Here is a 70629-nt window from a genome sequence, read left to right as displayed (position 1 = left end):
AGATACAAGGAATTGGCCAAAAGAACCAAAAGGAAATTGAACTTTGTGGGTAAGGAATTGGAGGATCAGTTTCCCAAGGAATCCACTAAAACTAAAACTCAAGCATCAAAACCCTCTGTGGTATTTGAAGATATCAAGGTGGTGGATCCTTACAGGAACATTCATGGTGAACCTATTGTACCTAAGGATGAACCAATAGACTGGGAGAGCCTACCAATTCCTGACTTCAATTTGCCAATCTTTAACAAGCCAAAGAGAACAAAGTCAAGGGTAGTCAAGAAAGTGAAGTTGTCACCTCTCAAATCCAAATCTCTAGTCCAAGCTCAATCTAAAGTCAACAAGGGAGATTACATGTACTTGTGTGATATCAAGGAATTCTCTGATCTAAATCTCTATCTGGATGAACTAGAAGAAGTGAGAGGAATTGATGCATACAGAAATCTACTTGAAAGGTTAGTTTTCAAGTACAAGGGAGGAAAGGAGATTCAATGGCCACTTCACATGATCCTTCAAGAAAGCCAAGCTGTACTGATAAAGGTTTATTCATCTTTCAAGAAGAACTTTGGGTTCAATGTAACTGCAAGAAGATTGATTCTAAAGAAGATTGAAGAACTGAGGAGTGTTAGAGCTAAAGATGCACTCCCAAAGACTCTAGTTATTCCTTACACAGGGAAAAGAGTGCATCTAAGGCCCTACTGGCTGATGGAGTTCATGGATGACAAAGGGGTTAGAAGATTTTTCAGATTAGAAGACCAATTGAGCATCTCTAGCAATGAGACTCTCTCGGAGATGCAAGAAAAGCTAAATCTCTCAGAATCTGATGAACTGGAATTCCACAGACAGCTCCAAAATCATATAGAAGAAAATAACAGAAAGCTTGGAAAGAGATCCAGACCTTCAAGGAACTAGATAAATCTGCTCAGGCTAGAGGAGCACCTTGAAGCTAATCTTTGTAAATTTTGTTAATTGAAGCACTTTACAGTTTTATCTATCTACTTTCAAGGTTGTATTTTTAGGGTGTTTTGTTATCATCAAGTTTCTCTTAATTTATGGCTACAATTCCAGTAGACATAAATTGGGGGAGATTGTTGTGTATATGTTGTGTACTTGATGATTTCATTAACAAAACACCTTGGTAGATTTTACTTAGTGAAAAATGTAGCACTCGACGGATAAGGATTATAGTCCCGACGGATGACTCAATATAGTCCCGACGGATGATGATTTATTATCCATCGAGTGAGTAGCTTATGTAACAATAAGTCTGTAGCACATTTCCGCATACACATTGTTTAGATTCTGTAAGTAGTACTCAAGTCATGTTGACTTCAACTAGATATGCAGAATAGGTTGATTAATTGTATATAGATGATGTCTTGTAATCCTGCATAAATGAAATGAAGTCAAGTGCCAGATTGGTACCCAACGGATAAACAACAATGACATTCGACGGATGATCAGCAAGACAACCCGACAGATAATCAAGAACTCGACAGATGATCATGAACCCGACGGATAAATAATTCAAACATCTGTTGACAGTGACAACACAGTCACATGCGTCGAGTGTATGTAAATGGAATGTGGAAGCCTATTCAATTGGGTTTTAGAGAACAAAGAAGCATTGCCATTTCCATGCTATTATGAAGATATTCAAAGATGCTGGAATAGAGCAATGAAGTAGCATAGTATTAGACTTGATAGTTTTTGTTTTATTATCTTATCTTATTACTTTATAATCTTGGTGATATATAAACCAAGAAGCAGCAAATAGAATAACTAACTAAGCAACCAAAAGAGAAACATAAGTAAGCTGTATACTCAGTATTTCTCTGAATTCTTAGTTGTTCATTTGTAAGCAGCCGTGAGCTAATTGCTACACAGAGTTCTCTTGATATATTATATATCTCTGGTGGATACATTCAAATCCACCAGAAAGTTTTTAAAGACTTGTGTTTTTAATTACTTGTGTTTTGATTCATTTCAAGTTATTATTCCGCACTCTACAAATCAATTCATACTGATATATATATTTAAGTTAGAACAATTTTATTTGTGAAAAAGTTTCAAGAATTCCATCCAACCCCCCTTCTGTAATTCTTGTTGCATTATTAAGGGACTAACAACGGCCTTGCCATCTACAGTTGGTGATGACATTGACTATGGAACTGGTGGTTCTGAGGACTTCTTTGGGGATGAAAATGATGATGAAGAAGAGCTAATGGACATAGGGGGAGAAGCAGGCCCTAGCTCAAGATCAAATATTCCATCTCGGGTGTTTTCTAAAGAATGTGATGAGCAATATTTCAAAACTACTCTCTTTCATATCATTCAACAAACTTAGACAGCTCTTCAAGCTACAACCAATGCTAACACCAAGAAGCTACTTCAAGCACATCTCAATTCTCTTCAACTGCACCAAATTCAATCTCTCCAACACAATCTGGATATCACTGTAATTAAAAAGAGAGTGATCAAGTCAAAAAGGATGTCTCTGAGAGATTGGATGCTAAATTTCCTAACACAACCCTGCTTGACATCAACAGACAACTAAGGAAAAACTCTAATCTTGCCAGCAAAGTGGACTCTTTGGACACAAGACTAAAGACATTGGAAGCTTCCATCACTGCAATTCACTTCTGTTAAGCCCAACAAACTCAGTTGCTTCAAAAGTCAGTGACTGCACAAACTTTTACCTCCACTCAACTTGATGCTAACAAAAAGGTGGAGAAAGATTCGCTTGTCCTAGTTAGTCAAGGAGAGCAAATCAGTGAGGGGGAGAATATGCTAAACATACAAGTTAGTCAAGTATTTATTCCAGAAATTACTTATCCTAAGCCACTAGTCTTGGACAGCGTTGATCTGATCCAGATAGCAGATGCTAAATTGGATTCAAAGACAAATTTTAAGAAGCTTGATGTTACAGCAGTTGAGAAGGAACTGGATGACAAATGGAGGAAGATTGATGAAGAAATCATAAAAAAACATGGTCCAATTGAGAAACCAAACAAAACCATTCATCACTTTTCTCAAGTCAAGCAAATTTCTGTGAATAACATGAGTCTAGGCAATCTGGAATAGGGCCAACCTTCATGTATAAAGTCTCTAAAAGCCAACCTGGTTTTGAAGCCCAGAAGAAATTATCCAAAGTCATCTGACAAAAATCCCTTAGATCTTATGTTTGAGACTCCAAGGTCAGCTGAAAAGAAGCTATTGGAAAGGTCCATTGCATTCTTCAAAGATCCAACTGACTCAGTGCTAAAGAGAAGAATTGCTAAGATCTACAGGAATGGGAAAGAAATCTGTGTGGTGGCTAGACACCCTCAGTTTGCAGAAGCAAAGAAGGAAGAAAAGGAAATAATCAAGTAAGAAAAGAAGCAAACTGCTTTAGATGCTAAACTCAAACTAAAGAAAAAGCAAGCTGCTATAGTAGCCAAGCTTCAAGTTGTGAAAACTGCAACTGAGATTTCTGAGAAACCACTTGTGGTAGCTGAAGATCAAGATCAGAAAATGCACAAGAAACTTCAACAAAAAAAGGAAGTTCAGATATAAAATTCTTCCCAAAAGAATATTGGATTTTGATGATGACAAGATGGAAGATTACATTCCCAAATAGTCTACAACTTTAACTCAAACCTCGAAGCCTTCAGAAGTGCAGGATGAATTTAAGGTGGATCCTACAAAGAACTTTCATGGTGAGCCAATAGTTCCCAAGGATGAGCCTATAGACTGGGATATTTTGCCTCTTCCTGAACTTAACTTACCAATCTTTAACAAGCTAAAGAAGACAAAGATAAGTGCAATCAAGAAGGTCAAGCCTGTGAAACTCAGAACCAAAACCTTAACCAAAGCTCAACCAACTGTCAACAAGGGAGATCTTCTATATATCTGTGATATCAAGGAGTTTTCAGATATAAATCTTTACATGGATGAACTAGAAGAAGTGAGAGCAATTGATGCTCATAAAAATCTCCCTGAAAGACTGGTGTTCAAATACAAGGGTGAGAAAGAGATCATATGGCCCCTTCACAGAATTCTTCAAGAAAGTTGTTGTATTTTGATAAAGATCTTCTCATCCTTCAAGAAAAATTTTGGATTCAATGTGACTTCCAAGAAATTGGTTCTAAAGAAGATAGAAGAACTCAGGAGCAGAAAAGCCTCAAATGCACTTCCAAGAACTCTATTCATTCCCTTTACAGGAAATAAAGTGCACTTGAGGCCTTATTGGCTGATGGAATTCATGGATGATAAAGGTGTGAGGAGATTCTTCAGACTGGATGACCAATTGAGCATCTCAAGTAATAGAGACTCTATTGGAAATTCAAGGAAGGCTGGATCTATCAAATGCTGAAGAATTTGAATTTCACAGACAACTCCAAAATCAAATAGAAGAAAATAACTGGAAGCTTGGGAAGAAATCAAGAGAATCAAGGAAATAGAAAATATCTGCTCAGACTAGAGGAGCACCTTGATAATGATTGTGAGAACTCTTTGTACACTTTACTTTGTTCAATTTTCAAATAAACAGTAGCACTTACTAGTTTTATCTACCATAATTCAATTTGTACATTTATGGTATTTTGTTATCATCAAATTTCTCTTAATTTATGGCTACAATTTCATTAGACATAAATTGAGGGAGATTGTTAGGAATATGTTGTGAACTTGATGATAAGTTGAACAAAACACCTTAGTAGATTTTAACTTAGTGTTTTTGTAGCTCTCGACGGATATTCTACAATAGTCCCGACGGATGATCTTTATAGTCTCGACGGATGACCTCTGAACATCCATCGAGAGTGTAGCTTATGTAACAATAAGTATTGTAGCACATTTCTGCAAACAATAGTATTTTAGTTGAGTAGATGTTGTAGGATTCTTTGAGTCATGTTGACTGTGACGCCCTCAATCTCGGGGTTAGAAAATGAGGACTAACCCACCTCTAATCTAATAATTAAATAAGCATAAACCCCGATTAACTACTAACAGGATCAACAGGATAAAGTATGAGACAAGATTACAACTACCAATCATAAAATATAACTTACAACCCCAAAATATTATTAAGTAAACAATATCGAATCCGGCTGGGAAACGACAGATAACGCATTGTATCTTTACAGATTTCCTTCTAGGCGCGTGCTCACTCAAAAATACCACTACCTGCTCTGGCAACCAGAAGCCCTCAACACGATAGGGACCACCAAGTACGCTCTTACGAGCAGTGCGCCTAAGCCTGGCCATCTTCTTGCTTAACTTCCATGGTTAGATTAAAACAAAACATATGAGTATAAAACTCAGCAAGTAACTATAAAGCAGTTCTACGATATCACTTCACAATATACTTTACCAAACTCAGGGCATTCTACTTTATTTGTTCTAGGTGGCAGATTTCCAGCTTTAGGGTCAAGGAAATGTTATGAATGATAATGTGGTGCTTTCAAGGAACAAGGATCAATGTAGAATGAAAGCCGACATTCATCATAAATCATTAAAGGATCAGAATAGATCTTTCAGAAAGAGGAAAGCAACAATATTTCACTTATATGGAATCAAATTTTATGATCAACAGATTAAAATCAGGGTTCTCGAGCTTTAAGCTTCACATCAACACAATCAACTCTTTTCAAAACAATATAAACCATTTTAATTTTCAAGAATCAATTTACTGAACAAAAAGTTTCAGTTCCCTTTTAAATAATCAATTAGAACCCTTGATTGGATCACTTTTATCTTTCCATTTCATTATAATACGGGTGATCAGCCCGTACCGACCTCCATCCGGTCTTTAAGGTACCAATCGGCATAATTTTAGCCTTAAGTTGGACTAGCCCCGCTAGCCTCTTACCATGACTGGACTAGTCCCACTAGCCTCTTACGTCCCAATCCAATCCATCAGGAATTCGTTTGGAAAACCTTGAGATTGGAAAAACAAATAGGTTTTCTAAAATCCATTTTATCATTACCAAGAATGTGAAATCATTCAGACTCTTTCGAGTCGAAACTCATTCTTAAGTCAAATTTTAAGAAAACTAAGTTCAGGGAGTGATTCAAAGATAAGCAAGGAACAATTCTTAAGGATTCTGTATCAAGGATAACAAGGTACTTAAGTTAGAGGGATCAACATCTTTTTAGGGACCAATAGGGTAATCAGGAAATAAGGTATCATTAAACAGGGTTCGTAAGGATAATTATAGGGTTTAATACAATTCATGGCTTAATAAATAACTTGGACAGAAAGGACAGGTTATCAAAGGGTTGAATCAGTAAGCTTATCAATAATAGTTTATCAAGATCGAACACAGGGTATCTCAAGTCATTAACAGGGGTTCATTAAGTAACAATTCCTTACTCTACATGGTATGAACAATAACCTCTCTATAACCATTTTCACAAGTAATGAGAGTTACTTGCCTGAATTTGCTTTCCTGTTTCACAAAGGTCGAACTACTGCCACCTAGTATACCTTTCCCTTTCCAAGCCTGAATGCTCTCACATTCCTAATCTACAATCAAAACCAAAACCTTAATTTGATTCTCAACTCTCGTTCCCGGAACGTTTACTTAATACGATAGCTCAACTATACTTTTGACTCGAACTATACGAGTATAGCTTATATACACACAGCACATAGCACATTCTTTACTCATAGCCTTATATCACTTTACATATACTCGCTAAACCTTGACTATTTTCCAAATCAAATATTTATAACGCGTACAAACACACAATGGCATTCACAACTATCACTTATAGCTTTTAACATCAATTAACTCAATTCCCTTTTTCTTTTATCCATAATTCGAACCAAAACAACAATCCAACAAGCAATATTCAAAGGTTTTCACACATAAACACTCAATCATTCTATCATTTACCAAAAATCAGATTTTTGACTTTGAATTTCTTTGGCCTATTCGGCCTTATCACTTAATCACCACAAGAATCGAACATGAAAAACCCTTATTTGACGTGCATCTAGTATATCGTCCCGAACTAGTTAAATTTCATTCTTACGACTCATTTAAACTCACAATTCAAACAAGATCATGGATGATCACTCAATTTAACATTTAATCCAATTCAATCAAGTAGAAGCATTCGAGATTTCGAAGAATCACAACATGCATGCATCAATTTGGACTTTTAACCACAATCCATCTAATTATTTTACAATTCATAATTAAACTATCAATAAATCATTCATTTTAACAAAATCAACATGATTTTCTAGAAATAGTAAGGGCCATTCGGCCTTCCTCAAGAAAACACACATGCAAATTCAACTTCTAAACTTTTGCATCTTTAATCCTACTAATCTCTTAACATCAAACTAGATTAACATTACAACCATCAAAAATCAATTTATCAACTTGTAAACTACAAAACCATTCAACTTTTCAAAGGAAATGACATGCAATCATAAAATATTTGATTAAACATAAGAGCTCAGTGTTTAACATCATAGCTCACCACCGGTTCACCGGAGTTCATCACCGGTGGCGGTGGCATTTCGGTGGTGCCCCCGTTCGGGGGTTTCCAACTTTCAACCACCATTTTCTCATAGATTACACACATGCAAGCATCATCTTCACTTTAAATTGATCAAGAATCAAACCCCCTTTTTGTTTTCATGAAAACCGAACTCAAAAACCACCAAACCCAACTTTGATTTTTCTCAAGAACTTGAAAATAGCTACATGTATGTATGTATACAGGTAGATATCACTATTTCTCACACAATCATGGTTCTATACCCGAAAATGAATGAAGAACAAGTGAGAGAGAGTGGAGAGAGAGAGTGTACCGAGAGAGAGAGAGAGAGAGAGAGAGAGAGAGAGAGAGAGAGAGAGAGAGAGAGAGAGAGAGATCCCGAGAGGGAGGAAGAAACGAGAGAAAGAAGGGAGGAACTCGGGAAAAAAGAGAAAGAAGAAGGAGGTGGGGTGGTTATATATTACCAAGGGAGGGTAATATAGTAATTAGGTTATTCTATATTTTGATTCTCTTTTTATCCTTAAAAGAAAATAGAGCTGATCTGCAAATACTTCTCTCGGAAAGATAAATTTGATTTGAATAAAAAAATTTAACACGTAGATCTCGAAATTAGATTTCCTACCATTACTCATAATAAGATTTTGAGCGTACGGTTGATTTTATATGATTTTTACAAGTTTGTGCTAATAATAACACTTTATCACATAAAAATCAATTTAAAATGCAACGATCACCAAATAAATCCGTCCATCATTTTTAGAAAGTCTACAGGATTATTACGAAGATAACATAACAAATCTCATGCAGTTATCTTACTCAGAAGATTTTATAAAAATGCACGAAGGTTAAATAAACCTTTATTTAAATCAAACAATTCCCTTAAATTCATAAAAAGTCACAGAGCACATAGTCATGCACACAGACAAGCAATCACACATATACGATCACATAACGACTCAGGTCTGATCATAGAATTTGTCCTTCTTTAATCTTTATCCTTTTCTACACGTACCGGGTCACGTTCAGCCTGACGGCCCGACGCTCAGCGTTTAGATTACGCTTCTCATTATCATTATCGACCGACACGTCACTTAGGACGAAATACTTTATTTACACATTTATTTCAATCAATCACACATAATTCACATTTTATATTTTTTAACTCCTTATTAGGACGGGTTCCGTTCTACCTGACGGCCCGACAACACAGCTTAACTCCTAAGCTGACTCTTTAAATTGGAATGCTTTTACTTACGCTCCTATATTCTAATATACGGTAAAGACAATTTATCAGCACTTAGTCACATTATTATAATCTCATCACATAAAACATACTTTATTGACTTAAATACGTCGCAAAATTCTCAGTCGTCACAATCAACCCTCCTTAAAAGGATTCTGTCCCCAGAATCTAATCTAAGCGAATAGATGGGGATAATTTTCTTTCATTTCGCTTTCTAATTCCCAAGTCGATTCTTCAACTAATGGATTTCTCCACAATACTCTAACTAGAGGAATAACTTTATTCCTGAGTGTCCTCTCTTTTCGGTCCAAAATTCGAACTGGTTGTTCCACATAAGACAAATCTGGTTGGATTTCCACTGGCTCCAACTCGATCACATGACTCGCATCAGCATTATACTTCTTCAGAAGAGATACATGAAATACATTGTGCAGATATTGCATTTGCGGAGGTAGCGCCAACTCATATGCCACTTTTCGAACTCGTCGCAATACTTCAAATGGTCCAATATACCTAGGACTCAACTTTCCTTTCTTTCCGAATCGGGTTAAACCTTTCCAAGGAGATATCTTTAATAAGACTTTGTCTCCAGATTCGAATTGCACATCTTTTCATTCTTGATTTGCGTACTTTACTTGGCGATCTTGAGCTGCGATTAATCTCTTTCGAATCATTTCTACCTTTTCCTTTGTTTGTTGAACTAGCTCTGGGCCAATTAATTTGCGCTCACCAACTTCGTCCCAATATGTAGGGGACCTACATTTTCTTCCATACAACGCCTCATAAGGCGGCATGCCAATACTCGCGTGATAACTGTTGTTGTGGGAAAACTCAATCAACGGCAAATGATCGTCCCAATCTCCTTTGAAATCTATTGCACAGGCTCGCAACATGTCTTCAACTGTCTGAATTATCCTTTCACTTTGTCCGTCCGTCTGCGAATGATATACCATACTCATTTTCAACTTAGTTCCCAAATGATCATGGAATTATCTCCAAAATCTCGAGTTGAACCTTGGATCTCTATCAGACACGATAGATATAGGAACTCCATGACGCATCACAATCTCATCCAAATACAATTTGACCAACTTTTCCAACGAAAACCTTTCATTTATCGGCAAGAAATGTGCTGACTTTGTCAACCGATCAATTACCACCCAAATCGCATCATGATTTGACTTGGTTTTAGGTAATCCTACCACGAAATCCATCGCTATATGTTCCCATTTCCATTCCGGTATATCCAGTGGCTGAAGCAATCCGCTCGGCCTTTGATGTTCCGCTTTGACCTTTTGGCACGTATAACATTTACTTGTCCATTCTGCAATTTCCTTCGACATGTTTGGCCACCAATAACTTTCTTTTAAATCCTGGTACATTTTTGTACTTCCAGGGTGAATTGAAAATCTCGAGTTATGCACTTCTTGCAAAATCTCGTGCTTTAGTTCCACGACATTGGGTATACAAATACGTGAGTTAACACGGTATATTCCTTTTCCATCTTTTTGAGCTTTAATTTCTTCTCCCGTCAACTTATCCTTTTCGCGATTCATCATTTGCTCTTGACAACGTCGAATCTTTTCCAAAATTTCGGGTTGAAAAGACATTGCATATATAGTTTCACTTCCAAATTCTGGAGTCTGCACCTCTATTTCCATCTTTTCAAAATCTCTGATCAATTCTTCCGATGATATTAACATAATCAACCTTTCCTTGTGACTTAGAGCGTCTGCTACCACATTTGCCTTTCCAGGATGTTAGTTTATCGCATAATCATAATCTTTGATCAATTCCAGCCACCTTCTTTGTCCAATTCCTTTTGAGTAAAGATATACTTTAAACTCTTATGATCCGTATAAATCTCGCACTTTTCCCCGTACAAATAATGCCTCCAAATCTTAAGGGTAAACACAATTGCTACCAATTCCAAATCATGCGTTGGATACTTTTGCCCTTGACGCATATGCTATTACCTTTCCGTGTTGCATTAACACACATCCAAGTCCTTTATATGAAGCATCACTGAATATCACAAATTCCCCTTTTTCATCTGGTAATACCAATACTGGGGCGGTTACCAACCTCTTCTTTAGCTCTTGAAAACTTTCCTCGCACTTTTCTGTCCATACAAACTTCTCATTCTTTCTTGTCAACTTCGTTAATGGGACAGCAATCTTAGAAAAATCTTGCACAAACCTCCTGTAATATCCGGCTAATCCTAGAAAACTTCTGACTTCCGTAGGAGTCCTGGGTCTTTCCCAATTCATTACAGATTCTATCTTGGCTGGGTCCACTTTGATTCCCTCCTTATTAACTACATGACCAAGAAATTGCACTTCCTTTAACCAAAATTCACACTTTGAAAACTTAGCGTACAGCTTCTCTTTCCTTAGAATTTCCAAGGAAATCCTCAAATGCTCCTTATTGTCTTCTTCCATCTTGGAGTAAATCAGTATATCGTCGATAAACACAATAACGAACTAATCCAAATATTGCTTGAACACTCTGTTCATAAGATCCATAAATGCGGCTGGCGCATTTGTCAATCCAAACGCCATTACCAAAAACTCATAGTTCCCATATCTCATTCGGAACGCTTTCTTGGGTATATCTTCCGCTTTAATTTTTAATTGATGATACCCAGATCTTAAATCAATCTTGGAGAAACACGAAGCTCCTTTTAACTGGTCAAACAAGTCATCAATCCCCGGTAGAGGGTACTTATTCTTAATCGTCAATTTATTCAGTTCGCGGTAATCAATGCACAAGCTCATACTTCCATCTTTTTTCTTTATAAATAACACCGGTGTGCCCCACGGGGATACACCCGATCGAATTACTCCTTTGTCCAACAATTCTTGTAACTGAGCTGCCAATTCCTTCATCTCGACTGGCGCCATGCAATAGGGAGCTTTCGACACTGGTTCCGTTCCAGGAGCCAAATCAATCGTAAATTTGATCTCTCTGTCTGGAGGTAGTCCAGGCAATTCATCAGGAAACACATCCGGAAAATCTCTTACTATCGGAATATCCTCGATCCTTAAAGATTCCTTCTCCATATCCATGACATGAGCCAAATAAACTTCGCATCCTTGACATATTAATCTTCTCGCCTCAATAGCCGTTAGGAATTTCTTCTCTTGCCTCTTTCCTTTGAATATCACCTCTTCTCCATCCTTGGTTCTTAACTTCACCTTTTTACTTTTACATTTTATTTGCGCTTCATGGTTTAACAACCAATCCATTCCTAGTATAACCTCAAATTCTCCTAACTTAAAGGGAATTAAGTCAGCAGAAAAGTGCCGACCTTCTATAGTCACATAACAATCGGGAAAAATCTTATTAATAATAACTTTCTCTTGATTTGCTACCTCTATAATCAAATTAGGTTCCAAAGGGTACGTAACACAATTTAACTTATCAAGAATACTTTCAGAGATAAAAGATCTAGTTGCTCCAGAATCCATCAATACTTTTACTTCTGCTGAGTTAATAACAAGCATACCTGCTACCACGTCCACATCTTGCACCGCATCTTTCATCGTCATGTTAAAGGTTCTAGCTCTGGGTTGAGCTGATGGTATTGGGAGAGACGGCGGTCCAGCAATCCTAAGAACATTAGCCTTCTGAACATGATCCTTGCAATTCCTGGCCATATTGCCCACTTTACCATACTTGAAACAAGCCAAATCAGGCTTCCTCGCTCCACTTGGGCATTCTGAAGAGTAATATCCCTTCTGGTTGCATTTAAAACATGTCACATCCAACTTATTACACCTTCCCGGGTGTCTCTTTCCATAATTCTTGCATTCTTGAATCTGGGGCCTGTTATCCTTCCCCGGTTGTCCTGCTTTCTGGAAACGGTTCTTCTGAGTTCCGTTACCGGGTTTAAATTTCTGAAATTTTTGGTTCTGACCTCCACCATTCTTGCCAAACTTCCCTCTAAACTTTGAACTTCCTTGCTCTTGCTCTGAGCTCTCAAATTTCCTCTTTCTTCCTTCATTTTCTCTCCTTGTAGCTTCCCGCTCACCTTCCACTATCATTGCCTTTTGAACCAAGGCAGCATAATTCTTGATCTCTAACAATGTTACTTGACTCCTAATCCACGGCTTAAGTCCCTGTTGGAACCTCTTAGCCTTCTTCGCTTCCGTATTCACATACTCAGGTACGAATTTAGACAACTCCGAGAATTTCACTTCATATTCCGCTACTGACATATCCTCTTGTTTAAGGTCCAGAAATTTCATTTCCAATTGATCTTGCATATAGCTTGGCAAATACTTCTCCAGAAATATTTCAGTGAACCTTTCCCATGTTAAGTCCTTGCCTTCCAACAACGCCTTCGAAGACTCCCACCAGAAACTTGCTTCATCTTTCAGGTAATAACTTGCATACTGAGCTTTCTTGTCGTCCTTAACTTCTGCTAAGTCAAAAGCTTTTTCCATTTCTCTCAACCACGACTGAGCTTTAATCGGGTCTGGAAAACCTAAGAACTCTGGGGGATGAACAGATTGAAAGTGTTTGAAGTTTCCGACTTTAGGGGCCACAGGTTGTTGCAAAAGTTGAGCAAGTCTGCTCATCATGGTGGTTTCTAGGTTTACTTCTGGGTCTTGGGTTGGAATTTCTTCTTCTTGGTGATCTGGTGAGTTGGCCATTTTTTACAAACCTGATTGAGCAATTATTTAGTAATATGATAGCATGGCATATATAACAGTATTTTCTATAAAATCTCTTTTGCGGGTTTTAAGCTTTACCCAATTTTTGCACATGCAATCCTATTACTACATAATTCTCATATCAGTGTTGTTTTATCATGGCACAGAATAGGGTTTTACGATCTTTAAATATGGTTATACGAAAACATGGTTGTATAGGAACATGATATGTATAACAGTTTATGAGATATGTAGGGTGCACAATGGAAACAAGACAATGGATTTATTTAAACAAAGGGTACATAAAAAAAAGTCTGGCTATCACAAGTTCTGAAATAAGGTATAATAATATAGCAGGGTTAAACAGAGGAAAAACTGGAAAATATCCACCTATCTACCCACAACTTCTAACAACTACTGCTACAACACAGTTCTGAAATACAACAAGATAAATGAAAAAGGGATCCCGACATCTGACCAAGTATCCCAAAGCCTACCGGTGCTGAAAAACAACTATCTACGGGCTCAACCAACAGTCCCATCTAATCATCTAGAATCTCTCTCAACACAACCAACATCCGGTGAATGATCTTATGCAGCCTCCGGGCCTCAGCATCAGCATCACTAGTGGATGGTCCCTCATCCAATCTTCTCCTGGCAACCTGCTCCACCAACTGAATCCTAGCTCTCCACTCCTCCATCACTACTGAAGTCCTCTGCCTAGAGTCTCAGATCAGCCTATCCACCAAAGCTCCCAACTCAGGAATGCGGGAGTAAACAAAGTCTCGGTCCTGGGCTAACTTGCCACCAACACTGACAGGTACAGTCTTAGGCATCTCAGACTCTGGCTCAGGGGCAGGGGTCTCTGAATCTGGCCTCAAGGGTGAAATCTGCATAGGGATCTCACTACTCTCAAAAGGGTCTTCCTCTGGGTCTTAACTAACATACACAGGCTCCTCTGGAGAGGGTGAAATGGGGTCCACTGGGGTACCAGTCAAACTAATCTCTGAATCTGAGTCACTACCACTACTGGGATCCTGAGAGAAAACACAAAACAGCAACCAAGAAACAATATTAGGGTTAAATAAAGCTTCCAGCTAACTCACACCCTAACTCTAGTTTCCACTCTAACTGATACACACTTTCCTTAGACTATACCTAATAGTCTAACTCAACTCTATATGAGTCGAACTCTCTCGCGATATAGATATATACCCAAAATACCCTTTTTATTCCTAACTTGTCTCAGGGACTAGATCATGTAGCTCTGATACCAACTTGTGACGCCCTCAATCTTGGGGTTAGAAAATGAGGACTCACCCACCTCTAATCTAATAATTAAATAAGCATAAACCCCGATTAACTACTAACATGATCAACATGATAAAGTATGAGACAAGATTACAACTACCAATCATAAAATATAACTTACAACCCCAAAATATTATTAAGTAAACAATATCGATTCCGGCTGAGAACCGACAGATAACCCATTGTATCTTTACAGATTTCCTTCTAGGCGTGTGCTCACTCAAAAATACCACTACCTGCTCTGGCAACCGGAAGCCCTCAACACGATAGGGACCACCAGGTACGCTCTTACGAGCAGTGCGCCTAAGCCTGGCCATCTTCTTGCTTAACTGCCATGGTTAGATTATAACAAAACATATGAGTATAAAACTCAGCAAGTAACTATAAAGCAGTTCTACGATATCACTTCACAATATACTTTACCAAACTCAGGGCATTCTATTTTTTTTGTTCTAGGTGGCAGATTTCCAGCTTTAGGGTCAAGGAAAGGTTATGAAGGATAATGTGGGGCTTTCAAGGAACAAGGCTCAATGTAGAACGAAAGCCGACATTCATCATAAATCATTAAAGGATCAGAATAGATCTTTCAGAAAGAGGAAAGCAACAGTATTTCACTTATATGGAATCAAATTTTATGATCAACAGATTAAAATCAGGGTTCTCGAGCTTTAAGCTTCACATCAACACAATCAACTCTTTTCAAAACAATATAAACCATTTTCATTTTCAAGAATCAATTTACTGAACAAAAAGTTTCAGTTCCCTTTTAAATAATCAATTAGAAACCTTGATTGGATCACTTTTATCTTTCCATTTCATTATAATACGGGTGATCAGCCTGTACCAACGTCCATCCGGTCTTTAAGGTACCAATCGGCATAATTTCAGCCTTAAGTTGGACTAGCCACGCTAGCCTCTTACCATGACTGGACTACTCCCACTAGCCTCTTACGTCCCAATCCAATCCATCAGGAATTTGTTTGGAAAACCTTGAGTTTGGAAAAACAAATAGGTTTTCTAAAATCCATTTTATCATTACCAAGAATATGAAATCATTCAGACTCTTTCGAGTCGAAACTCATTCTTAAGTCAAATTTTAAGAAAACAAAGTTCAGGGAGTGATTCAAAGATAAACAAGGAACAATTCTTAAGGATTCTGTATCAAGGATAACAAGGTACTTAAGTTAGAGGGATCAACATCTTTTTAGGGACCAATAGGGTAATCAGGAAATAAGGTGTCATTAAACAGGATTCGCAAGGATAATTATAGGGTTCAAAACAATTCATGGCTTAATAAATAACTTGGACAGAAAGGACAGGTTATCAAAGGGTTGAATCAGTAAGCTCATCAATAACAGTTTATCAAGATCGAACACAGGGTATCTCAAGTCATCAACAGGGGTTTATTAAGTAACAATTCCATACTCTACATGGTATGAACAATAACCTCTCTATAACCATTTTCAGAAGTAATGAGAGTTACTTGCCTGAATTTGCTTTCCTGTTTCACAAAGGTTGAACTACTGCCACCTAGTATACCTTTCCCTTTCCTAGCCTGAATGCCCTCACGTTCCAAATCTACAATCAAAACCAAAACCTTAATTAGATTCTCAACTCTCGTTCCCGGAACGTTTACTTAATACGATAGCTCAACTATACTTTTGACTCGAACTATACGAGTATAGCTTATATACACACAACACATAGCACATTCTTTACTCATAGCCTTATATCACTTTACATATACTCGCTAAACCTTGACTATTTTCCAAATCAAATATTTATAACTCGTACAAACACATAATGACATTCACAGCTATCACTTATAGCTTTTAACATCAATTAACTCAATTCCCTTTTTCTTTTATCCATAATTCGAACCAAAATAACAATCCAACAAGCAATATTCAAAGGTTTTCACACATAAACACTCAATCATTCTATCATTTACCAAAAATCAGATTTTTGACTTTGAATTTATTTGGCCTATTTGGCCTTATCACTTAATCACCACAAGAATCGAACATGAAAAACCCTTATTTGACATGCATCTAGTATATCGTCCCGAACTAGTTAAATTTCATTCTTACGACTCATTTAAACTCACAATTCAAACAAGATCATGGATGATCACTCAATTTAACATTTAATCCAATTCAATCAAGTAGAAGCATTCGAGATTTCCAAGAATCACAACATGCATGCATCAATTTGGACTTTTAACCACAATCCATCTAATTATTTTACAATTCATAATCAAACTATCAATAAATCATTCATTTTAACAAAATCAACATGATTTTCTAGAAATAGTAAGGGCCATTCGGCCTTCCTCAAAAAAACACACATGCAAACTCAACTTCTAAACTTTTGCATCTTTAATCCTACTAATCTCTTAACATCAAACTAGATTAACATTACAACCATCAAAAATCAATTTATCAACTTGTAAACTACAAAACCATTCAACTTTTCAAAGGAAACGACATGCAATCACAAAATATTTAATTAAACATTAGAGCTCAGTGTTTAACATCATAGCTCACCACCGGTTCACCGGAGTTCATCACCGGTGGCGGTGGCATTTCGGTGGTGCCCCCGTTGGGGGGTTTCCAACCTTCAACCACCGTTTTCTCATAGATTACACACATGCAAGCATCATCTTCACTTTAAATTGATCAAGAATTAAACCCCCTTTTTGTTTTCATGAAAACCGAACTCAAAAACCACCAAACCCAACTTTGATTTTTCTCAAGAACTTGAAAATAGCTACATGTATATATGTATACAGGTAGATATCACTATTTCTCACACAATCATGGTTCTATACCCGAAAATGAATGAACAGGTGAGAGAGAGTGAAGAGAGAGAGTGTACCGAGAGAGAGAGAGAGGGGGGGGAAGAAACGAGAGAAAGAAGGGAGGGGCTCGGGAAAAAAGAGAAAGAAGAAGGAGGTGGGGTGGTTATATATTACCAAGGGAGGGTAATATAGTAATTATGTTATTCTATATTTTGATTCTCTTTTTATCCTTAAAAGAAAATAGAGTTGATCTGCAAATACTTCTCTCGGAAAGATGAATTTGATTTGAATAAAAAAATTTAACACGTAGATCTCGAAATTAGCTTTCCAACCATTACTCATAATAAGATTTTGAGTTTACGGTTGATTTTATATGATTTTTACAAGTTTATGCTAATAATAACACTTTATCACATAAAAATCAATTTAAAATGCAACGATCACCAAATAAATCCGTCCATCATTTTTAGAAAGTCTACAGGATTATTACGAAGAAAACAAAACAATTACTCAGATGATTTTATAAAAATGCACGAAGGTTAAATAAACCTTTATTTAAATCAAACAATTCCCTTAAATTCATAAAAATGTCACAGAGCACATAGTCATGCACACAGACAAGCAATCACACATATACGATCACATAACGACTCAGATCTGATCATAGAATTTGTCCTTCTTTAATCTTTATCCTTTTCTACGCGTACCGGGTCACGTTCAGTCTGACGGCCCGACGCTCAGCGTTTCGATTACGCTTTTCATTATCATTATCGACCGACATGTCACTTAGGACGAAATACTTTATTTACACATTCATTTCAATCAATCACACATAATTCACATTTTATATTCTTTAACTCCTTATTAGGACGGGTTCCGTTCTACCTGACGGTCCGACAACACAGCTTAACTCATAAGCTGACTCTTTAAATTGGAACGCTTTTACTTACGCTCCTATATTATAATATACAGTAAAGACAATTTATCAGCACTTAGTCACATAATTATAATCACATCACATAAAACATACTTTATTGACTTAAATACGTCGCAAAATTCTCAGTCGTCACATTGACTACTAGATTCATATGTAGAATAGGTTGGCTAATTGTAAATATAAGATGTCTTGTAATTCTGCATAAGTGAAATAGAATCAAGTGACCAAAAGACTCCCGACGGATGATCTACAAAGGCTCCCGGCAGTTAATCAACAAGGCTCCCGACGGATAATCAACATAGTCCTGACGGATGATAATATTCAAAATAACAGTTGACAGTGACAATACAGTCACATGCGTCGGGTGTTTGCAAATGGAATGTGGCAGCCTAATTGCAGGATTTAGAGAACAAAAAAGCATTACCATTTCCATGCAATTGTGAAGATATTCAAAGATGTTGAATAGAGTAATGTAGCAGCATGAAGTTAGACTATATACAGTTTGTCTTATTGTCTTGTCTTTCTATCATGTAACTTGTTAATATATAAATCAAGTGTAGCAAGTAGAACAAAAAAAAACTGAGAAAGCATAATTTTCAGAGAGATAGATAAAGCTGTATATGTTAAGCTTTTCTCTGTAATTTTGTAAGTTCACTTGTAAGCAGCTGTGTGATATTCAAGCATCACAGAGTTCTCATCTTTATATATATCTCTGATGGATAAGTTCAAATCCACCAGAAAGTTTTAAAACTTTGTGTTTTATTACTTTGTGTTTTGATTTCTATTTTATTTTCATTTCACACTTCTTGCAAAATCAAACACAGTTATATATTAAGTAAGAACATTCTTAAAATCAGAAAAAGTAGTCAGAATTACATTCAACCCCCCTTCTGTGTTTCTTGCTGCATTGTTTGGGATTAACAAAAGGTTTGATACATTTCCAACATCAAAGCAAGGTGAAGTCCTTAAAATGAGATATGATCGTCTGAGATGTATTGGTTCAAGATACAAGTTATCGGGGACTTGGTTACTCAAGGGGAGAGGGTGCACAATTTGCTCAGCTGGCGTGATCCCAGAGCAACATCTCTCTTTCCTATACTCTGCTTCATTTCTGTCATTGGGTAGAAATTGATTAAACATGAGCAAAATATATACACACATAGTTTTTACCGTTCAAATACTAAATACCAACTTTATCCTTCAAACACTTAACGTTAACGGTCATATTTCAACGAAATTTACAATAGGGGTGCAACGTGAAACGAGTCTTAAAGTTAAGGGTTGCATTCTGCAATTTATCAAAACAGTTATACAACTTTGAAGTTGGGATAAAATTAAGGGGTGCATTCTGCAATTCTCTCTAAATAATAAGTGAAGCTACAAGTTGATATTACCAAAAATTTGTAAAATCAAAATTAATATTTGTGTATCCCTTAAATAGGAGTTTTGCTTAGTAATAGAAGTTATTAAAGAGTTGAGAGATGCTACTATCAAATAATTAAAATGGTGTTGTAATTAGCTTATCTTTACTTTGTATAGTATGCCAGGATAGTCGACTGTCTAGTTTGATGCTGTTAGAGGATAGATATAGTACCAAAATATGACTGCAGTTAGTTCTGTAAAATCTGTAGCAGGAATATGAAACACGAGCAATAAAAAAATATGTCCAAAAGTGCAAAAATAACTAGTAGAAAGCCTGGCAATGATGTCAACCAGACCAAAGCTTTGTATACAATGAACTTAGCTTCCAACGAGACATGTACTATTATGAGATCGACTTGCAATAAACTAAAGCTTGTATTTTTAATATTAAAATAAAATTGAAGCCCGGTATAGACGTTTAGTAGCGAGTGACGATTTTATTTAATGAGCTCCTTGGATTTATGAGCGCCAGCATTGGATGTAGTTTGCGAGATGTAAGCCCTACTGTATTGACATCATCTACCTGATCATCGGTCACTCTCCACTCAAACTCTTGCACTAGTCTACCGATTGTCATGCGAGAGATTGTCATTGCCTCAGTAGCTCCTGCACATGCTCTCTTACCCCCTCCAAAGGCCATTGACTTGTATAAATCCATTGTATCAGATTTTCCTTCCATGAATCTCTCAGGATTCCACTCTTCAGCATTTTCCCACACATTCTTGTCCATGTTACACCCATAGATGTTTATAGCAATCTACAAAATTATTATAATATTACGTTATGGTAAAAAAAGAGAAGCAAGTTTGGAGTGAAATAAAACATGAAGCTACAGGGAAAAAAAGGAACCTCGCTTCCAGAAGGAACAAAGTAGCCTCCTAATTGAGTATCCTCATGGACATAACGCAAAGGAATTATTGGAACTGGACTATGCACTCTCAGAGTCTCTTGGAAGATAGCATACAGATAAGGAAGCTGAGGTAGATTCTCCTCCGTGATTTTAGATGAACCACACACCCTTCTGATCTCCTCATAAAGCCGATCCTGAAGTATACAAAAAGTTAGTCTCATGGATAAATTCTTATTCCAAAGGGTGCAAAGTATACAAACCTGTCTCTTTGAATCTTTACCAAGTTCATATATGGCCCATTCAGTTGCAACCATGGTAGTGTCTGATGTTTCAATGATCACCTCCCAAAGCAACATCTGGATTTGCTTTTCTGAGAGCGTTTTTCCTTCAGATTGCAAGTAATCAAGATAACACTGCATACCCTGTTTTGATGTAGTTTATTATGCCGTAAAAATTATTATGAATAACGAGGAATAAAACAACGGCATTGTAATAACCTCTTTTGAAGCACTTTGTTTTCTCATCTTCTGAACCAAGGATTTCATAACCACCATCCTGCGTATATCCATCTGCGTGATTTTGTTTTCAAAACTTTTGTTTGGAATCCATCTTAAATATGGGAAGAAGTCTCGCCAATCTACATCGATTGCTCCCTCCATTTGATCATGAACCAGACACTTAAATATCTCTTTTCTTGACATTGTTGTTCCAAGTTCAGCCACATAAATAGAGTCTACGTCTTCTCCTAAGGTCTGCAAATCCCAGGTCGATGTTTATATGTCACTTTAACTTGCTTCCATGAGTCATATTACTAATACATAAATTAGTAAGTAAAGTAAACTCACTTGCTTCATTGATAGTCCGAAAAGCCCAGACTCAAACAGTTCTCGGAAATTTATAGCCTTGAGAGGATAATTCTTTAACAAGGCATGCAACTGGTTTGATATGTTTTCAACTAAAGCATCTCTATGGATGCGATGCCGCTTCTGCTTAAGGTTAATAATTAAAATATATAAAAATATTGAATCTAGTAGCAATAGGATACAAAATATAGATTGCCATAAATAGTTTCGAGATTTCTTTTGCAGCACAAACCTGAGCATTTGGTCCCAAAATATGTGTTAATAAATGTCTTTTTACTGTCTTGTGAAACGCATCATAATCACTTATTGCAACCATTGATTTATCAGAAGCAAGGATTTGTAGTGCTTTTGACAGCTTTCTAGAAGAGATGGCATTGAATCTTGTTATCATGGCCTAAATAAAGCCAAAAAGATTAATCGTTAATGCTCGTATAGTTTATTTTTCAGTAGAACAGAGATAGTTTATGCATAATGTACAAAGCCTAGTTAATCCGACATAACTCTAAACAAGCATATGCAGCAGGAAACCGAAATTCCAACCACCAGGCTAGTCAAAATATGAAAATTACGAAGCTTCATAATATAATAAATGACTCGAGGCTCAAATCCGAATCACAAGTTATGTAAGGCAAGACTAGAGCTTTGGAAAAGAGATTCTTGATAAAGTCATTGAAGAAATTTACAAATTGAATACTGAATACATGTAGTTCTTGTGGGAACTGTACTTCTGTAAACTCGTAAAATGCTCATTATTTGGTTAAATGCTATCACCTGGATCACATCAATCACATTGCATTTATCGTTGCTTTATTTTTTATTAACTGTGATGCATTTGTATCAAAACATAGAAAGCATATAAGCTTGTTCCACCCTTGATGTCAAAAAGTTCTCCCTAAAAATGATCTTGCGCAGACAGTGTATTTTTTTAGGGTCTATATAGTTGTATGTGGTTATGAGTTTAGGTGTTCAGTGAATCATAAACTCTGTTGTCTCATGATGGACACTGTTACAAACCTAATAGTCATTAGCCATTACAGCTTAGGCTGATAAATACTATTATTACGATGAAATTACTAGTTTAACGTTCTGCACAAAAACAAGAGGTTGGGGGTTCAAGTTTGATTACAGAAGAAAGTGGGTGTTTTCAATTAGAGAAATATCATATTCTTGAGAAATAGAATGTATATTTAAATGCAATCGCTTATAGTCAGAGATAGCAAATCAGTTGCAGAATAGAAGGAAGAAAGATGCGACAACCTCCTTAACCACATCATTAGAATTGAGGACAACGAGAGTGTTGGAGCCGGTTCTAATGGAGTAAACAGGACCATATGTTTCAGCCCACTTTGTAAACGTCTTGTGCGGTTTCTTTTCTTTCAATTGTAGCAGATTTCCGACTAATGGCAACCCTGGTACCACTGCAAACAAATATACATTCAAAAAATAAGATACATTAACTTTAGACTGGAATGCATGTGATCTATTATTCACAAGCCTGGTTTATCAGCAAACTGAATATACCTGGTAAAGGCGGGAGATTTGAGAGTGATTTCCCTTTATGATCCACAAACTTTTTCAAAAACAAAAGAATAAGACCGCCTACCACAAGTGCAGTACCGATTGGTGTTGACAGAAAATATACGATTATATCCATTTAATTGTACTAATAAAGTTGATAACTATCACAAGCATATCAAAATTGAAACACACAGATATTGATATATATATAGTAAATTGACACAGTGAAAGAAGGTTGCTATGCTACAGAAGAAAGATCCTAAATGGTAATGAGAAATGATACCTTGATGAGAGGGGACAAAAGTTTAAAGAGTAAAAAGAAGAATATCTGTTAAGTACTTCTCTGCTCTTTTTTTAAATCCAGTTTTGTCCTTACCTCACTGACTTTTGTCCTGATTTTTTTTTGATTCATACAAGGATTTCCCTGTCTGATAAGAAATGTACATAAGCAAGGATCCTGTCATTAGTATAACTATAACTTTACTTTTGTTTATTATATTTCTCAGCACATACCGCCTTAAGTTATTAAACTTTCGTTTAAACACTCTTATTATTGGTCAAGTATATTTTCTTGGAATTTTAAGTCCGTGAAATTCAAGTACGAAAATCTTATGTTTCGTCTATTTTTTTTAGATTTAGTTTGTTTACGGAGAAAATTTATTTGATAATTTTGTAGTTTGTTTACCGAGAAAATGTATTTGATAATTTTGTAACGAAAAGAAAAACATAACAAGATTTCAGTTGGTTACTGGAATTCAATTTGCACTGCTTCTGTTGTGCGGATACATTTGTACTGTCTCTGCTTAGCATGTGGATACAGGCAAGTGTTGGATTGCAAGCTAAAAAAGTGTGTGGAGAGAATGTACAAAAAATAAGGTCTGTGTGATTCTCTTTCTGAGCTAACTCCAAGTGAAGAGAATTAGGCCTCATAGTCGGGGATATTGTGAAGTTAAAGGCACCTGTATGTTCGATGAAACAATCAGTAACCTGCAAACATTGGTGGCGGTGGTGATGAGTACATGGCTCCAAGGTTTGCTGGTAGAGTGAAGTCATCTAATTGAGGAAGTGGTGAAGAAGGTACTGGAGGTGGGGGTGAGGGTTCTGGTGGAGGTGGAGGTGGGGAGTGGACAATAGGTGGTGGTGAATGGACTGGTGGTGGAGGAGAGTGGACTGGTGGAGGTGGGGAGTGGACAATAGGTGGTGGTGGTGAATGGACTGGTGGAGGTGGAGAATGGATTGGTGGTGGAGGAGAGTGGACTGGTGGAGGTGGGGAGTGGACAACAGGTGGTGGTGGTGGTGGTGAGTGGACTGGTGGAGGAGGGGAATGCACTGGTGGCGGTGGAGAGTGTACTGGTGGTGGAGGAGAGTGGACAGGAGGTGGTGGGGAATAGACTGGAGGAGGAGGTGATTGGACAGGTGGTGGCGGAGAAGGAATAGGAGGAGGAGGAGGAGGAGGAGGAGGGGGTGAATGGACTGGTGGAGGAGGTGAGTGTACTGGTGGAGGTGGTGGTGGAGATTGAATGGGTGGAGGAGGGGGTGATTGGACAGGTGGCGGTGGAGGTGATGACTGGACTGGTGGGGGAGGTGATTGAACAGGTGGCGGTGGAGGGGGTGACTGGACAGGTGGTGGTGGAGAAAGAATTGGTGGTGGAGGGGGTGAGTAGACTGGTGCTGGAGGTGGTTTTGGTAATGGTGGCAATATACGTTCTTCAGGAGCTACCTCTGAAGGTACTGGTGTAGGCGGTGGCTGAGATGGTTTTGGCGGTGGTGTAGGTTTTGGAGGTAAATTGGGCACTTTGGGGGCAGGTGTGGATGGTGTTCCACATTTGTTCTTGCTGCAATCCACAGGTTTGTTCACCACAGGTTTACATTGTTCTTGAGACTTTTGCTTGGGACGATCAGGTAAACAGTTGTTTGCATCATCAATTATCAGGCCTTTTCTGAAGGGTGGTTCACATGCTTTGTCCTCACCGTTGAAATAGTTATTTGCATAACTTAAATTGGTTATAAGAGGCAACTTGCATATGCTCTCCGAAACAAACCCTGTAAGCATGTTGTCTGAGACATCCAGTTCACATATCAGTTCAATACCTTTAAGTGTCTTTGGCAAGACACCACTCAACGAGTTTGATTTCACGTTAATTACAGTTGCATTTCCTAGTAATCCAATCTCAGATGGTAGACATCCTGAAAGTTCATTGTTCAGCAGAACAATTTCATTCAGTGTGTGTGACATCTTCCCGATGCTCTTTGGAATGCAGCCTTTAATTTTGTTATTTGCAAGCACCAACACAGAAACCGGAGAGTTCCCAAGATTTTCAGGAATGCTGGAGGTAAACAAGTTGTCATTTAAGAACAAGGCATCAAGATCCATATCAAAAAGCCCAGGAGGCAATTCTCCTTCAAAATTGTTAAACCTTAGATCAAGAAACTTGAGGTTGTGCATTTGTAGAACAACAGTTGGAAAAGGACCAACAAAGCGGTTGTTGCTCACATCCAGTTCGTGCATAAGGGTGAGCCTAGAGAAGGTCTTAGGGATGATCCCACAGAATCTGTTGGAATTTATATGGAAAAGTGCAACATCCGTGAGCAGGCCCAATTCCACAGGAAGGTACCCAGCAATGTTAGCATGGTTGAGATCGATACCAGCTACAACAGAAACTTTCGGATCATCAAGAGCCGGGGAACAAAACACCCCAGTATACTCGCACACATCAGGACCTTTCCAATTGCTAGTGGTATTGAAGGGATCGGAGTATATGGCCTTCTTTAAAGCCTCAAGGGCAATGTACGCACGTCTTAGCCTAGGATTGGGAAACTCAAACTTGATATTAACCTGATTTTCGTAGTTTGGCGGCAAGTCATTGCTGTCGCCCAGGGATAAGAGCTGTCGACGTTTAATCCATAATTCTTCAGCCCTAGACAGAGCATAAGAAGCTGAAAGATAGGAGAAAACGAGGAAGATGAAAAGAAAGCAGCCGGAGGACTGCATAATTCGAAGGGTTAAACTGCAGAGCCACCTGGAGACCCCCAAGATTTCTGGCTTACATAAATATGTAGGGCTTGAAAACGAACAAGTGCAATAATCTGATCTTAATTCTATTGTTCTTGCATGAACATCAAGATTTTTGTATTCGCTGAACTTAGAAATTTACAGATTTTCAGGAAATTCAAATTTTCAGGTATTCAGACTGCCTGCAATTTTCAATTTTTTTTTTTGTTGTTGTCAACAATGTACCAACAGGGATGGATTTACTATGTTTAGATAATCTAAAAGGTATGTTTAAGGAGAATAGTAAGAGTTGATCACATTTCTCCAACTGCGCAATGGACCACAGATAAGAAACCGCAGGACCAAGTCAAATTTGTAAACTTGTTAATTCCTTTATACATTCTAAGCTGGCTTCTACACTTATAAATAAGATAAATCCAATACTCCTGTCTCAATTGCTTATAGTACTAATTTTAATTATATAATATATATTCTTTATAAATATTATTCTAGATATATTAAATTTGATATATTTTGAGATTAAATGAAAATTTTAGCATTGTACATCTATCTATACTATATATTATAATAGACGAAACATTAAAAGTTTGGTAGTTGGTCGGTCGGTACTTGCTGAAATTACTTATTTACCCTTATCTATTTATTTTAATTCTAATTGGTGCTGTTCAATCAATTCTAATTATAATTGATATTAAAGTTAGCTTCCTTCATCAATTTAAATTATATTTTATATCGAACTCTGTATCACTATAATTGATATTAAAGTCAGCTTCTTCTACCAATTTAAATTAATTTCTTCTAACAATTTAAATTATATTATATCGAGTTATATATTATTCTAATTGATATTTATGGATAAAATATATTTAAGCAAACTAAATATAATAAATTGGCTTTGGTTGACATAATATGTCTTGGGCTAAGACGAAATAATAAATACTACTGATCCGGCTATAAAATTATACTATTGAATTATGATAAACAAAATAATATATATTATTCTTCCAGGATAAATATATTATACAATTGATCAAAACACACACAAAATTAAAATTTAAATATAAATCCACTAGCTAAAAAATAAAATAATATATAATAATAATGCAGACTAAAACAAAATTATCTTATAGATCTAAACTTAAAAAAATTAAAATTAAATTAAAAATAATAAGTTGGATTTTGTCGGTATAATGGGCCTCAGGTTAAAATAATATAATATAATTACTAATTCAGGATAAATCAAATTAATGTTAGACTAAGTATAATTCATATCATATAGATCTTAATTAAAGATTAACTTTTAATTAAAATATAATTACTATTTTTTTAAAACATATAGTCACATAGAATTATTAATAAAACTGTGTCGTTCAATTACTAATTTTGTCTTTATAAATAGCTTTTATAGTCGATCGATTAAGTAATAACTAGCTAAAATAATATTTTTTAAACTCCTAGGAGACATTGTATTTTTACTTTTAATAAAATAATAAAAATAACATTTTTTCTGGGTACCGAGACTATTACTTTCAATAGGTTTAAATGTTCTAAAAATTATGAACATATAGATATATTAATATGATTATCGAGAAGTTGTATAATTTAAAATTTTAAATAAACAAATTTAAGAATTTAATTCATTTTTTAAAAAAAAATATAATATTAAAAAAATGTTTAATCCGTGCATGGCACGGGTCTTCGGCTAGTAGTTTATAAAGATTACTTTATATCTATTGAATACAACATATTTAATAATAATATTAATAATAATCTCAACTATTTTCTACATAAGCCCAATACTATACAAATCTACATAAGCCCAATACTATACAAATATTGTGTATTTTTAAAAAAATATTTTTTCAATTAAAGTTCTAGAAGTATAGTAAAACAAAACAAAGAGAAATATTATAGATTAAAATATAGATTTATTATAAATTTATTATTAAAATAATAATAATAATTGTGAGTGTGTTGGTGCCTCTGTGAAGCAAAACCCAGGAACAACCTAGGTGCCCGTTTGGTAACTTGGATTTAATTTAAAATTCTATATTTGATCAAATAACATGTTTGGATAAGTAAAGAATTTGGATTTGAATTTCATTTGAAATTCAAGACATTCAAATTTTAGTATGAATATGAGAATTTGAAATTACAAATCAAATCATGTCATTTGAAATCCATCATTTTAAATGAAATGTTTGTTTCCAAACAAGGCATAGTATCATTCATGCACGTTTAAATTTAATAGAATAGATATTCGGTCAAATTCAACAGGGATCCAAAGATCCAAAATTTGGATCTGTGTAGATCACTAAGATCACTACTATTCACTGGTCCAAATTTGGATCACTTGATTTAATATAAAATAATGGTTTTGTTATTTGTAGTTTATGAGATTTTAAATTGATTTTTGATTTTTTAATTAGATAATTAATAACAAAATATAATTAATAGTTAACAAAATTTATTTTTAAAATAAAACTTAAAATAATGAGAAAACATAATTTCATTAAAATTTCATTGAAGAGTCAGAAGTGCCGGATTCCGAAATTGAGACTATTCCGATCGATATATACTCGATTACAATAATTCCTGAACAACCATAGAAAAATAAAAAATGAAGAGGCACATATTGCACTCGTAGATGCATTAATTGAGCATTTGTGGGAAGAATATATTAATTCGAAAAATTAGTATATATTAATAATATTTTGTATGTTAATTATTGCAATAAATGTGTTTTTCGTGAATTAAGTGCACAATTTTAACATTTTTAAGTATATTAATATTTTTTGATTTAATTAATTTATGAAATGTTATATAAATTGTTAATAATGATTAAACGTTAAATTTAAGATAAAATTGTTTAATATGATATTTAGTTTGGTGATCCAAAAATGGATCACAACCGTTAGAAATGTCTTCTGAATCACAATATGAGACGGCCTTAGTAAAACTTAATGAACATTAAATAAAATAAATTTGTTAACCAAAGTCTATATTCCAATTTTCGTGATTGAAATTCTTTTCGGTTGCAATTTAGCATTGCAGTAAAAGTTCATGACAGCATTACATAGACTTTTAGAAGTCAAAATAATCAAAACATAAACAGACTGTAAATAAATTTAAGTTCCTGCTGTCATTGACATCTCTCAATTACTATTTCCTGATTCAAGAGCAAGATTACAGGTGCTAGTTCGTAATTCTACAACAGCTTCACAAAACCCCCAAGGGTTTTAACAAGATTCAAGCTCTCAAAATAACTTGATTAGGTCTCTTGTTCTAAAGCTTAATCCCGCATTATTTTAAGTTGATGGTCTCTGACATGCAGAGAAAAGCTGCCAGCTGATAAAAGCCATAATTAAGGAGGTGAATATTTCAAAACCTACAACCTCCGGAAAATGCCATCCCATGCTACGCCTCAGGTAGCTGCAAAATGGAAATTTTCAATGAGACGAAATCGAGGCCTAATTTTTGCTAATAATCATCTACATTTGATGGAAATATTTCCAATGGAATTAGATACGTCGTCACATTCCGTCCATATTCACACGCAAACACTCGAGCTGCATGTGCACACACGTTATATGTATAGAAATATTATTTTCTGTTACATGTTATGTATATATTCTGATGAGGACAAAATTTATGCCTGAAGGACTGTAACATTATTAATATAATCAAGTTAATGGATACAAAGAATATAATTTATAAAGACCTCAAACAAGGAATTTAAATTTTAAGAATGATTTTTAAATTAACAGTAAAAAATCTTTTAGTTTCAAAAAAAAAAGAGTAAAAAATCTTTGAATTTAAATTTTTAAGATGATTTATAAATTAACAGTAAATGAAAATGAAATACATTTCTCAGTAATTGTGATAAATGACAAGTTTCTTGCACAAGAGAATTGAGAAAACAAAAGAATAACAACCAAGATGATTATAGGATTATATAAACTAAATTGCCAAAGGCAGACAAAACGATTATTATGTTCTGAACATATTTGCCTTTTAGAATTCAAGTTGAACTTGCGCACAACAACTATGGTTTAACCATTATCTGGTTTCCTTGAATCTTGTTTAGCTTTAGTACTATATGTTCTAATTATCTTTTAATTTTTACTGATTCCTCTTTCATTTTGCACCTCATCTTACTAAAGTTTTAGTGTTAGCCAAGTTATTTTCGTTTTATATAGCTATTTCCAGTGATCCATCTCATTTGTATCTGAAATGTTGATATCTGTTCGTTTGTTTACAAGCAAGAAACAGAATTGTTGATGGAAACCACAATCACCCACACACACATGACAGCTACGCATGTATAGAAGTACCGGTTTTTAGTAATCTTTTCATCCTAATTATAAATCATGTAAAGAAAAAATTGTAAATAACCAAGCAAGGTGGAAAACAGACCTTGTGATTGATGGCATTGTTGCTACTATTCCCGCACAGGCATATATTATAGGGATTAGAGTTTTGGGTTTGTTTTTCCGTAGCCACATCAAAGATCCCAAAGCAGCAAGTGATATGCATAACACCTAAACCAATGAAACAAAGAAGAGCAAAAGGAAAGTTACTAAAGTACAATTACTGCTTTAAGATAGAACATACCAAGTAAATTACTACTTTGTCACAGACCTGATGCGCCCAGATACAATGCTAAATATGATATATAAACTTGCAAACTAAAACTATAAATTGCGCATTTTAATGTGCCTAAATATGACGTGTAAATACACATAGACATACACACACACAAACGCGATATCAATATTGCTTCCGAACTCAAAATGAAAAGATAAAAGAATACCAGATTTGCATTTGCTTCAAGCCCTTGCAATATATAATCCCAGGTAAATTCCAATCCTCTCGCACCAACCCAAAGGGGTGCCAATCTATGCAATACAGCATCTGCAAAAGCCCAACCTGCCAAGACAGATTAATTGTATAAAATGAAGTAATAGGTACACCATATCTGGCGGAAGTAGCTGTGAAATAACAGCATTTTGAATCGTGACTTCTAAACCTATCAAGTCAGACTGACGACAAACTGCATATTACTATTCCACAGTACTTTCTGCCATCCCTAAAGCAAAAACAAGGTAGCTACCAATGGTTTTCTTCAAACTTTCAGTAGTAGTTGACTGTTTCTACTTTAGGGTGGATGTACTCAGCATATAGGCAATATCTCTTAAAACCAGATTATTAAGGGCACGCACGTCTGAACTTCAACCATAATATTAGAAGTCAATAGAGTGTCCAATCATAAATATCTGCAGAACACGACGTCCCAAAATCACAAGACACTTTCAGAAAATGAATTTTAAAAGGATTGATCCCTTCCACTTAGAACAATATTTACTTACCAAGTCCAACAGCTTGAAATTTGTGATTCTGTGAGATGTTCCTGTGAGTCAACTGGGTCAAAGCAAAGTAAAGCCCAGCAACATCTATAAAACCAATCAAAGCTTTCAACAATTCCTGCATATCCATATCATAAAAAGAATGATATAATTTTCTTACTATATTATTTCTGCATTTATATATAATGAGTAATGATGTCTAAAACTAAATATCAAAATGCCATGCCATACATCAATGGAGAAAACTTTTTTAAGTCTCAATAAGGAACACTATATATGTATATTGATTCTCATTTCATAAATATGCAAGGAATTGTGTCTACTAAGAAGTGACGCTAACAACCGTGTTGTACACCGCATACATCCAATAAGGGTCTGTTCTTTTAGAAAAAAACAGTTATCTTATAAATAAGAAAAACTATTACCTGGTACGGGTCAAAGCTGTCACTTTCAGATACTTTAAGAAACGTAGCGAGACAAACAAGCTGGTGCACAAAAACATACAAACGATATTACAATTGTGTCTATGCTGATAAGATTGGAAGTGCAGTGTAGATGATACGAATGTTCCAAAAAGTAAGGACCATGATTACAACCTTTATTAATGCCGTTATCAGATATACGAGAGCAGTCTTGATAGACGTCCCTAGTGTATCATACTCAGATCTGCACAAGAAGTACTTATTATTGCAAAGGCATCACATTTACGTAATGAGTTTAGGGGGTGACAAAGTCTTATACAATCAGAACCCATTAAGACCGCTTTGTTAATTCAATTAAGACCCATTAATTGAGCTTACACATCGTATTCATCAAAATTCACCAAGTCCTACAATTTAGATCACGAACACCAACCCCAAAACCCAAAATCGAAATCATTGCTTAATCATCTCATAACATTAGCTAATTCAGCTGGGTTATTCATGTAAAATTGTAATAATATCAATAAAAACTTCGATATGTATCTAACATGAACTTCAATTAATATGATGCCTATCATCAAGTGTATTATAAGTATTAAAACCCCACATAATAATAACATAATAAAAACACTTAAAAATAAAAGCTTTATAAGATCTGAATGTGTCGGATGAGCTTACAAGGGAGTAGCGGAGTAGTAAACGGCATGAGGGCCAAACGTTAGAATCGCACAGTTCAAGAAGTGAAACATCGTCATCTTTGTTGATTACCCAGAATCCGATTCAACAAGGTCCGAATTCAATTCCAAATCTAATTTTAAGATCAAATTAATATTCTAATGCTATGGAGGTTCATGGTATGCTAAATGAGGCTGCCCTTATGCAATGTTACCTCTTAAGAAGGCTGAATTAGTTGGGCTTGTATGTATTGGGCTTTAGATTCGTAACAGATTTCTATGAAGACCCAACCAAAGATATCCGCTGAATACCGCTCGTAGCCCTGGGCGGAAAGGATAAGATGTATGCCGATCATACTTCTATTTGAATAGGGCCGTAATTCGAGTCAGGCGGCTCTCGAGCTCGCCCGGCTTAAACTCGTTTAAGTGGGCTCGACTCGGCTCGTCGAGCCGAGTTCAGACAGAGGTTCCGGCTCGTTTAATTACTCGAGCCGGCTCGGCTCGACTCGTGAAATTAAACGAGTCGAGTTCAGGTAGAGCTTTAGGCTCGATTAAGTGTAAAATTAAACGAGTTGACTCGACCGACTCGTTAAAACCAGCTCGTTTAGCTAAACGAGCTGGCTCGACTCGACTCGTGAAATTAAACGAATCGAGTTCGGCCAGAGGTTTAGGCTCGTTTAACTAAACGAGCCGGCTTGGCTCGACTCGATTAATCTCGGCTCGAATTACGCCCGGCTCGAAACTCGGCTCGCTCGGCCCGAATTACAGCCCTATATTTGAAGAATACGGAGATTGTTTTCGTGAAGACCCCGACTTAATGCATGGCAAAAATAGTATGTGATAATTATAAATAATAGCGGAAATAATAAATATTTATTCAATATTAAAAATAATAAAATGGATGAGAAAAACCCGAGCCCACGATTGTATTCACATGTGACATACTTACAACGACTAATCTTTATATTTTAGATATTTTCGATTAAAAATGCCCTCATCTTCTATACCACGTGTCTCTAATAAGTACTTAGGGATGACAATTTGTACCGAACCGATAGATACCCGATCCGTACCGACCCGATCGGGTTTTACCGAACCCGAATATTTCGGGTTTGGATTCGTGTTCGGGTTTGATTTTTAAACCCGAACCATTTTCGGGTCGGGTTTGGGTTTAAGGCATACCGTTCCGAACCCGACCCGAAAACCTGAAACTCGTTCCGTTCCAACCCGATCCGAAACCCTTGTTAATATATAAATAATATTTTATATTTTATAAGTAGTAATATAATATATAATATAATATATTACTAATATTAGTACTAAAAAAATATACTTTTTACACAATATTGCATTAAAGTCGTTGAAATATGTTTTTAGCAAGTATGTTCAATACAAGTATACTAAAATTCAAGATTGTTGCATTATTTCACTAAAATTTTTATTCTTAGAGCTATTATCCATTATCTTCTCTAAACCCTCTAATTCAACCCCAAAAATTTCAATGTCATATTTATCCACTTTGCTCAAATCAGATCATAGTAATTTTTCACTAGAGTTTGTGCAAATTAAGGTGCAATTTAATAGTGATCTACAAATCCGAACTCGAACCGAACCCGAACCGAACCCGATGGGTTCGGGTTTAGTGGTTCGGGTTTTTCCGGGTTCGGGTTTGGCAAAAATAATCGGGTTCGGGTTTGGTTTTTGCTAAACCCGTTTTGACCGACCCGATTGCCATCCCTATAAGTACTTTTGAATTGAATCTTGGTGATCACAAATTGTCTTCCTCTGTACCTCTTCTCCCTTTGGGAAGTGTCGTAAAGAAATTTGTAACTACCAACTTTTGAAAGCCTAATTACTTATCGTATGTGTCGAGACAACTACCGATGTAACAAAGGGTGATGGTGGTTCAAATACAAATTGAAAACTGACCACATATTTCTTCCTCTCTATTGTTACAATCTTCTCCCTCTGCATAATCTTTATCGACCACGATAATCTCTTAAATTTACTATCACCCGACATCAGTGATACATAAATTATACTCGTATGATGTGTCGTCGAAACTAGAGCCCCTGGTGTTGGTTTTATCTTGGTGTGTATGGTGGAGTAACCTCATCAACTATACCATTACTTGCGCATAATTCATTAAACAAGGTACTTGTATACTCATCACCTCTATCAGACCTCAAACGTTTAAGTACTTTGCCAGTTTGTGTTTCAGCTTCATTTTTAAACAAAATAAATTTATTTAGTGCTTCATCGTTATATTTAAGTAAATAAACATAACAATATCTACTACACTCATCTATAAAGGTAATGAAATATCTACAGTGATCCATAGTCAAAACACCACTGAATTCACATATGTCCGAGTGAACAAAATCTAACAAGTCTGAATCCCTAACAATATTATGAAAAGGCTTCCTTGTTTATTTAACAGTTACACACACTTGCCACTTAGATTTCTTATCAATTGAATGCTTTGAAATCAACTATAAATTCATCATATTCTTTAGAGCACCAAAATTTAAATGACCAAGTCGTATGTGCCACAAATCAGATGATTCAACAAAATTAACAGAAGGTGCAATACTATCATTAATACAAATACCCAAAGTGGGTTCAATATTTATTAAAAATATACCATCAGACAAGTAATCCTTGCCAAAAATGTACAAGTGTGAGTAATCACTAGTTTATTAGATTTCAAAGAAAGTTCAAAGTCATTCTTAACTAAACAAATTCCACTTATTATATTTCTATGAATAGAGGGAACATGATGCACTCTAGTGAGAGATATAATCCGCCCAGAAGCAAACTTCAGGTCCACGTTTCCTAGTCCAAGCACTTGTGCAGCACTAGCATTCCCCATTGCCACAGTCACTCCATGACTCTATTGATAAGATATAAACAAACTAATATCAGCACAAATCTGCACATTAACACCAATATCTATCAACCACTCATGTGACAAATAAGTGGAAAGTAGTACAAGATTGTACGTAACATACCTGTCTTTGGTATCGGAGGCAACAACCTCACCAACAACCATGTTAGCGACAGGACCACTAGTGGTTCCAAGTTGAGGCACAGTGTTTGCTTGAGCCATCTCTACAACTTTCTTAGCTTTCGTAACAGGACAATCCTTACTACAATGACCCACTTGTCCATAGCTTATTCGCCTTTGGTTTCTTATCCTTGTTCTTTTCAGATTTAGTGTTAGCCTTCTTAGCGACTACCTTTTTTATGTCCTAGAGTCACTACATTCACCTTCGAGCTCCCATGTTCAACATACATCACATGTCCTTGTTTGGACTTGTGCTGCTCCTGCACATAGATGTCCAACATCAAGTTAGTCCATATGATCCCTCCTTTATATCTTTTCAAGGAGAGAACAAACTCTTCCCAAGACTTAGGGAGATATTAAATCACTGACATAACTCGAAACTTCTCAGGTAAGACCATTCCGGACTCACCCAAAGCTTGAACCAACATCTCAAACTCATGAACTTGTTTAGTCATGAATTTTCCATCCACCAGCTTGAAATCAAGAAACCTAGTCACATAATACTTCTCAAGACCTTGAGAATCAGTATTGTGATTTTGGTCCAGCGTATCCCACAAGACTTTAGCAGTATAGGCATCTGATGAATAAACATCGAAAAAGGTGTTCGCCAAAGCTGCCAAAATCGCTGCCCTAGCCACCCCATCCTTCTCAACCCATAAAACATAAGCCGTCACAAAATCAGCCTTCTCTTGACAAATTCGCGATTTTAAATATCGTGAGTTTGATGGAGGGTGTTAGAGATAAATTAGGATATTGCTGAAATTATAATATCATAGAATAATATGATATGTTTCTATTGTTAGGAGATATTAAAATTCTTGACCAAGTCATATCGACCAAGTCTTGTCATCTATATATACTAAATTATTACGAATGAGAAAAACATAACATTGGGAACATATTTTTTCATGTTATCAAGAGACTAAGTTATTCTCATAAAAATTTAAGAGTGTGAGAAAATCCAATCTACTAGAGTTGATAGGTGCGAGAACAAGGGTTTGTTGTGTAAGGGAAAAAACACAAACCTGATAAACTCACCTTATTAATTACCGTTAGGTGTTGAAAATTCAAAATATTGTAAAAATAAATATGGGTAGGGTACAAATTACACGGGGAAAAGAAAATGTCAAATAATAAAAAACACATACAACTTCCTAGAACGTCAAATATTGGAATACAGAGGGAGTATATCTGTTACAAAATCAGTAATAAAAGTTTGACTCAGACGTTTGCTCAAATAGAACTTCTTGTAATTAATTTGATTGATACATGTGAAATTCACACAATGCAAGTCCTGATCTATATTCTCACATAAAGAACATTCAGAATAATTATAATGCAAATTAACTGCTATTAATACCAGGGATGATGAAAAGGGTTGATAAGTATAATTGGTGCCAGCGTACTCTTCATTTTGATTTTAAGCGATTTCGTCCGGAAAATAATTCCATACTTCACTGTTATTAATATCGTTTTGTATATATAAAGGGGATAGAATTCCCAATATTTGAATCTTATTGAACTAAAAACAAAACACAATTTTATTATATATAGAAAATGTCTCAAGACGTCCTAAAACCTGCTCAAGTTAGAGTCTGTGAATTCAAAATGCCAAACTGAGAAATAATTTACTAATTTCCTGAGCCACTGTCAATTTCTCTGCTTCTTATATACTCTTCATATATTGTTAGAGATAAATTAGGATATTGTTGAAACAAATTATATCATAAAAAATAAATTCAAGTATCTGATTAAAGTGGAGGATTCAGAACGAGAAAACTGAATTAAATGACTGATTAAAACATATGATTTAGAAAGAGAAAACTGATTCAGGTGGCTGATTGAAGCGAACATATATATTTTTTTTAAAATTTTGACAAATTCGCTATTTTAAATATCGTGAGTTTGAGGGAGGTTGTTTGAGATAAATTAACATATTGTTGAAATTAGAATTGTATAAAATGATATGATTTGTTTTTAATGCTGGGAGATATTAAACTTGTTGACCAAGTTTTGTCATCTATATATACTAAATTATTACGAATGTGAAAAACATAATTTTGAGACCATATTTTATCATGTTATCAAGAGCCTGGGTTATTCCCGTAAAAATTTGCGGGTGTGAGAAAATCAAATATGCTAGAGTTGATAGGTGCGAGAACAAGGGTTTGCTGTGTGAGGAAAAAACATAAACTTGATACACTCACCTTATTAATTACAGTTAGGTGTTGAAAATTCAAAATATTGGAAAAGTTAATAAGGGCAGGGTAGAAATTACACGGAAAAAGGAGAATGTCAAAAAATAAAAAAGAAATACAACTTCCTAGAACGTCAAATATTGGAAAACAGATGGAGTATTAATCAGTTACAGAATCAGTAATAAAAGTTTGACTCAGGCGCTTGCTCAAATAGGAGTTCTTGTAATTAATTTGATTTAAACATATGAAATTCACAAAATGCATGTTCTTATCTATATTCTCATACAATGAACATTCAGATTAATTAAAATAAAATTAACTGCTATTGATACCAGGGATATTGAAAAGGTTTAATATGTATAATTGATACCAACATACTCTTCATTCAGATTTTAAGTGATTTCATCCAAAAATAATTGCATACTTCATTGTATTAATATCATTTTTTAGATACAAAGGGGATAGAATCCCCAATATTTGAATTTTCTTGAACTAAAAACAGAATATTATTATATATAGCAAATGTCTCAAGACTCCTAAAACCTGCTCAAGTTGGAGTATGTGGATTCAAAATGCCAAACTGAGAAATAATTTACTACTTTTCTGAGCCATTGTAAATTTCTATGATCTTATATACTCTTTATATATTTTTAGAGAAAGATTAGGATATTGTTGAAACAAATCATACCATGGAAAACGATTTCAAGTGTCTGATTAAAGCGGATGATTCAAAACGAGAAAACTAAATTACGTGACTGATTAAAGCGGGCGATTCAGAAAGATAAAACTGATTCAAGTGGCTGATTGAATCGAAAGATTCCGTTTTTTTTAATTTTGATAAATTCACGATTTTGAATGTCATGAGTTTGAGGGAGAGTGTTAGAGATAAATGAGGATATATAAGGAATTAGAATATTATAGAATGATATGATTTGTTTTACCTTGGTTCACGTAATTTGCAGGTTATTGCGTGAGTCCGTAGGGTTTACCCAGTACGCACCCGAAGGGTAGCGGCTGCGGGTTACCTACGATAAAAAAAAATTTATTACGAAATGAGAAATACATAACCCTGAGACCATATTTTATTATGTTATCAAGAGTCTATGTTATCCCCATAAAAATTTACGGGTGTGAGAAAATCAAATCTGCTAGAGTTGATAGGTGTGAGAACAAGAGTTGTGTAAGGGAAAAAAACACAAACCTAACAAAGACGACGACGATTAGAAAAAAAACCATTAATGGAATTGTTGAATAGTTATCATAACAAAAAAGTAGATTTCATAAAAGATAAAACAAACTTGAAACTGACTGAACGAGTGATCTATCTAGAAACTTGAAATTGAGCGAGTGATTTTGCTTTAACAAAAATCTTAATTGGAGCGAGTGATTCTGTTTTAACAAAAATCTTTATTAGAGTAGGTGATTCCGCTTTAACAAAAATTGTAAAAGAAACAATAATGGTACATCAATGAAAGATGTGATGACACGGACGAGAGCATGAATGCAAGGATGAAGATCTGACCCGAACTAGAAAACATATATAAGTGTCTAATTCAAGCGGATGATTCAGAACGAGAAAACTGAATTAACTGACTGATTTAAGTGAACAATTCAGAATAAGAAAACTGATTCAAGTGGCTAACTGAAGCGAACAATTCTTTTTTTTTTAATATTTTTTTGACAAACTCCTAGGGATACATAAAAAAATATCCACCCCGGATGAAACAACATATGATCAGAACTAGTACCCCTAGTTTGTACCCCTAAATGTGTAAATTGGACCGGAAGAGTGTAAATTGGATAGGAGAGCAGCTGTATTACGTGGGCATGGAATGAATATACTTAACCAAATATATGTTGTTTGTTATAAATATGACAAAGTATTCCAATTTTTTTTAAAATTGTTACATTTAATTTTATAATTAATTTAAAATTTATAACTAACCTCCTGCCTCCGCAACTGCATAAGAGAAAAGCATACTAGCTAGTGATTGTGAGTCCCAAGTTCTTGATTGGAGGGGACACCAGTCATTCATTAGAAAATTAGAATAGTAATATCTGACAAATATTCATAATCAAGTCAAGATGCAATAACTGTTGCACCATCAAAACTCAATAAGCTCATTACATCAGTATCCGGAAAACGTTGATCTGGTTATCATACATTTCTGCAGTTTTTAGTCACCCGCGTTTCATAGTCACACTTAATCACAAACTTCCCTCTCTCTGTTTCGGTAACAATCTTGTACACACATGAATATTAGTAGTAATTTCGAAGTTAAGTTAATTTTACGCATCCAAATCAGTCTCGTAATCTGATTTACCATTTCAATTATTTTTACAATCTGATCATTAAGAAATAATAAGGATCATTGGCAATGTATATTACACACTCTTCTCCAGGACAGTAGGCCACACAAACTGAGAATATTATTCCTTCCGTACTCTACATTCTACTCCTACCCCTATAGCCCAATTCACATCCATGGACCACAAATTGAAATCACAATCAGAAACATAATGTAAACATTAGCATGCCTGCGGACCGCTAATTTCAATATTTTGCAGATGGAATGGACCCCCAGCTAGAAACTCCACGCTGCTCAGGAGATTGTTCTGATACACTCCATACCTTAACTGACTTGTCTAAACTCCCACTATAAACCACCCATTGCTGATTATCTGTTTCCGACGTTTCCTCATCATTCTCAACCGCCAAGCACTTAACCGGTCCAGTGTGACCCGTTAAGATGGAGAGGCACGTATGAGCTGACCCTTCCACTCTCTTCCACACACAAATTGTCTTATCGGCTGATCCACTCAACACTAAATTTCCAGCAGTCGCAAGGCACAATATAGCTAACTTATGTCCCTTAAGGACCCCGCCATGCGACAATTGTTTTTCACATTCCCAAAAGTTTAGCAACCCGTCCGAGGAACCACAGTACAGAATTGAGTTTGTTTTGTTAAAAACTAACGAAGTTACAGCACATTCTTGACTTAAAAGTGTTTGTACAAAATTGTGTTTTGTACCTTTCTTGTGTGATTCCCTTCTCCATACCTTAACACTCCCATCAGCTGATCCGGTGAATACCATGTCGTTTGCTCCAGCAACGATGGAATTAACAGCATCTTCGTGGGCTTTTACGGATTCAAGGCACTTAGAGTTGTCAACTTTCCATACCTTAAATGTCCTGTCCCATGATGCAGAGTAGAGAAGGCCTTTTTCCTGGTTCATGCTTATGGATGAAATGGCGTCACCATGTTTGATCCAGACAGAAGTCTTGTTACGCTTCACCTCCACATAGTTCTTCGGCTTGATTGAGCATCTGAAAATGTCCATAAGTGTTGGTAAAGTACCAGAGAGTTTGTGGACCTTAGGATTCTTGGACTGGACTTTCCAGACTCGGACCTTACCATCCTGATGACCTGTGAAGATTTTGTCACCGCAAATAATAATAGCCTTAACCAGGCCACTGTTGCACTTAAAAGCCGAAAATTCTTTCAAATTCTTCCAGACTCTTATGTTCTTGCTGTCGGAGCCAGTGTACAAGAGATCACGAGTGGCAGCTAGTGAGTAAATGTGACCTTCTTCACGGACAATGGAGCCACCTAGTGCATTTTGTGGAAGTTTTTGTTGGTGATCGTCGGGATTTTGAACTGCAAAGTTGGACCAAGGAGTAAAGGGAGAATTTCGGTTCCAGGGGGACATCATTATAGGAGAGCCTTCCCCGCTTAAATGGGCCTTGTCATAGGCAGTGAAAGTGCCTTCTCTATCAGAGTAATCGACATTGACATGGTTCAGAGGAATGTTGGGATCTGAATGAATCATGTTACTTAATTTTAAAGGCATGCTTGCCACTCCTCCAAACTTGGCACTAGCTAGTCTTCTTCTGTCTTCTCTCATCTTGTTCTGTAGCTGGTATGGAGATGTTGAAGAGGGAACAGAACGCTGGAAGAGAGGTCGTAGAAAGAGAATTGGTTAGTTTTTGTAGAGAAGGTGCGGTGTTACAGGACAGAGGCAGGGGTGTAGAGGAATTTTGGGTTTGGAAAATCAGAGCAATGAGATACTTGTGTTATGTGTGGCAGGTTTTTCTGTTAAATAGATGCATGGTTCACATTTATGTCCGGACAGACAACAATTATCTTAATGTTACTTGAGTTCTATTTAATAAAAACAAATCTTAAATATAGTGTTAGGTGTACAAAATTAGAATTTTATATAAAATATTTGTATATAATGACATGACATTTGATGTGGGGTGTTTTATTTGATTTTATTGATGTAAATATAGATGGCCTATTCTAATTAAAACATAACATGTTATTATATATAAAATTTTGTACATCATTTTGTACGACAAATATTTTCCTAAATATAATTTGATAATAATTCACAGCTAATTAATGACTACTGGTTGAAAAAACTAACTAAATTATTGGGCCCCCAAGTTGGGATATTCAACTGAACTCACATTTGGAGTTTTGAAATAAGCTCGAGCTCGGCTCATTAATAACTCGTTTCGGCTTGGTTTGTTAAGAACTCGAATTCGAATTCGAACACAAAAATGTGTTCATTAATAAAATGAGCTCGAACTGGGCTTTTGGTATGCTTGGCTCGAGTTCGGCTTGGAAAAAATTCAAAAAAAAAATTTAATTTATATATATATTTGATTATTATGAAGTTTATTTAGATTTTTTGTAAATATTTCTCAATTATTGAATCGTACGAATGTCAATATATATATATATATATATTAGTAATTTGAAAAAATTTCAGATATTAAAAATTAATTAATTTAATTTTATATTTTTATAATTAACAAGTGATTTGACTACTACTTGTAACTAGTATTTATTTCCATATTGTTATTTCAATTTTTTTAAAATTATTTATAAATGATCTAGCCGTACAAATGTTAAGATCTATATATTTGAGTGATATAATAAAAAATTTAGAAAAAATAAATATATTTGGTTTGTTATTTTAACAGTTAACCAGTAATTTGACTTGTACTTCTATTTAGTCCCATATTGATATTTTGATTTTTTTAAAAATATTTTTAAATGATTCAACCGTACGGATGTCAATATCTATATAATTTAGTGATAAGACAAAATTATACGAAAAAAATAAATTTATTTTGTTTATTATTTTAACAATCAACCAATGATTTGGATAATACTTCTAACTAATGTTTAATTTCATATTGATGTTTCAATTTTGTTTAAAATATTTATGAATAATTCAACTGTACGAATGTCAATATCTATATAATTTAGTGATATAATAAAATTTTTAGAAAAAAATAAATGTATCTGGTTTGCTATTTTAACAGTCAACTTAGTTTGACCAGTACTTCTTACTAGTGTTTAGTCCCATATTGATGTTTCTATTTTTTAAAAAATATTTATGAATGATCCAACCGTACGGATGTCAAGATCTATATATTTTAGTGATATGATAAAAAATTTAGAAAAAATAAATATATTTTGTTTGTTATTTTAACAATCAACCAATTGTTTGAATAATACTTCTAACTAGTGTTTAGTCTCATACTGATATTTCAATTTTTTTTAAAAGTATTTATTAATGATCCAATCATACGAATGTTAAGATCTATATATTTTAGTGATAAGACAAAATTTTCATAAAAAATTAATTTTGCTTGTTATTTTAATAATCAATCAATTGTTTGAATGGTACTTTTAATTAGTGTTTAGTCTTATATTGATAATTTGATTTTTTTAAAAATATTTATGAATGTTCATACCATACGGATGTTAAGATCTATATATTTTAGTAATATGATAAAATTTTTAGAAAAAGATAAATATATTTGGTTTGTAAATTAAACAGTCAACTGATGGTTTGACCAGAAATTTTTCGCTTCACCTCGGCTTAGCTCGACTCGTTTTGACGGAGAAAGCTTCTGCTCAGCTCGGTCTAATAACTACTTCGTTGTGGTCTAATAATTTTTTTTTAATAATAAGAAATTGAAGAATAGAATTTCAGTAATATTTTTTTTTTTACAGTAACAGTAAAATAATGTGATTAGTTTCTTTCGTAAAATCAACTTAACCTAATGTCCCCACAGTACTAATGAAGTGATATGATATTGGAAATTTGATCAACATAGTAATTCTTTTTTTACAGTTATCTGCAGCATACAAATTATTATCTGTAGCTATAAAAATAAGATAAAAAAGTGCCTCCAGATAACATTTGTCTAAAACATGGACCTTTTCAGGTTGATTAGCCATAAAAAGCTGTGTGAATTATTGAATTATAAGCAAAAAACTAAACTACTTGTTGAAATCAAATGACATCTTTTTGTCACAAGTTGCACTAGGACCTCAAGGCAAAAATGAGATCACATTAACAACTACGATTGTCTGTAATATTATTGTTGCGGGGCACGGCCAAGGATGATCCGGTAAGGGTCCCTGGAACAAAATTTTATAGTTTTCACTATTTAAATATTGGGTTAAATATCGTTCAAAAATTTCGAATAGGCCACTCATTATAAATTTGACTCAAAATAATTATCAATTAACTTAATTTGATCATTCAGTTAAGATTGAAAATCGAAATTAGTCAAAATCGAAAAATGTCAACACAAGAGAATAGAGGTCGTTCAGTGCTTCAATATGGTTATTAAAGCTTGTTTTTTGACATACAAAATCATTATGAAATCTTGTTTTTAAAATTTTAAAATCTTAAAAATAACTAGCTGAGAGAATCATAGTCAGATTGTAAACTACAATATGAACTCAAAGCAAATAACTTATTTATTCCTTCTGAAAACACAGCATATTTAAAGAGAAAATTACAATCACCTATATCTAAAAATAAGGAAACCACTACTACAACTACAACTAGAATAAAGGAAACAAACTTTTACTAAATCAACTATCGTCCACCGGTGATGCTAAAAACTAGGACTCTTATTTGACTAAACTTATCATTTCCTCCCTTGAACTAGACTGCATTTGCAGCTAGTTAACTCCTGAAATCTAATGAGAAGTTTAGTCAAATAAGAGTCCTAGTTTTTAGCATTATTGGCTAGTGGACGATAGTTGATTTAGTAAGAGTTTGTTTACTTTATTCTAGTTGTAGTTGTAGTAGTGGTTTCCTTATTTTTAGATATAGGTGATTGTAGTTTTCTCTTTAAATATGTTGTGTTTTCAGAAGGAATAAATAAGTTATTTGCTTTGAGTTCATATTGTAGTTTACATTTGGTATCAGAGCGAGTGACTTGAGAGATCTGGAAAATAATACTAAACACTTGAGGGAGTACAAGAGATGAGTTCAGAAGCAAACTTTGCAGTAGCCTCCATTCCGAAGTTTGATGGTGACTACGATCATTGGAGCATGGTCATGAAGAATCTCCTTCGTTTCAAGGAGTATCGGGTTGCTGTTGAAAAGGGTTATACTGAGTCAGCTAGTTGGGATGGATTGACAGCAGCGAAAATAACGAGCTTAGAGGAGATGAAGCTGAAGGATTTAATGGCTAAGAATTACTTGTTTCAGTCACTTGACAAGTCAATTCTGAAGACAATCACTCAGAAGGAGACATCTAAACAGCTCTGGAATTCTATGAAGGTGAAGTGTCAAGGAAATGCTCGAGTAAAGAGAGCTCAACTCAATCGTTTACGCCGGGATTTTGAGGTCTTGGCAATGAAGTAAGGTGAATCAATCACTGATTACTTTGGTAGAGTAATGACGGTTGCAAATGACATGAGGAATTATGGAGAAGATGTGGATGATGTTAAGATCGTTGAGAAGATTTTGAGAACTCTTACTGATAAGTGGAACTATATTGTTTGTTCCATTGAGGAAGCCAGGGATATAGATCAGCTGTCTGTGAATGCCTTACATAGTTCTCTGCTCGTTCATGAGCAAAAGTTTAAAACGGGTGGAGAAGATGAGTCGGCCTTAAAGGTAACTCATAAAGACTAGGACTCTTATTTGACTAAACTTATCACAGATTTCATCATGGTTTTGTGAGCCAAATAGAAAATTTTAGTAAATATATTGAAACCTAAAACAAAGTCTACCATTTTATGTTATCATTTTCAATTTTAGGTAATTTCAATTTTCAACTTTATCAGAGCGATGAAATTATAAGTCAAATTTATAATGAGTAATCTAATTAAATTATTTGTACGCATGTAATAAGTCACCGAGAATTGATGTTACCTTTTAAATATTTAAAAAAATATGAAAGTACTAAGTCACCGAGAATTGATGTTACCTTTTAAATATTTAAAAAAATATGAAAGTACGTTGACAATTCAAAAATATAAATATAAAATATAGTCGGTGTCTTCACTTTGAATTTAATTCCAGATACTCCAATGGCTACGGCTTCGATATATAGGCGAAATTGTAAAAATATCTACGATTTTTGTTATTTACGGATCGTAATATTCCAATTTCCTAAAGCGCTTATTAACTGAATTTGGGCACCAAACCTGTCCGATTTTGTGCATTTTTGGTATATCAAAGTGACGTCTAGACTCTAGCCTATATGAACAAAACCTACTTAAAGAATACGGGGCTCCATAGATATTTTATATATTGCAGGTTCAAGTTATTGTCACAATCACATTGTTGCTTTTCTATTGGTAACAAAGTATTTACAATCTTTAAAGAATTACCCTAATATAGCTATGTCTTGTATATACAGAAACTTATGTGTCAAATTTTGGAGCAGTTGTTCTTGTAATAGAATTTGGTTTTGATATGGCATTTGTTGGTATTTTGCCCTAATAAAATTGGTTTATGCTGAAGTAGTAGGTTTTGAAATTGATTAACCATGTAAACCAGTACTCAAAAACATGATGTACCATTGCTCCATCTGTTACAAGTAACTACTAATATGCTATTTTCACTTAGCTGTGAGATTGAAATGCTCTGAGAGCAAAAGTGCTTTCCTTTTTCTAATTTTAGGGGACTTTGATTTAAGTTTGTTACAACTCACATGCATAAAGTTTAATTGTTTTACGTTTTCAAACAGAGGGGTGATAAAAGTATGATTTTCCGTACTAATTTACACCTGTTCGGATATTGTTAGTTCCATAATTATTTTTACCACACAATTATGGAAATTATGATCTCAGACTCAGTGCGGTCCGAATCCTTTTCTTTTTGTATAATTATATAGATGGTGATATCAAACAAACAATATTAGATGTACGTAGTTCTTTGCATTTGTGCGAAACAATTGTGTCAAGAAATGAATGATGTTTATGATGGATCATTTTGGTGTCAATTGACGAGGAACTTTGAATAATTCACATAGTTAAATTCTCGTGCTATATCTGAAGCAAGTATACAGCGTGCTATTCAACTATAAATATTCTTATAATGAAAAACAGAAATTAATTTTTTTTTTAAATCACGTCAAAATATAGCCATATAATATACAAATCGATCATCTAGAGATGAAGAAAAATACAGCGAAGTCGGATATTAAAAAAAATTATCATTTGACGGGAAAAGTTAAATTAAGAACGGAAGAGAAAAGCTGAAATTCTGTGTGAGAGGGTGTAGTTTAATCTGCTGTCTGTAGGGGGCATTAGATTAGATTGATTTAAGGGTGGAGATTAGTTTCTAATTTTCATTTTAAGCTTTATTTACAAATGCCCATATATATATTTACAAATATATATATGGGCAGCACTCCATGGAGGAACTCTTATATAGAGAATCGTGATAAATAATTATTTTAAAAAAAATAAAATATATAATTTATTTTATTTTTCATCATATATAGTTATAAATTTTAATTATCAAGTTAAAAATCGAATTTATATAATTTTTTATTTAAAAAATCATTGAAATTAATGAAAAAGTTTAATTTGGTTATATTGTAGAATCACACTTATTAAAAATTATTCTACCGTGAAATCAAATTTAAAATCAAGTAATTTTATCAAATTTTAATTGGTATTTTTTATTATATTCAGATATAATTATTATTGTAGATTAACATCGAATTTTATATTTTTTGAAATAAAATTTTACAATTTGTGATGAGATTCTATAATTAAATCAATGGTTCTCTACGATTCTCCATATAAGATGGTTCTCCATGGAGTAAAGGCCTATATATATACATATATATACATATATATACATATACATATATATAGGGGGCTACTCTAATAGAAACCAATTTAGAATAGAAACTAGAAATCAAATATTTTTTTTTAAAAAATTAATTTGAAATATAACACATATGGTTTGCAAATCGATCGTTGAGAGATGTAGAAAAATACAGTGAAATCGGATTTTAAAAAAAAACTTACAGTTTGACGGAAAAAATCAAATTAAAAACGGAGGGGAAAAGCTGAAATTGGGTGTGGGAGAGTGCAGAGTAATTGGGTGGGGTGATTTAGGGGGGACCATTAGATTAGGTAGATTTAATGGGAGATTGGTTCCTAGTTTTTATTTTAATTTTAGTTTGTATTTGATCATTCCCCTGTATATATATATAAAAGTTTGTTCAAATATAAACTACCTTGAAATAAACACTAGAAACCGAGTGCTCTCATTTATCAATAGTCGTGATATTATACATACAATATATATACACAAAATTAAACAACTAATTCTCCAATCTTCTATCACCGATTAATCATAATTAAACACAAATCACTAAAAAATTATCATAAATCGTCGATTTCCACAAATTATTTATAGCTCTTATGAGATTAAACTGAAATCACTATTTTATATTAAACAAACTACTGTAATGTCGGGTAAACGCTAAAATCACTAATTTATCTTACAAAAATCACTAATGTTTGCTATAAAAATCACTAATATGTATTATCAAAATTACTAAAAATTGATATAAACACCGTCATTATAACACTACCGCCTATCTCATTGTCATCACCGCGATTGTATAACACCCATAATATCAAACAGAAATCACTAACTTTAACTATAAATACAGTGATTACTATGTGTAAAGAGAAGTGGGAAAAAGAGAAAAATCATCGAAAAATATAGAAGTTTAGAGAACATTGAAGGGAGGAATATATGAGGTAAATGATGAGGAACGAACATGGATGGCGGAGGCAATGAGGGGGTGATGATGGCGGTGAAGGTGATGATAGGGGTAGGGTTGAGGGTAATGAGGTAAGTTGAAGTGTGGGATAATGGGGGAAAAGTCGGTTGTGGTATCAATCTTGTACGATTAGACATTATTATATATATTGAATCTATAACTAATTAACAAGAACATTGCTAATTCTTAAATCATATAAGCATATAAGAATTAACAATTAAATTAGGAGAAGGGTTTGAGAAAACAAACAGAGATTGAATTTAATTCCGAGTCCAGAAAACTGTCTCCTTAAAGCAGTTTCGTCCCGCACCATCCGTGTTTAGTGACCTACTTCCCAGGATAAAATGAGATACTATTATAATCGATAAATCGAAAATACTCTCAGCAAACTTGAACTGAGCCCGAGAACTATCACTGGAATATTGAAAAAATTTAAGACTGAAGAGACCGAGAATTAAAGAGACAACTCTTATTTTCTCGACTTAATAAAACTGGTGTCATGAGACTCTATATATAAAGAGAGGCTTGAAAGGACTTGTATTTCTTTTCGATGTGGTACATGGTATTTATAAGAAAAACCAAGGAATAGGTTTGTGTTACTCTCGATGTGGTACAAAACCCACTTTTCACATTAAAATGTCACACTTTGGAACATCAGTTCTCATTCACCTTTTACTCATTTTGAGCGTGTAAATATGCGTTGGAATCCCCTTGAAGAGGAGAATACGTTCCAATAAATACACACCACTAACACATAATATGTATCACTCATATAGAGTCTCAAAATGATTCACAACTTAGTCTAAACTACTAAGTTTGTCCAACAATCCCCCACAAATGAGATTGATGGTCCAGTAGCACGCACGACATAGACAGACAGACGCGGGGCTTGACTTGGTAATAGTTCTGGTGGTCAGATATAGCATACGATAGGTAGAGAATGCTCTTTGAACTTTCACTCGATTAAGTATATCGACTTTACTAGTAGACAGTATGACGCGATGTCCTTGAACTGTTCGACTGTTTATGTAAACGATGATATACTTATCACTATATCTTTCCTGACTCATTCAATTTTCATGATTATGTCCATATTAGCCCTGGATGTAATATATAATAGATGATGTCAAAGATTACTGATGCTGACAATGTCATTAGCAATCAGTTATATAATAGATGATGTCAAAGATTACTGATGCTGACAATGTCATTAGCAATCAGTTATATAATAGATGATGTCAAAAATTACTGATGCTGACAATGTCATTAGCAATCAGTTAAGCTTGGGGCCAACCCTAAGTAAGTTGTATTGTAACCTTAATCTGTAATTTATACTTGTAACACTTAATGTCTGTAAAATGTAAATGGAGCAGACTGGGGCATTTTTCCCTAAACAGTGTCAAGCCCAAGAATTCTATCTGGAAGAAGATCAAGAAGGTCATGCCTCAGAAGAATTATGAAGAAGCTTGGAGTTGAATAATTCTGTTTGGTGAAAAACATTCTATGTCAAGATTTCTAAAAGTCACATAATTAGTGTTATAGAGAAGTCATTCGAGAACTCAGAAAGACCTATCGAAAACTCAGAAAGACCTATCGAGAACTCAGGAATTGTCTATCGAGAACTCAGGAAATGCTATTGGAGATATCGATAAGTTAGATACCCATTCGAGAACTCAGAGATATCGACAAGTATACATTCATTAGAGAACTCTGAGTTATCGATAAGTCAAAGTCCATTAGAGAACTCTGAGTTATCGATAAACCAAATTCACTAGAGAACTCAGAGTTGTCGATAAATCAAGTCAACAATGAAGCTTCAGAGATATCGACAAGCCAACATGCCTATCGAGATGTCGAGTTCTCTACAGCTTAATTGGAGATCTCGAAGTAAAGAAATTTCTCTAAGTACAGAATTACAGAATAGTTCAATATCCAAGGTTGCAAATCAACAAACAATTCACACAGCTGGATTGACAAGTCTACAAAAAGCAGCTTGAGAGATGTGCAAGATTAATGGTAAAGATTAACTGACAAAGGAAGATTAAAGTGAACACAGGATGCTAAAGATATGCTAAGCCATAAATGGAAGATCTGTTTTTCTATAAATAGAAATGACAAGTGACAGTTTAGAAAAGCTAATAGCATGTCTTATTACATACTGTGTAAACCAGCAGTTAACTGAGTTATAAAGTTAACATTGGTCCTTAGTCAGGAGTAAGAATTCAGATTAGAAATTGTATTCTCTCTCAAGAAAGAAGCTAAGTTCTAAACCAAGAACTTAGAGATTTTGTAGCAAAACACTGCTTAATTTTTAATATAAAATTAAGTGAGTTATGAAGATCTTTGTTTTACATATTTGCACTGTTATTTATGTTTAACATCTATTCTACAAAATCATTGATAACAACCAACTGATAAACCCGAAGTAAGATTGCCAGCAATGAAACTCTCAAAGAAATGCAATCTAAGTTGGATGTCAGTGTTGAAGATGAAGCTGAATTCTTCAGACAACTCCAACTCCAAATTGAGGAAAATGACAAAAGGCTAGGAAAGAAAACCAGGGAACAAAGAAGAAAAAGATGATTTGCTCAGACTAAAGGAGTGTCCTTGGAAACACTGTAAATCTTCAATTATCTCCTAGTACATACACTTTTGCAGCATTTTTAAATTTCTACTCAGTTTCAATTCATATATCTGTTAAGTGTTTTGTTATCATCAAGTTAACCCTGAATTTATGCCTACAATTCTTATAGACATAAATAGGGGGAGATTGTTAGGAATGTATGTGCATGAGTTTGATGATATGTTTAACAAAATACTTAAGTAGAAATTTAGTGTCTGTAGCCTCAACGGATAAGACCACTTTGGCTATCCGTTGATGGTGTAGCTTTACTTAGAAATAAGTCTAGTGTTGTAGCATATTTCAGTCTCTGTATTTAAAATGTAATTCTTGGAAGTTGAGAGAAACTATGAGTCATGTTGACTACTAGATGATATGCAGATAGGAAGGCCAATTGTAAATACTTCATGCCTTGTAATTTTGTATAAGTGAAGTGGTATCAACGGATGACTTAAAGACCTTCAACGGATGAGAAGCTAAGCTTCAACGGATGTCTCTAAAGCTTCAACGGATAAAGTCATCAACGGATAACATCCTTCAACGGATGAGTGCATCAACGGATGAAAGCTTCAACGGATAACATCCTTCAACGGATGAGTGCATCAACGGATGAAAGCTTCAATGGATGTTCTGATGATTACCCGTTGATAAGGGGTAGTTGTACCTACAAACAGAGGCACATGGGTTGATAGAGACAACTGAGATGTGGTAGCCGAATTTCAGGAACAACAGAAAAAGCAGCCGTTCTTCTTTAGTACAAAGATGCAATAGTCAACAAAGTACTGGAATGAACAGGAAAAGAAGCAAGTGAAGATCTTATTTTATTACTGTATTTTATATTGTTCTTCACTTGTACACTTGGTAATATATAAACCAAGTAGAAGCTAGTAATTGGATGAGAGATTTTCCAGAGCTGTTTAGAAAAATATTGAGAGAAAATTCATCTAGTTTGTACTAGGATGCAGCTGTGATCAAAATTGTTTAATCACAGATTTTCTAAAATACCATCTCTGGTGGAGCAACAAATCCACCAGAAAAGTTTTTAAGGTCTGTTGTGTTCTTTACATTTGTGCTTGAATATATATCTGTCTGTATTAGCTTAAAGCAATTCACACACTTGTTCTTCTTGAACACACAACTTTCATAAACTGCTCAAAACTTGAAAAAGTTTTGAGATTTACATTCAACCCCCCTTCTGTAAATCTCATTGTTAGTCCACTAGGAATAACAACTAGATTTCCTTGGCTTAAACAGATTCGCTCAGTTTAACCATCTGGTTAGTGGATCCAAATATTATCATTTAACTTTACATAGTCAATCATGATAATTCTCATTAAGAATAGTTGTTTAATGGTATTATGTCCTCATCATAATTGTGAGACATACCGTTTCATACACAACAATGTGATCTCCCAATTTGCCGATTGATTACACAATATATGCATATTGAAGACATGTTTTCCTTGTCATTTAGGAATATCCTTACAAAGTGGCTATTCAGCCTTTTAACTGTATTTATTTTATGCACCAGACTCGTATTCCATCATGAATCGAGCTAAGTTTAGGATTTCCATGACACGACTGCTAAGTGTGAAATGTATTCTCTAATAAATTTTAAATTCTTAAAGTCAAATATCTAATTTACATAATATATTCACATAGTACGAATAGATATCTTTCGTATTGCAGTCCAAGCTCACGAGCATATATCATACACCTTAAATCCCATTGAAATCATATTCAAGTGACCAATTTTCATTGTACTCGTGCATCTACTCAGTTTACCAACTGTGTAGCCTATGTCTGATTTTGTACAATTTTAAAAAGTACAACAGACTTGCAAACCTTCTTGAGAGATCCTTGTTCATCTACGCTTGGATAAATACAAATCCAGTCTAGCTATGAAAACTTTAGCTTCATTGATCTCTTCAAGATTCACATTACCAACACGTTACATGTATCATCTAAGACTTTTAAAGTCACAAAGATTGTAATCTTCAAATCAAAACCTCTCAATCTCATCAAGATTTTTAGAGATGATCCTCTTATCATTACTTCTCGTAATGATCAGATCACTCACAGGCAATCAATTATGACTTGCATATCATGTGTAAATAACACATGCACACTTTTCAATTCTCTGATTTTGAATCAGTTTGACATCTCATATTGACATATTTCACATTTTTGAAATAACCTTACCATTTATTACTCAAGGTTTCCACTTGTTATTGATGTTACCAATTTTTAGCATCCCAAAAACCAACAATTTCAGTTGGCATCATTACCGAGTTAAACTGGCAATCCCTATTCACATAGTAACCAATTTTAAGCTTCCTCAAAATGGCAACCATGTCGTTTATTTAAAGCCATTGCTTATGTTGGTGAGACTGCGTAGCTGTATGAACAGTTATGTGATAACTCAACACGATAATACTACGTCTACACAAGAAATTAGGAAGGATGAAGACAAGGCAAATACAAAGGATCAGAAGATTAGAAGAATGCCTGAGGTCTGTTTACAGGTCACTGAAAGAAGTTCATTAAGATGATCATGCCTTAGTGAAGAACAAAGGTTAAAGACTTTCAGGGTTTCAGAAATGTTGAAGATTCAGTATACAAGTGCTACCGGAAGATTTCAGTGTATTGACATTGATTGAAGACAGACAGTGTTCGAAGCATAGGAATCTGAAGAATTGAAGACAGGGTATAGACAGAGGTTAATGAAGATGTTGTCTAAAGTAACAGAAAGGATTCCAGTGAAAGTACAGTTCTTTATTGACAATCAGTGTCTGAAGCAATAAATTTGAGGCAAGCTTAACAATTTAATCAAGGCCATAATACGAAGACCTGAATCGGGGTTAGTCGTCTGTGAACCAGACCAGTTGCACTAGGCGTCAACAGCTCGTGAAAGGAATCTGGGTATTATTTATAGAAGAATTATTAAGTTGAGGAACGTACTTGGATTGGACATTTATATGTTAAAGTACGAGAAGAGGTGCATGGGGTATACAGCTAAACAGCTCAGGGGACTGGCGAAGCTCAAAGTTTAATTGGTAAATTAAATAAATTTATTTAGTGGACTTTAATATAATTTATTTAATAAACTTAAATTGATTTATCTTATAAACTTTAAATAAGTTTATTTTATAAATCTAAATTAGTTTATTTATATAAGTTTTATTTAAGTTTATTTTATAAATTAATTTAATTACAATTTAAACTTAAAAAGAAAAGAGAAAAAGAAAAAAAAAAGAAAAAGAAAAAGAAAACAAAAAGAAAAAAAGAAAAAGAAAAAAGAAAACAAATAAATTAAAAGGATAATCAAAACATGTACATGTTGTACATGTTGTTTTACCTTTTTGTTTAAGTACCTTAACATGTACTTCAACAAACATGTCGCCACTGAGATTATCCTCCCCTTATCGCCACACAATTATCCTGTATCTCCTGTCGCCACAGAACTACTTAGTCGCCAGAGAAAGGTTGTCGCCACAACGCTCTTCTCTCTCCCCAGCCACACATTATTGGATATAAAGTCTACACTTTGCACCAAATCAAAGAGAGTTATGTTTATCTTCTTCTCCAACAAAAAGAGAGCTGATAAAACAAGAAGCGGAGATTTGTAGAGAAGCTCCGACACCTTGAATATCCATTTAACTTCTCATCGGAGTAACGTTATAATACCCGATTTAACTCTGGTATATTCATAGGGGCATTATAGTCATTATCCGGTAATTAAATCCTAGTACAAACAAAAGCTAGATCATTGTATAAGATTTGATTTGTAAATCTTTGTAAAAGTTAGAAACTTTATTGTCCTTAGATTGTAGCCGGTTAATTTATTTACCGGAGTGTAGCAACACCCTCGAGGATTTATATACGAATATATATTTCCCCGAATATCTTGTGTTCCTTGTTTTTATCGTTCCAAATACTATTCCTCTCAAGAACACGAAACCACTAACCGAGCACTAAATCTATATCCACTAAAAATTTGAAAGAATTTTTAATTTAGTGATTATCGTATTCAATCCCCCCTTCTACGATAATTCGGGACCTAACAATTGGTATCAGAGCCGATTGATTGATACACAAATCAGGATCCTTAAATAAATTTATTTTATTAATTTGATTTTACATAAATTTATCTTATAAATTTGATTTAGTAAATTTATTTTATAAATTTAATTTAAATGAGTTTATTATTTAAACTCGAATAAGTTTATTTTATGAACTCAATTTAAATAAATTTATTTTATAAATTTGACTTCCATAAATTTATTATTTAAATTTTAGTAAATAAAATTATTAATATAAATTAAATTTTTGGTACATCTTTAAGGTGCCAATTATGTGTTAAGTTTTGGAAGCTCCTGTTGATTTACTTTGCAAATATTTAGCTGCCATTGTGAAGTAAACAAATTGACAACTAAAAAAAACAACATGAGGCAATTAAAATTAAGGAGAAGGAGGACAGTGTTTGCAAGACTCGCGGACAAAGTAGTGCAGTACACTCCACGTACAACACGCGCGGGAAATAACACAAAGCTGTTCGCGCGCGGGTTTGTTAGCAGTGCACGCGCGGGTTTTCTTTGGTGCGTATTCCCAAGCTACAAATTAGCTGGCTCTCGCGCGGAGATTGGTTGTCGCCACACACAGCAGAAAATTAGGCAGGAGAAGGCAGTCGCCACAGGGTTAATAATTTCTAAGGCAACTTAACAAGTTGCGACCTTCCTCCTTCGATCGCCACAGCCGTAGTCGTCATAGCCTACTGATCGCAATAGACTGGATCGCCACAGATCATTTAACAATTTTTTTTGTAACCCCAAAATTAATTATTTCTGATTTATTTATTTTTCCATAAAATTTAAAATTCTTAAATTTATTTTTTTCTTAAATAATAATTTACGTTTCATTTAATTTTTAAGAAAATTCAAAATTCTTAAAAATTAATTTTCTCGTAATTATTAAATTTTGATTAATTTATTTTCTAAGAAAATTAAAAATATTGGAAATTTAAATTCCTCTTAAATATTAAATTAAGGGTACTCAAAGGATTGGTAGACTCAGAATTACTCCGGGCTTTTAAAGTGAATTTTAATCTTTTGAAGAAAACGAAGACCATGTGCTATTCAGACGGAAATTGAAGATAATGGTTTTCTTACTCCAATGGAACTGATTTCAAGACCTACAAACGAAATTTGTGAAACTTCCTTAAAGGCTTACTCCATAGGATACCACTGGGTTTTCAGACGCAGGAATTGAATGAAATTTCTACGGGTACAATTTTTCTCGGAGATTTTAAGACAACTCTATGATTCCAGATTTTACAGTCACATAGTGGTTTGTACCAATGCTATATTTATCCGGGAATCAATGAGACCAGACATACAGAAAATGTGGAGGTCAGAGAGAATAGTGGGGACATACAGATATCTCAGTTACATGTAGTAAAATTGGAACCTCGGGACAGAATATAGGAGTCACTGATAGTTGAATCAGAAGAAGCTCAGGTAGAAGTACTTGAGGGATTGGACGTCAGGGCAGTGTTTCACTTGTCAGGGAAGTTTAGTCGCATCAGATTCACAACGAGTACATAAGCTATATCCAAGGATCAAGCCTATCTATTCCGAAGCAGAGATTCTTACAGATTCAGTTCAAGGGGTGATTACAAGACTAAGAATGGGACATAAACAAGATTTAATAGCTACAGTTTTGACAAGACATATGTGTCAAGTAACTATCAGGGGTTTTGCTACAACAGAACAAGATGCTTGACAAACAAGGATGAGTAGGGATTCAGTTGAAGAGTTCAGACAAAGGTGGAATATTTTCTTAGGGAAGCAACCGGTCAAAACTTATAGTGCACGGGAAAGAGTTGGGATAGATCAGATGACGAGAATCATGAATATCTTGCTTTCATAGAAATCTCTAAAGATGATCCAACTCACATATCTCAGGTTTAATTACTGAACCACTGCAATACTTTGCTCTCAATATTCAATGCATGATAAGATCATAGTGTCTAAATGTTTAACACTCGCACAAGCATGATAGTATCACATAGATAATGCTGAACTAGTTCACTAGAATATTTGTCTGGTAACTAGGATTGATGTTTAACTTGTGCATGTTAGGTTAGATGATCTTAAATTTGTGTTTGAATATTTGTTGAACATGATTAATTGATTTAGTGAGATATATGTTTTCCATCACTTAAGACCTTTGTCTATGCTTAATCTTCTGTATCCTATTACAATGTGATTTATTCATTTGATCTGAATTATTTATTAAGATGTATTAATTAATAATTGGATTGAGATAGCTAGATGAGATTTATCAACTAGACTGGACTAGATAGAATTAGTGATATACTTGTTAATTCTGTTTGTTCCATATCATGCCTATATTGCTTAATTCTTATGTGTAATGTTTCTGAATGAATGCCATATATTCTGAATACAATGCTTGTCTATTTCAATGACATGAATGCATCTCATAGTATTTGAATTAATTGTAGAAAAAACATGATTAGGATTATAATAGGGCAAAGACTGATAGTCCTCCTTATGTAAGGTTGGAACCATTTTCCCCTAACCTAGAGACAATTCTGTCAAGGGTATTAAAATGGAGAAAATCGTAGTCAAAGATAAGAATTAGCATGATAAGGGTGCAACTGTTGGTATCTCTGTTTATAGTAAAATCTCTAATCCAACTGGACCCAAACTGATAAGTTGGGTACCAATAACTGTTAATCCATTTGTGAGTGCAGGACATAACAGGTTAAGTGATTCATATGTATTCTTGGTAATTCATACTCAAGGCATATGATCAAAGAAAGAGACTCACAATCAAATGTGATTGACAAAAGCTATTCCGTCAATAACCTTTGGAGATGACAACAAAGGTTTTCATTACAGGACAAGCTATGTAGAAAAGGGATGTCATCATGGATTCAACAATTGATATCACCGATAACAACTAATCATTGGAGTCATTGATAACAATTGAAGCAACTTTCTTGCTGGAGAATCAAGGCACAAATCCTCTTATCAGACAGTTCTGCATCAAAGGACAAAAATGTCAATTCAATGAAGGATTAGTGTCTCATCTGAAGTAGGAAGATTGAGAAGCTTGCTCTGATTAACAGTAAGTTAGAAGCTCTCACCCTTGAACATCAACACAAGGAACTCTTTTGTAAAAAGGGTTTAGTGAGAGGACTGCCTCATCTGGAATTCAGAAAATGTTAAATGTGAGGCATGTCAGAAAGAGAAGTCAAAGACAACATCACATCAAAGTAAATATATATCTTAGTGATGGTGGTTGACTACTCTTATTAAACAAAGTTGTTGTTCGTGCATTCTCAAGACAAGACATCACAGATGGTGATTGATTACATCAAAGAAGATCAAGCTGGAAGCAACTGTAAAAGAAATGATCTTGGGGTCAGATAATGGGACTGAATTCAAGAAGCAGTCCTGATTAATATTTGTAACACCAAGAACATTTTGAGACAAATTCAGCACTGGGAGCTCCATGTCAAAATGGAGTGATACAAAGGGAAGAACCAGAACTTGATTAAAGCTACAAGGGAAATATCAAACTAATCAAGACTTTCTAAATACCAAAGGGCCGGAGCAGTCAAAACAGTTTGCAACACGTAAGATCAAGCCTTGATCTGGATGTATACATGAAGACCACTAATGAGTTAATGGCCAACAGGAGCAAACACTGGATAACCTGAAAGTGTTTGGAGAGAATGTTCTACATGAGCAAAAAATAAAATATTTTTAGTTGTTTGAAGATCTTGGCATTTACAGCTAAGACTTGTAAGGATATTCTTCATGGCTACTCAGTGGAGTTTACAACCTACAGGGCATTTGTGGTTTATCAACAGAAGATGATTAAAAGTCTAAATGCATAGTTCAACAACTCCATGCTCTAAGCTGTTACAAGAGAAACTAATGGTATTGATGATTCATACCCAAGCAGTGGAATGGCAGTGTATAATACAACTCATTATTTCAATGAAGCCAGTCAGCAAGTGTAAGGATTTTTAGGAAATCCCAGCAATAGCTTAGGGGGAGCAATAGAAGGATAAACTAGTCAGACACAACACCACATTGAAAATCAGAGGACACTAAAGAACATATCTGCTGAGACAAAGGGTTTGATGTCAATATTATTCCCCGAGTCAAGTTCTTAAGTGATTCAGATGGTGGAGTAATTATTAGCAGGGCTACTGAGTGTGTATGATTATTTCTTTAGTTTTCTATCTGAAAAAGAAACTGAGAAAGTTAAAGAAGCTCTGATAGATCCGGATTTATTGGGTGATTGTAAAGCAAGATGAACTCAATCAGTCAGCAAGCAGATTGTAGGGAAGCTGATATCCAAACCAAATGACAATATTGTAATTAGTACAAGGATAACCAGAAGTCAAACTGGATGACAATGGCATTATTACGAGGGACAAGGCCAAATTGGATGCTAGGTTATTATCAGGAAGCAGTATCTAACCGATAGAACCAGTGACGAGACTTGAGGATATTACGACATATCAAGCACCTGATGCACATTACACTTGGAATTGGACTCTAGTAGATGTGTACAAGTGCACTCCTGGTTGGTGAGCCAAAAGAGGAAGCCAATGCACAACAGTTCATGGACTTTGCAATTGCAGATCTATTGGACTACGTATATCTCTTCTTCACAAGCTCACTTCAGGTTGGTATGAACTAGTATACTGCTCAAGCAATCGTCAAGGACATAGTATGACACTCTAACTGAAGTTACAGTTTAATATGAACTAGTAGAGTCATCATATTAATAACTCTCTTATCACTAGGCACAAATATATTGTTTTATATGTGCAGTGATATAATGTAATGTTATATGTTGGTCTACTAACAAAGACTTGTGCAAGATTATTTGCTAAGTAATTGCAGAGTAGGTATGGAGGAGCATGTTGGAAATGTTACAATTCTTTTTGGAATTACTTCAAGCAAGCCATTAGGATAATTCTTTTAGGAGATCAAGCAAGCCAAAAGAACAATTCTTTTAGGAGCACAAGTAAACCAAAAGAATGATGGAAATACAAGTAAGTTAAGGATCTTTTGAAGATGCAAAATTTGGAAGATTCTGAAAATGCCAAGACTACTTACCAACAGAAACCACTAAAGTTTGATCAGTACAACTCATGTATAATGACAAGCTATAGAAGTATGACGAGCTCACTCTTTTACTCAAATGCTAATAGACAATATGTAATGTTCTCAAGATGCCAATGTACAAGGTTCCAAGTGGATCCTAGAGAATCCAATCGTATAGCTATTAACAAGATTATTAGATATCTTAAGGAACTACCAACTCTTGGAGTAAGGTACACTAAAGATATTATGCTTAACATGTTTCACTATATAGATATAGATTATGCAGGTTGTAAGAAAGACAGGAGAGGCATCTCTGAAGCTGTCAACTTAAGTGACAGGAGAAGCATCTCAGGAAGCTACAACTTCATGGAAGAAGATTGATTTCCTGTTATGATGAGAAACAACTTCAAATCCAGCAACTTTGTGGAACACTCTATGACAAGGAAATTTGACATAAGGTATCATTTATTTCGAGAGCATGTCTTTTATTCAAAGAGTTACTGACAGAAACATTTATTAAATCACTTGATAAAGTTAATTTTTCAAGACTGGTTTGTATGTGTGGGTTATCATTCACTGCACATTAGTTGGAAATCCCATCTGTAAGGAATTCTTAATAAGTTCACAAGTACCAAATCTTCAATATTTAAAGGAATTGTGAATTTATCAGTAATCCAGTACCTCGTACTTAGTGCTACTATCTTGATTATCATGAATACAATGTCATATACATTTGTGGTAGTTAAGTATTATATCAATAAGTTTAAATATTATTTTAATTGATTTAAATTATGACTGTAGACAATTCCATTCTATATCAGTCTCATAACTTAAATTATATTAAAATAATATGCAGAATAGTTATTTGTATCTTGTACGAATAATTGTGATACTTTTAGTATTAGTGATATTATTTAGAATTTTTGTTCTAAGTAATCAATGCTTATTTCTAAAATCACTAATATTGAAAGTTGAAGTATTTTCTAAGTTATGTGTATAAAACTCTCAATATTTTATATTCTTAGAAAGTATTTCTAAAATTACTAATTATCCAAAGAGTGATTGTCATGTATATAAGTCATATATCTTATTGGTGCTTATTCAAGGATAATTATGAAAATATTTAAGTGCTAGTATCTAACTCATAGATATTTAGTATTTATTTATTTATTTATTTATTTATTTTGGGTTGTTTGGATTATGGAATTTGAAGCAATTCAATGATTTTATTTGCTCCATAATTAAAACTAACTTAAAATAAATAAGCAGCGTGATTGATTATAACTAAATATGTCAACAATTGATATCTAGTATATTAATTGTAACTTATGTGTTATAAGTTAATTATGAGATTTTGATTTTAGTGAATTTAGCTATGTTGTATCTCAAGAATTCACTGAGATCAGAATCATGATTGTAGCATGATTAGTTCTATGCTAATTTTTGACTTGTATCAGCTAATGATATTTAGTTAAGAGTTCAAGTATGAACTAATTGTGAAGTATTAGTATTTGTGGCATTACTTTGAACTCCTCTAAGTAATCAATGCTTATCCTTAGTCACTTATACTAATATAAAAAGTGTAAAAATCTTTCTTAAAGTACAACTATGGTTATAATGTTTGATTGCTTTATTAGAAGTAACCATATGTTGTCAAGTTAGAATAATTTTTATACTTATTTGTAAATTCCTAAACACTTTGATAATAGATGCAATACTCAATGGATCAAAGTTTATGGAACTTAGAATATTTTTCTAAAATTGCAAATAAGTCAATGTTGGTTAATGTCGCTTTATTTATCGAACCAATATTGTTTGAGATATTACAGTTGTTAGGAGTTAACAATTGTATGATATATGAAATTGAATGCTGATGTCTTTTTGATAGATAATTGGTATTTAATTAATTGATATCTTATTTTAATATTTAAAATAGGATGTAACATAATTATTGGTATTCAAAGTAATTGACAAGTATCAGTCAATGATATATTGTTAATATTTTGTTGCAGATAATTGTGAGATTTTAAGTTCTAGTGAATTTATATGCTTTGCTGTATCTGAAAGATTCACTACAATTTAAAATCAGCAGCATAGTCATTCTTATTAAGATTATTTATCAACAAACAATATTGTTGGTAATAATTCTATAAAGATAGATTATGGAGCTTTTGACATGAATGAGAATTGCTTAGACTTTACCCTAAGTGATCAATGCTTTTACAAAAACTCATTCATATTAAAAGACAAAATATTTCTTTCTCTTCTTAATACTGCTAGGTCATCAGTCTGTGTCTTATCAAATCATTTATCTTTTTAGGCATAAAAACAGACTTGTGCACTCAAACAGTTTTAAGAGAAAATCAAACTTCTTTCTACATTGGTGATTTTTTATTTCATTAAAATCCTTTTGAAATCACTATTGTACATCATTTCTCTCAAAAGATTAAATGCATAATTTTCATTCTTTATAGATCTTAAGTGCATTTTATCTCTATATTGCCATATGCTCTGTGATACATGTTCAGCCTCCAATGGCATTCTTTCATTGATAGTCATGAGGTTGAAAACCCACAACTTCTATCCCAGTCTGTAAAGACAAACAAAGAAACAGAACCAACCAACACTCTCTTACAACTAAAATGTAGTATGAATGAGCGTGAGGGAGAAAGTGCCTTAATGCACCACATAATGAAGGTTCTGAAGTCAACCCAACAACTCTGTCTCCCACAAAGTTGAGATATATCGAAACTGAGACAACTGCTAGCCCCCATACATCTTCTCAAAAAGATGTAATGGCTGAAAAGGCACAAAAACAGTTATTAAATTCACCATCTCAACAGGGTGCGGCTATTGAAATTCGTCTGTCGGCCAAGGCATCCGATGTAGTGTCACCACCTCAAACATAAGCAATTCTTGATGCACAAGGAAAGGTTACACACATAAAGGAAGAGTTGACGGAAACAAGATTTTCAACCATTTTAGGGTCAGAATCGATTGTTCAAGGTTCTCTAATGGACCAATTGCCTTTACAGGTGTTAGGAGAGGATACTGATCTAATTACCATATATCAGTGGTCAGTGTCTACCTCCCCAAGACTAATAAACCTGGATGCATCTGCGGATAGTGGATCTGATATAGGTGCAGATCGGCAACTTGTAGACAATGATTCAAATTTACCTGATGAGTTACAAGGAAATGTCTTCACAGACAACAGAAGGGAACTTTGATATTTATGCTAAATTCTTTGGATCATTGTTTACCTTCCCAGAGTTCAAATCTGGAACCCTAAACGAGAAACTAGCAACTTGTAGATTATGACTCAGATTCAACTAACGAGTCTAACAAGGATGGGGATTTGCGAACTCCCATTGCACCACTTGTGACCTCCTTAAGGATGGCTAAGATGATTTTCCTTGCAGGTACAACTGGATTTTGGAGCTATGAGAGGAGTGATACACTTGTGAGAATGAGTGTAAACACGAGTGGAGAGAAGAGTGAAACACATGTGAGGTACATGAAATAAAATCACACACTCATAATGAGGAAGAAAGAGAAACACAATATCCCATTCCCTATCCCTAAACACTGGTTCTTGATACTTCGGGTCTCGAATCTGTTTATGATTGGAACCTAACTCTTAGGGACCTAACATTTACAGATTGGATTAGAATACTTCGAGACCTAACCAGTGGGAGCTAACAATTGGTGATATTACATTTGGGAGGTATAAGGACTTGGGAAGATCGGTGAACATGATGATCAACTGTGAAGTCATGCTTGCAGTATTTAAAGGGACATGGCTGATCAGACTCTGACTTGTTATTTCTTTTCCAACCAAGTGAAATATGAGAACTCCTTCAAATGACAGCATATATTCCTTCTTTAAGGGGGAGATAAAAGCCTATATAATAATTTGGAGGATTCCTCAACTAAGGGGGAGAAATAGCAGGGAGGAGGAAAAAGGTAAAGCATATGTACACTACACCACACCATTGTTGTTTGTAACTACGGATCCTATTGTACGGGAGATGTGGTAAATACAAGGTGACTTCCTAGTGATCAGAAGAAGTGGTTTGGTTCATCACTATTCTTCATAAGGGAAGAAGCTATTTTCCAAAAGGAGAGTACCATTGGTTTTTATCTGCGGATCCTATTGTACGGGAGAGGTGGTAAACGAAGGTGATCTCCTTTAAGCAGTTGATTCTCATAGGGGGAGAAGCAAAAGAGATATGCGCTTCTCAACAGGAAATGTGTTTGTACAAAAGAAGCTGCTGATTATTACTTCAAGACTGAGAAGTATTATCTGGCAGAGATTTGAAGAACCAAGGAAATGAAAATGAAACTACTTGAAGATCAGTTCAGTGCTAGAGGAACAAGCATCTTTCATTTCAATTACTCAAGAAATCTGGAAATGCAGTATTTGATTTAGAAAACCTGTAGCATTATTTACAAGTCCTGGTACATTACTTTTTCTATTTGTTAGTTGAGTTATCCTCTCTATTTAATTTGTTTGTTAGGTTTAGCAATCAAATAGGGGGAGATTGTTGGTGAGACTGCGTAGCTGTATGAACAGTTACGTGATAACTCAACACGATAACAGCACTAGAACATGACAGGTTAATAATACTACGTCTACACAAGAAATCAGGAAGAATTAAGACAAGGAAAATACAAAGAATCAGAAGATTAGAAGAAGGCCTGAGGTCTGTTTATAGGTCACTGAAAGAAGTTTATTAATATGATCATGCCTCAGTGAAGAACAATGGTTAAAGACTTTCAGGGTTTCAGAAATGTTGAAGATTCAGTATACAAGTGCTACCGGAAGATTTCAGTGTATTGGCATTGATTGAAGACAGACAATGTTCGAAGCATAGGAATCTGAAGAATTGAAGACAGGGTATAAACATAGGTTAATGAAGATGTTGTCTAAAGTACCAGAAAGGATTCCAGTGAAAGTACAGTTGTTTATTGACAATCAGTGTCTGAAGTAATAAAGTTGAGGCAAACTTAACAATTTAATCAAGGCCATAATACGAAGACCTGAATCGGGGTTAGTCGTCTGTGAACCAGACCAGTTGCACTAGGCGTCAACAGCTCGTGAAATGAATCTGGGTATTATTTATAGAAGAATTGTTAAGTTGAGGAACGTACTTGGATTGAACATTTATATGTTAAAGTACGAGAAGAGGTTCGCGGGGTATACAGCTAAACATCTCAGGGGACTGGCGAAACTCAAAGTTTAATTGGTAAATTAAATAAATTTATTTAGTGGACTTTAATATAATTTATTTAATAAACTTAAATTGATTTATCTTATAAACTTTAAATAAGTTTATTTTATAAATCTAAATTAGTTTATTTATATAAGTTATATTTAAGTTTATTTTATAAATTAATTTAATTACAATTTAAACTTAAAAAGAAAAGAGAAAAAAAAAGAAAACAAAAAGAAAAAGAAAAGAAAAAGAAAAAGAAAAGAAAAAGAAAAAGAAAAAGAAAACAAATAAATTAAAAGGATAATCAAAACATGTACAAGTTGTACATGTTGTTTTACCTTTTTGTTTAAGTATCTTAACATGTACTTGAACAAACATGTCGCCACAGAGATTATCTTCCCCCCTGTCGCCACACAATTATCCTGTATCTCCTGTTGCCACAGAACTACTTGGTTGCCAGAGAAAGGTTGTCGCTACAGAGCTCTTCTCTCTCCTCAGCCATACATTATTGGATATAAAGTCTACACTTTGCAGTACATCAAAAGATCAAAGAGAGTTCTGTTTATCTTCTTCTCCAACAAAAAGAGAGCTGATAAAACAAGAAGCGGAGATTTATAAAAAAGCTCCGACACCTTGAATATCCATTTAACTTCTCACCGGAGTAACGTTATAATGCCCGATTTAACTCTTGTATATTCATAGGGGCATTATAATCGTTACCCGGTAATTAAATCCTAGTACAAACAAAAGCTAGATCATTGTATAGGATTTTATTTGTAAATCTTTGTAGAAGCTAAGAACTTTATTGTCCTTAGATTGTAGCCGGTTAATTTATTTACTGAAGTGTAACAGCACCCTCGAGGATTTATATACGAATATATATTTCCCCGAATATCTTTTGTTCCCTGTTTTTATCGTTCCAAACACTATTCCTCTCAAGAACACGAACCACTAACCGAGCACTAAATCTATATCCGCTAAAGATTCGAAAGAATTTTTAATTTAGTGATTATCGTATTCAACCCCCCCTTCTACGATAATTCGGGACCTAACAGCTTATCATGCTAATATCAAATTTAATATGCCGTTATTTCGTGTCTATGTTGTTTCACTCAACATGATCAACAAAAATACATACTTTCTACTCTTGCTTTATCTAGAGCCCTCATGTTCACGTAAATAGATATTTCTCCAAATATCTATTTAGAAAGACCGTCTCAATGTTCATTGATGCACTTTTAAATTTCACAATACAATAATTTTAGTATCATCTTAATGAACCTTATTCTCAAAATTCGAGAATATTTCATAAAGTATATAAGGTCATCACTTTTGACTGTAATATTTTATTATCATTCTGACCTTATACTTTCTCCCGACCCACATATATTTTACCAATTTGAAAATTCATTTAGGTCATAATGCTTCTATCTCGTAAGAATATCTATATATATATATTTTTAAGGGTTAATTATCAACTAGGTCACTTACTCTGTCCAAATGTATCAAGTGAGTCACCGATAAAAAAACAGACTCAAATGAGTCACTCATTTGAAAATTTGTATCAAAATTATCACTCTATCGTTAGTCAGAATTCATAAAAGTATTATATATTGAGTTTCACACTTTTTTTGTGAATGATATTACATCCAAATGAAAGGTTCCGATTTTTACTATTTTAGATAATATTGTTAGATTTTTAAAATTTTATCAACTATTTATTTTTAATTTTTGATTGTTTTATTTGATTTAAATAAAAATAAATAGTAGACAAATTTTTAAAAAACTAAAAATATTATTTAAAATACTAGAACTCAGATCTTTCATTTTGATGTAATATCATTCATAAAAAATGTGTGAAACTCGATATATATTACTATTAAAAATTTCGACTAACGATAGAGTGATGTTTTTTATACAAATTTTCAAATGAGTGACTCATTTGAGTCCGTTTTTTTATGGGTGACTCACTTGATACATTTGGACAGAGTAAGCGACCTAGTTGATAATTAACCCTATTTGTTAAACAAGATTCTGTCGAACAAAACCACTCTCTCTATTTCTTAACATCCTTTCCCCCCACAAAGGACATAGAGAGAACATATACAATCCGTTTTCTAGTACACGTGCTAGAAAATCTTGATTTATTGACTTCTCAATAATAGTCAAATTTTCTCTTGATATATTCATTTATCAAGGAATTATACGAGAAGCGCACTGCTTCTATTAAACCTACAAGTTTATCTTCAAGCAATTTATCAAGACATTCAGGACTAGCAATTATCCAAGTCTTTTGCTCTCTACAGGTTCATCCTCACAGTCATCCAATAACTCGTAAGTTCATTTAGATGAAGTTTAATTACAGATCTACTAGGAACTACTAGCTTATCACATAAGCATTCCTAAACTCTGTAATAGTATTCTTACGAATCTCACAAATTAGATTCATATATCAGATATTATTAGACTCAACCATTGTCTATGTATCCATCCAAAATATTTCAATTAATTTTGGAACTTATGTTACCCATTGAGGTATTGGTATCAAGTTTCGAGATACCCCCACAGTTCAATTATTTTCAAGAATGTTTCATTATATTCCACTATTCATAGAAAATTCAATAATATTCTATTCTAGATACCCCCACAATTTTAATATTTCACTGAATGTCAGAAAATATTCCAAAACTAATAGGAAATTTATTTATTTCCTTCCGTGGTATGTTGTTTAAGGAACGATTAGCCCTTCGTAACAAATATCCTCAAATTAAGTTATAGTTTGAGCTGATCACAATCGTTTTGCATCTCCCTCCAAGCGCAACTCAAGCCTGCATTTACTCCATTTATCTAATGTGAGTAAGGTGCAATGACATCATGAATATTCACGTTGCAAACAGAATTCAACCGGTGATTATTCATCATTAAATTTATTCACTACCATCTTAATTATCTATTGTTGTGCAAGACATGCATGTACAATAACAAGATTAAGTCAAGTTGACAACCCTAAGTAAGTTGTATTGTAATCTTAGTTTGCATTTTGTATTGTAACATTTAAAGTCTGTAAAAATGTCTAAGAGCAGACTGAAGTCTTTTTCTGTAAACAGTATCAGGTCTAAGAATTCTAACTGGAAGAAGATCAAGAAGATCATGCCTTAGAAGAATTATGAAGAAGCTTAGAGTTGAATAAATCTGTTTTGAGAAAAATGTTCTAAATTAAGATCTCTACAAGTCACAGATTTAGTGTTATAGAGAAGTGATTCAAGAACTCCAGAATGACTTATAGAGAAGTAAGGAAATCAACTAGAGAACTCAGAGATATCGACAAGTCAAATTGAAGACATGAAGATTGGAGATATCGACAAGTCATTTCTTCACTAGAGAACTCTGAAATATCGACAAGTCAAAATATCACTAGAGAACTCTGAGATATCGACAAGTCAAGATATCACTAGAGAACTCTGAGATATCGACAAGTCAAGATATCACTAGAGAACTCTGAGTTATCGACAAGTCATTGGTCACTAGAGAACTCAGAGCTATCGATAAGCTAAAGTGAAGACATGAAGATGGGGGATCTCGACAAGCTAAATTCTCTTATAGAGAACTCAGAGACCTCTACAAGTCAAAACAACAATAGAGTAACGAGAGATCTCGATAAGCCATTACACCTATGGAGATGTCAAGTTCTCTCTATGTACCAAACTGGAGATCTCGAGGTAAAATTCAAAGTATAAAGTGCATATCAGTTCAATATCCAAGATTAATAATCAACAAATAATCCAATCAGTTGGATTGACAAGTCTACAAAAAGCAGCTTGAAGAGTACAAGATCAAAGGCCAAGATTAACTGACAGAGTAAAGTCACAGGCGTGCAAGATTAACAAAGATACACTAAGCCATAAATAGAAAGATTTGATTTCCAAAAATAGGGTTTAGTACATGCTAATGCATGCTGTGTAATAACTAGTGTTTACTGTTCTATAAAGTAAACACTGGTTGCTTTGTTTTAGTTATAACAAATAGGTCTGAAAATTTCTTGTACTCTTAAGAGAGAAGTTGAATTCTTAACATAACACGAACTCAGAAATTTGTAGCAAAACACATACTTGATTTTAATATAAAATTAAGAGAAGTTTTGAAAGATAGTGTATTTCCGTGCATGTATTATTATCTCATTTATATCATACTATCATTACAAGTTACATTTTTACATCTGCTTTGTTCACTAAGCTTAAGAAAAAATAAAAAACCACTAAAATTGTCTGAAACACATTCACCCCCCCTTTGTGTTGTATTCATTACCTAACATCTATCTTAATTTGGTTTTACCCTTGAGCTTATAGAGCACACATCTCTCTATTTAGCTTCAATATTGACTCGATTACGAGTACGAGTGACAAAGGTTTTAATATCAAACCAGAAAGTAAACACATATCATGTCACTACCTCTCATCTGAGCAGGTTTTACGCCATTCATTAAAAACCTATAAGGTTTTAACATCATGTTTAAAGAACTTTCCGCAGTTCTTGTCATTAGAAATTCAATTACCGAATTTCCCTAAATATTTTACATGGTTCACACGAACCTACATTTCTGGCTCACCTACTGGTAGAAGCAAAAGAGGCCCAAGGAAGAACATAAATTTTCAATAAACACACATTCAGTGATCCTTGATCAACTGATGCGTTAGGGTTAACAACTTTTTGAAGTCTCT

General features: G+C 34.3%; 4 protein-coding genes across 4 annotated transcripts; all 4 read right to left on the bottom strand.

Annotated features, from left to right (window-relative positions):
• Nucleotides 1–20112: 20112 nt before the first annotated feature.
• Nucleotides 20113–23232, bottom strand: LOC141692820 (ent-kaurene oxidase-like). The gene is made up of 8 exons (XM_074497763.1): nucleotides 23100–23232; nucleotides 22836–22996; nucleotides 21811–21972; nucleotides 21561–21701; nucleotides 21213–21467; nucleotides 20976–21137; nucleotides 20715–20909; nucleotides 20113–20622 (listed from the first exon to the last, which is right to left on the bottom strand). Exons 1-8 carry the CDS (start codon nucleotides 23230–23232, stop codon nucleotides 20284–20286), a joined length of 1548 nt encoding a protein of 515 aa, XP_074353864.1. The 3' UTR covers nucleotides 20113–20283.
• A 611-nt stretch (nucleotides 23233–23843) lies between these two features.
• On the bottom strand, nucleotides 23844–26316 carry LOC141689442 (leucine-rich repeat extensin-like protein 7). Its single transcript, XM_074493723.1, has one exon. It carries the CDS (start codon nucleotides 26086–26088, stop codon nucleotides 24076–24078), a length of 2013 nt encoding a protein of 670 aa, XP_074349824.1. The 5' UTR covers nucleotides 26089–26316; the 3' UTR covers nucleotides 23844–24075.
• A 2768-nt stretch (nucleotides 26317–29084) lies between these two features.
• Nucleotides 29085–32765, bottom strand: LOC141693606 (uncharacterized). The gene is made up of 7 exons (XM_074498758.1): nucleotides 32576–32765; nucleotides 32072–32141; nucleotides 31901–31960; nucleotides 31479–31593; nucleotides 30923–31038; nucleotides 30526–30650; nucleotides 29085–29541 (listed from the first exon to the last, which is right to left on the bottom strand). The coding sequence occupies exons 1-7, from the start codon at nucleotides 32650–32652 to the stop codon at nucleotides 29418–29420; spliced, it is 687 nt and encodes a 228-aa protein (XP_074354859.1). The 5' UTR covers nucleotides 32653–32765; the 3' UTR covers nucleotides 29085–29417.
• A 7373-nt stretch (nucleotides 32766–40138) lies between these two features.
• On the bottom strand, nucleotides 40139–41982 carry LOC141693609 (protein JINGUBANG-like). Its single transcript, XM_074498761.1, has one exon. It carries the CDS (start codon nucleotides 41741–41743, stop codon nucleotides 40391–40393), a length of 1353 nt encoding a protein of 450 aa, XP_074354862.1. The 5' UTR covers nucleotides 41744–41982; the 3' UTR covers nucleotides 40139–40390.
• Between the last annotated feature and the right edge of the window lie 28647 nt (nucleotides 41983–70629).

Source organism: Apium graveolens, chromosome 10 (assembly GCF_009905375.1).
Source record: "Apium graveolens cultivar Ventura chromosome 10, ASM990537v1, whole genome shotgun sequence".
Classification (NCBI taxonomy): Eukaryota; Viridiplantae; Streptophyta; class Magnoliopsida; order Apiales; family Apiaceae; genus Apium; species Apium graveolens.
Note: the sequence above shows the minus strand (reverse complement) of the source record. Positions and strands in the feature narration are given on the sequence as shown.

Excerpts from the sequence above, each read along its gene's own strand:
- LOC141692820 (XM_074497763.1), bottom strand. The coding sequence starts at position 23,232 with ATGGATATAATCGTATATTTTCTGTCAACACCAATCGGTACTGCACTT. Across the intron at positions 22,997-23,099 it reads AAATCTCCCGCCTTTACCAG|TGGTACCAGGGTTGCCATTA; the intron begins GTATATTCAGTT and ends ATTTGTTTGCAG. Across the intron at positions 21,702-21,810 it reads TTTTGGGACCAAATGCTCAG|AAGCGGCATCGCATCCATAG; the intron begins GTTTGTGCTGCA and ends AACCTTAAGCAG.
- LOC141689442 (XM_074493723.1), bottom strand. The coding sequence starts at position 26,088 with ATGCAGTCCTCCGGCTGCTTTCTTTTCATCTTCCTCGTTTTCTCCTAT.
- LOC141693606 (XM_074498758.1), bottom strand. The coding sequence starts at position 32,652 with ATGACGATGTTTCACTTCTTGAACTGTGCGATTCTAACGTTTGGCCCT. Across the intron at positions 32,142-32,575 it reads TACTACTCCGCTACTCCCTT|ATCTGAGTATGATACACTAG; the intron begins GTAAGCTCATCC and ends CTTCTTGTGCAG. Across the intron at positions 31,039-31,478 it reads ATTTCAAGCTGTTGGACTTG|GTTGGGCTTTTGCAGATGCT; the intron begins GTAAGTAAATAT and ends CTGTCTTGGCAG.
- LOC141693609 (XM_074498761.1), bottom strand. The coding sequence starts at position 41,743 with ATGAGAGAAGACAGAAGAAGACTAGCTAGTGCCAAGTTTGGAGGAGTG.